This window comes from Lathyrus oleraceus, chromosome 5 (assembly GCF_024323335.1).
Source record: "Lathyrus oleraceus cultivar Zhongwan6 chromosome 5, CAAS_Psat_ZW6_1.0, whole genome shotgun sequence".
Lineage (NCBI taxonomy): Eukaryota > Viridiplantae > Streptophyta > Magnoliopsida > Fabales > Fabaceae > Lathyrus > Lathyrus oleraceus.
In genome coordinates this window covers 227044322-227105269 of record NC_066583.1, presented here as the reverse complement: position 1 = coordinate 227105269, position 60948 = coordinate 227044322, and the positions used below count along the sequence as shown (strand labels likewise).

General features: G+C 37.8%; 1 protein-coding gene and 1 non-coding gene across 2 annotated transcripts; one reads left to right on the top strand and one right to left on the bottom strand.

Annotated features, from left to right (window-relative positions):
- The first annotated feature begins 6241 nt into the window (after positions 1-6241).
- On the top strand, positions 6242-13099 carry LOC127079888 (uncharacterized). Its single transcript, XM_051020241.1, has 3 exons — positions 6242-6430; positions 6878-6883; positions 12212-13099. Exons 1-3 carry the CDS (start codon positions 6242-6244, stop codon positions 13097-13099), a joined length of 1083 nt encoding a protein of 360 aa, XP_050876198.1.
- Positions 13100-57224: 44125 nt separating this feature from the next.
- On the bottom strand, positions 57225-57331 carry LOC127088659 (small nucleolar RNA R71). The gene has a single exon (XR_007790486.1). It is a non-coding gene; the product is annotated as a small nucleolar RNA R71 (small nucleolar RNA).
- Positions 57332-60948: the final 3617 nt, after the last annotated feature.

Here is a 60948-nt window from a genome sequence, read left to right as displayed (position 1 = left end):
CACTCGTTCAACACCAGCAAGCTCTTTGTTCTCCTATCGAAAATGATCATTTGATAAGCATCGAACTCTTTGTTCTCCTCCAAAGCAGCTTTTTCCAATTCTTTGACTTTGGCAGTAGATGCAATAAGCAAATTCAATTTTGATGATCAACTGACCTTTTTGGCTGTTAGCTTGTTGATGGTCTCTTGTTTACAGATAAGGTCAGCGATGATTTGGTCGACAAGAAGTCCAATCTCGATGACAAAGTTGGCTACAGGAGGAGAGGCCTTGAGGATGTCAACTTTCTTGAGAAGGTCTTTAATTTTGAAAGCGGAAAAGTCATTTTGTGCGAAAGTCTTGAACAAGTCTGTTCCAAATACTTGAGTTTTTATGGCACACATAACTGCTTCGACACTTGATATGGTTGATACTCCACCAGATGCCGTTGAAGCACTAGAGCACTTGTCGCTAGACCTTCCCTAAGAACTTATCATCATTTTCGAATACTCAGATGGTTTGTTTTTCTTGAGCTTCTCGAGATCTTCAGGTGATAACGAAGTTGCCATAGACAGTGTTGGGAGTTTGTAGTTTGTAATTATGTCAAAGCTTCTATCGAACTTCTCACCATATATGGTCGCAACAGTGGGATTAACTTTGTTAACCTTATGCCTATCTCCGTCCGCTACCTCCTCAAAGGCCTTAGGTTCATCCTCATCCATGTCAATCCCCTTGTCATGGTCAAAGCAATCAAAAGAAGAAGGATCTTGAGGTTCTTTCTGGGCATATTCCCATTGGGTGTCGTTTTCTGAATCATTTTCCTCTTGATCATTCCCTCCTTGGTCACTTTCTGCTTGGTCATTTCTGTCTGATCCTCCTCTTCCTGAACTTGCACTTCTTCTTCGAGAACATCCTCTTCTTCAGGTCTTAAGCTTTCACTCTCGCTAGAAGAACAAGAATGTTGAGAAGATTGAACATGGACAGGTGGATTAGGAAGTTTGACATATGGTATAAATGGTTGATTCACTTCTCCAGTTGAGCCTTTGAAAGACTTAGGCTCAGTGCGCGGAGAACTTGCGCCAATGTTAGAATTAGGATACTTGATAGAAGATATGGGAGTGTTGGAATATTATCCTGAAATAAGGACTCAAGTTAAGAATAAAATGTCGAAGACGTAAAGAGTTTACTTGACAAAGTAAAAATACCTTCTATGTGATTACGTCGAGACTAGAATTGGCATTTTCAGGGTTGCCAAAATTGATTGGTTTTTTATGCGTTTAGTTCTTTTTCGACAAGCTGGGGAGCCTTTAGCTTTGGTGTCTTGGTTATTTCGTTGGGGGTAGTGATTGAAGTGATTAAAGTTTGTTGAGAAGTAACGCCAAGAGGTTTCACTTTCTTAGCTTTCTTCGACTTAGGAGCTTCAGGCGAAGAGACCTCGACAATGATTTTCTTGACAAAGTTTTTAGGAGCGTCACTCTTCTTCCGTTTTTGGGGTGTAACGAAAGGTTTATCGTCGACCCGAAACAAAATGTTAAATAAGAAGACAATGATGAATATAAATAAAAATATCATGTTGAGAGGTGAAACCTTTGTCTTTTTATTTTCTGATGGTGAGGCTTCTCCATGGCGGCGAGCCGCCTCAGCTTGTTGTTGAGAAGCTTTGGCTTTGGTCTATTTCTTACGCTCGACAGCTTTAAAAAATGAGACAAATAGTATGATTCATGATTCAATGCAAAGTAAAAAGGGACACGTTGATAGAAGAATCCATGGATTTCCCTCACCTTCATGTATTGGGGTAAGAACTTTGACATGCTCTATGTTAACATGAAGGTAGCCTTGTAAAATGTATATGTTATGCTTCGACGGAACCACCCTTTGAGAATGTTTTAAGATTTCATTTTTTAACACCTGAAGGTCTGACCCACAAATAAACCACCTTGGAAAGGGAGGTCGAAATGCCAAAGTTATCTCATCACTTCTCAAAGGTGGGAACTTAGGTGGATAAAAATTAACAGCGAACTTATACATGTCTTCACTCCTAACATACAAATGAGTGTTAAGACCAGGGAGTTTTGCCATGAACTTTTGTTTTAAAGAAACCGTTGCTTCAGAGATGGTTCGCCTAAGATCATCGGGCCTATACAAAGTTTTGAAGTAGCGTTGGAAAGCCTATATCTCCTTTATGCGAGTATCTCTGCCTTTTTTGAACCTGGCTTGCACGGAAGTAAAAATAGTAGTCAAATGTTTCGTTAAAGCTTAAACGTCAAGAAATTCTTAGTTGTAGTAGCTCTTCCACCAAGTGTCGAAATCCAGGGTGCACTAGTAAGAAGCGTGAAATAGAAAGAATGAAATCTTTGTGACATCAGTAGATTGTCGAGACAGACGTTCGACACAGTTGCTCTCAGTATGGGGAATGATGCAGAGACACAAATCGCTCTTTTGACTATACAGATATCTAAGAAGCAACTGAGTCAGTCCAAACTGTCTGGCTACTAAGTTTGGCTGATATCCAAGAATCTTAATGCGCGCCTTAGGATCATCTACATGATCCATCAGTAGTCGTGGAGTAAGAAAAGTTGCCCAGGTGGGTAAAAACTCAGTGTCCTGATCAGTGTTAGAAGCAGGGAAGTCCTTAGTAAACAAAGAGGGACCATATTTTCGGTGGGCAAAAGGAGCCATTGAAGAGTAGAACTTGTAGCGCTTGGCAAACATCAGGACGTACTTGGTAAATCTTTCTTGTAAAGAGCGCCCAACATCAGTCGGAGTCATCAAAGCTAGTTGTGTCCCTTCAACCTTTCGATTCTTAATTAGCTCATCATCTTCATTTGGTTTAGGTCCATCAAGAAAAGAATCAAAATGGCGTTTAGCCACAATTGAAGTAACCAGAAAGGTCTCGCAACAAGAAGTTAGTTTCGGGAGTAATGTTCTTGAGGGTAGCCACTGCCATCCCTAGATTTTCGTACAAATATCCTAGAATCATCTAGCTCATAGAAAGGTTTCGACCCTCATGCAGTTGATTAGCAATGGTTATGAATTTCTTTGCCATCTTCAGAGATTTCGAACAGAAAAAACAACACTACAACCATAAAGCCAAGAAAGCAATGTGTTCGGTGTCGAACACTTCTTCTCTAGCCTTATTGATCGGTCACCAATTCTACTAGTTTTCTGGCACTCATTCGGCATTAATTCACGAAGTCGGTAACACTTTGTTTTACCTTTTTGTATTATTTTGTCAAGTAAATTAGATGTTCGCATTTCCATTCTCGTTTGCTTATTATTTTTGGTTTTCGTCAATGTACTACATTTTATGCTTTCTTTTGGTAGTTCTGTTGGTTTTTAGGTGCAAGCAAGTATGCCCAAAGACTCACAAGGGAGTCGGGCGTTACGGACTCACTGAGAAGAAGTTTTGAAGTTACATTGGCCCTGAAACAGCCACTCGTGTTGCCTGACACGGCCTGTGTCAGGGGAAGGAGAAAAAAGGATGAAAAGAGGAAAAACAGTGGGCTGACACGGGTTCCCGTGTCAGTAAGCCAGGCATGGGTGTGTTGGGAAATCAGTAAAGTAAGCTAACACGGTCGACCGTGTTGCCTGACACGACCAGTGTTGGCTGGGACACCTCATCTTCTAATTTTACCGAATTTTTGGAATTGATGATCCCATAGGGCATTTTAGGTATTTGCTACATAAATTAATTTATTAGTGACTATTTAGGGTACTTTTGGAGAAAGAGAACGGGACTTTTTGCACGACGAAGAATTGGTACGATTGAGATTGGAACAATCAAGAGTTTTGGAGAACAGAGGTCCTTCAAGAGCTAATGCGATTGAAGATCAATGGAATCCCATTATTCTTGTAATGTCTAATTTAAATGTTGTATTTTATTTGAATAATATGAGGAGATATACATTCAAGGTCATTGTTGGAGATAATCACACACCGTCCGTGGCATAATTTTATTATTTGTGTACAAGCTGTATTTTGCATTCTGTCTAATGCAATTATAGTGCGGATTTATTCCAAACCTTCAAACTACTATTTTTGTTTAATTGAATCACAATTTAAACTAATATTACTGTGCAATCCTCGAGATCGATATTTAGGAAACATCCCTATTATTACTACATTGGAAAAATAGTACACTTGCTATTTTCCCGATCACTTATTATGATGGTCCTCGATGTAATGACCAAATCTTGCTTGTGTGTGGTCGAAATTAATGGTATCTTCATTAATGACATGAGGGTCGTAGGCCTCACCAGTTGGTCGTAAGCCTGTAATGGTGGCTAAGTCGAATAATATGGGAGTAACCATCCCACAAGGTAGACGAAAGGTATTGGTAGTACTCTCCCATAAGTTGAGGGATTCCACCAATAGATTTTGGCAATACAAAGGCCCTACCTTCAACAGTTTGATCAGATCATAGATGCCCATCTTTTCCCAGAGTTGAGACTTGTTCTTTTCAACTTTCTCCAGCCATGAAATATAATGTTCAGGGTGCTTGAAGAGAAGACAATAGTGAAACACCCTGAGGGAGTTTCTCATACAGATAAGGTTGATAGGGTTGTCATCTACGACAACAACGGTCGTTGTCGTGTCATTAGAAGGGGTAGGCGTTTCGATTATAGAAGCGAATTTAGTCAAAACGTCAAATTTGACCTTACTAGCTTATTTGGCCAGACAATTTTTAGAACTAATTAAAGGTTGTGTACGATTGTAAGCAGCGAAGAAGTCCCTTACTTTTTCAAAGTTTTGATTCAAATCAGGGAGTAGACCCATGAACGCGTAAGTTTTTCTAGAAATACTAATATGAATGAGTACTTGAGATTGGAAGATGTGTCGCCTCTCTTCTTTAAGAGGAGGTCCAGGAACATATTCCATATTCCCTGAAACATTGGTTCCTAGAATTATGTGACAGAGGGGTAGTGGAAGCTTGAAGCTTGAAGGACCTTTGGTGTTCTTCTTGGATGTTGACATGATCAAAGTAGCTGGAAATTTGAGAGAAGTTGAAAGATTTTAAATGACTTAAGAAATTTGTCTGAAAAGAAATTTGCAGAAAAACAGAGGAGATAAAGAAGTTCCGAAGAGTGAAAAGGAGAAATGAGAGAAATGAAGAAGATTTATAGTGGAAGAAGAAATTCTTCAGTTTCTAAAAGCAATAAGTGTCCATCAACTTTGTACACGTGGCACCCATTTACAGGGTAACAAAAAGTTTTCTCTCTCCAAATCCCCATGATTTCTTGGAGAAGCTGAGCCATGATCACATGTCAGTATCGCACGTCCTGGTGTGACGGTTTCGTAAGGGGAAATGAGTATAGTGACGTTAATACAGGGAAAATGCTACACCCTACGCGTCGAAATGAGTCAAACGAAAATGTGTCTTTCTTTAAATCGAAAGACAATGTTGGGGGGGGGGGGTAATTTGTTAGATGGGGTTTCGATGTGATGATGTGAATGATGAGTCAATAAATCAAAGACGAGTTGGCTGCTGTAAAGGAGGCACTTTGACGGAAGAAAAAAATCAAGAATGCAAAAGGAATAAAATGTTTCTGTGGGAATAGAAGAGTGCTTCGACAGGTGAGGATGTTTCGACAAATTTTGTCCCTGTCGACACCTAAAACTGGCTTTAAGAAGCTAGCCAAAGCCTCTGTATACACTATGTGATCTAGGGGACTTAGTGAAAATTCGTGCAAGAGGAAAAGATATTTTGCTCTACTTGAGGTAATTGAGGAATAAAATGAGACTAAATAACTGTCTTTCAGCCTTATCCAAGATAAGAGACGCATGGAGGCACATCTGAAGATGATTTTGCATGTAGGTAGAACATGGCGAATGGGGAAGAAATACCTGTTAAAAAGTAGTTATTTAGTTTTATTATAAATAACGATTGTAACTTAGGAAAATCTATGTGTTGAAATTACTGCAAAATTCACTTACTCAAAGTATCTGTGTCAAAGAGTGAAAAGAGTGAATTTGAGTGAAAATGTACATTCATACACGATTTTATTTATCAAAGTCTTTTACTTATATCTGTTTTTACTTTATTTTTTGCAATACTTAGTTGAAACATAGCAAACATTTTACGTATTGTTCTTTATTTGTTCTAAGAGTTATTTTTCAAACAAAACTCTTAAGTCTTTATGCAAACACTACACACGATAATTACAACTTTTGCACGTATGTCCCAAGATCAATCTAGTCGATCCTGAGAGTGACACTGTTTGGGAGGACTAGCGGTTGTTTGACAAATTCACAGGTAAACACATAGATGCCGAAGTATATGACTACACTTTATTCAAATTTCAGTGGAAATCAAGACGAAAAGAATAGTACTGCAAGATACATATTCATGATTGAAGGCATTCCAATCTTATGGATATCAAGGAAGCAAAGCATTATGGCTTTGTCATCATGTGAAGCTAAGTATCTGGCTACATCATATGCAGCATGTAAAGCAGTATGGATAGAGATATTGAACAATTAGCTCAAGATAATGAAACCTAGGAAAATGAAGATATTTGTCGACAACAAGTCAACTATCGACCTAGCGAACCATCCAGTGTGTCATGGTCGAAGTAAGCATATAGAAAGGAGATATCATTTTCTGAAGGATCAAGTCAACAAAGAAAAGCTTGAACTTGAGCATTGCAAGACAAAAGTACAACTAGTTGACATACTCACTAAACCTCTGAAGAAAGTCATTTTCGACGAGCTGAATAAAAGCATTGGGATTAGAACTATCAAGAAAGTGAATTAGGGGATGTGTTAAAAGTTATAATTTGAAGTTCTGATTGAGAGCTAGCATTCGACTAGGTCGAAGAAGCTAGTCGAAGTTATTGTAGTCAGTTGTATAGTAGTGTCGAAATGTAACTTGTAACTTTGTGTTTTACTTTGTACATTTTAGGCTTGGGTAAGTTTATATAGTTTAAGCTTGGGCTTTAGATGCCTATATAAAGGGCTTTGTATGATGTAAACACAGAACTTCACTCAGTCCTAATTTTCATAATTCAATTTTCAATTTTCTTTCTTTCCTCTCTCTTCTTCCCTGTCTTTCATCTTTCTTGAAAACTTTTGTTCCAACATTTAGGATATCCAGTAGCTCTCATTTTAATTCACTTTTGTCGCGCCGCAAAAAATACAGAGTCATCACTGGGTTTTATTTATTCCAAAGGAAAGGGAAAATATCAATAAAACCCCAAAAGAATGGTCTTCGCAACCAAGAGCGGATTCGGGAGTCGATTATGCAAGGGGAAGGTATTAACACATCTCACATCTGTTGTACTCAACGAGAACCACTTTGCTTGTTCTTTGTACATATGGATGTTGTTATCGGAAGGTTACTTGTTGTTGGTTAATGGATATATTTTTTAAAATTAGTGTGCTCGCCAAGGATTTGAACCCTTGTGCCTACGTATCCTCATCATGCAATAAGGAAGTCAGAGCTTTGTATTTTTGAGTACAAAATAGAGTGCGTGTTGATTGCTTTTTAGTAGACAATATTAACGTTCATGTTCTAGAAGTTAACCTTTCTTGTATGGTCGTGCATGGGAGACTTAAGTGTTTGTTTGCGGTAGAATGGATGCACTTGGATCGCATTCTAATTGTTAATCATGCCCTGTATGCTCGTGCATGGGATGCTTAAGAGTTGTTCAAACCATGTTAGAACAGAAGTAACATGTCCTCCTTGAAAAGGTTTTTGATGCCCTAAGGTGGAAAAATGGATTTGATGAGTTGTGGTTGATTTTTGACTTGGAGACAAGTATTAGACCACAAGCTAGGTACGACCGACAATCTGAGTACTTCGGAGTTAAGAGAATAGTTGCATCCTAACCCCTCTTTTTCATCCAAAGATTTTTTATTTATGAAATATGTTTGACGAGTTTAATCATTGGTACTTAGAGAGAGACAAGTATCTAACCCTTGGCTAAGTACAACCAACAATCAGAATACTCGGGAGTTGAGAGGATAATGGCATCCTAACCATTCTTTTTCACTCTGAGACCACCAGATTGAACTTGTTTTATTGTTTAAGCGTTTTAAAGGGAAGTCAAGTATCAGGTTACAAGCTAGGTACGACCGACAACCAAAATACTTGAGTGTTGTGCACAAGTAGGTACACCTCAATTTTATCTTCCATTTTATTGAGAAATTGTTTTGAGAAGGCACTTGATGTTGGATCAAGTGTTTGGAATTTATTTGATTATGAAAGGTGTGTGAGAAGAAAGAGATAAGGATAGATATATAAGTGTGAATAGAATGGAATGGATAAGGTACTTGACATTGAATCAAGTACTCGCGTTGCTTTGAAGTGAATTCGATTTGGAAAACACTTGACGTTGGATCAAGTGTGTTTTATTCTCTTGAAAAGGTTCTTTTTATGTTTGATTTTATCTTGTTAGTTATCATGCAATGGGAATCAATAAAGTAAAGGGAAATACTAAGGTATTACATGTTCATGGGAATGAGGGACACTTTATCCACAATTGGGGGATGAAACAAATCAATACATGAAATGGAAAAAGTTCACATACAAGTTACAACCAATATTATGCCTAAAACAATCAAGTGGACATGGTAATCCTCAAGCATAATCACACAATACAAATGATAAATGCAACAAGGATGCAAATTAGAAGCTAAGTCTAAACTCATACATGATCAAAGTACATAAACAAAGGTGAATAGAATTATATGATCACACGATATTCTATCAAAAGAATTAAATTCTAATGGTAGATTAAATGCAAAATTAACCACCAAACCAATTGAACATTAGAATACAAGACATGAAATGCTATCATGGTGAATCATGGAATTTAGAAATGAATAAATGAATTTTAAGCTAATTAAAAACATAGGCTAATCGTATGCTAATAATGTTATTTTAAAGGTAATTAAAACTCAATGTCATCAATGGTTCAATTAAAACCTAATGGATTCTAACTAAACATGTTAATCCTAATTATTTATATGTCAAAAAAATGTTAAAATAATTAACAAGAAAATATGTAAAAATACCACACATAAAATAGCAAAAAAGAAATAAGAAGATAGAAAAACTCGGGAATGGGTTTAAGCTGGCAAATGGTGTAGAAATGAAACTGAGATGCAGGCCAAATGCATAAAGCCCATACACGTCTTGCCTTGAATCAGAGGGGTATAATATTGTAAGGTGCAAATTGGAAAATAGCATGGGCCTGGGGGTAAGGTTGGCCCAATGCATCAAGGGAAGTAAGCTAATTCAATATTCAGATTCAAACAAAATGAAAAATTAAAACGCGCGCAAGAACTCAAAATTCGGTTTATCCTCTTCTGACCATGAGCCACCTTCCCCCGCCGCGCAGTGTAACACCCCGATTTAATTTCCTTATTTATTTATTAGGTGTTTATTTTAATTAATCATTATTAGGTGTGATAATTAATTAAATATGTGTTCTGGAGATTATTTGAATTATTTGAATATATATGTTATTCGAATAATTGAATTTTATGAGTAGAAATAACAATTGTTTAGTAATGGGCCTAATTAATTAGATTGGGTGGATAAGTGGGTTAAGCCCATTATGAGTTAAAAAGATAGTAAGGGTTTTAGAGATTAGAGTTAGTTTTGTAAAATAAGAGAAGAAGATAGAATAGAATAGAAGAGAAGAGAAAGAGGAGAAGAGGAAACTAGAAGAAGAAGGACCTAGAGATTTCATCTATACTAAGGTAAGGGTGGGATTTCAAGTGGTTATAGGTAAACATAATGTATGTAATGTATGTGGGTTAGATATCATGAACTTAGGATTTGGGGATTTTGATTTTTGAGAAACCCTAACATGTGTTTATGTTTTAATCCATGAGATTGATGTTTATGTTATGCTATGATGTTTCTATATTGAATTCCATGAATGAGTATGTGTATAGAACATGATTTGGTGTATAATTGCATGTTTGAGTTTCACTTGAAAATGGTTGATTTGGGATTTTGGTGAAAATTAGTGGAGCTTAAAATCTTGTTTCTATGATCCTAATAGTTGTTATATATATATATATATATATATATATATATATATATATATATATATATATATATATATATATATATATATATATATATATATATATAGAGAGAGAGAGAGAGAGAGAGAGAGAGAGAGAGGTTGTATAACTATTTATTTCATGAAAAATGATGCATTAATGTGGTTTTATGATGAAAATTCGTGCTGGACAACAATATTTTTGTAACAACAAATTTTCTAGTTTTTGACAGCATTTTTGCAACAACAAATTTTTTGGTTTTGACAGCATTTTCGCAACAGCAAATTTTCTGGTTTTGATAGCATTTTGAAAAACTTGTAAATTCAATAACGTTTGAACCATAACTCCGTTTGAGGTGTCGTTTGGACCGTTACGAAGCTAAGAATATTATCTATAACATGATATTCATTTTGATAATAGTAGGTTAATATTTTATCAAAAGAATCCTAATATGGATGTGTGGTGAATGTAAATGACATATTTTCTATTCTTTGGCATGTATTGGATGGTTTTAGATGGATTTTATGAAGAAACATAATACTTGAAATTATATATGTGATGATGTGAATTGGTGAATTTGATGAATAACATGAATTGGCTTGTTTACTTTATGTTAATATGTTGTGATAAAATGATGAATGTTATTTGATGTATTGTTTGTGATTGAAGTCATGTTAGGTGTATGTTGTGCAAATGTTGGATATGGTATGCTTATGTATGATTAAGGGGTTGCGATCGTCTTAATTGCATGAGTCTTGTTGTTATTGCACACTTACACTAGTACGAGTCTATGAAAGAGGCAATGTTGGGTAATCTCACGTAGATTATTTGCTTGTCCCAAACCTAACGCCGAATGGGGTTTGAAAGCTTAAGACCGAATCGAGCTTTAGAGGTGGTTATCTAGTCTATTTGAGAGACGCTCGGCAAGCCGGAAATGATAACGAATGGGATCCACATGCATATCGCATTGAGTTACACATTGAGTTGCATGTGTTGGTGTGAATTGTTGTTTGTGTGATTATATGATATGATTGTGTGGATATGATTTTGATAGATATACATATACGTGGAGTTTAGGTGATCCATTTGATATGAATTGTTGATGTGTTATTGATGTGATATGTGTGCATATTTGTGATATATGTGATGAAATAATGACTTGTATACATTATGGAATCATGTGAAAGTTGTATACATATTTGATGATGATTTATAAATGATGGTGGATGATAATATGTACATGAAATCGATATGTTGTGAAATATGACTTTTGTACATCGTTTAATATTTATAAATGAATACTTATGAATTGTTGAGCCATGTCGTATGATGGTAAACATGTGATTCTTTAATAAGATGACATGATGTATGTTTGTATGAAGCATGACGAATTATAATAATATATGTATGTTTGTTATACATTTAATATTATTATGTTTTTCTATAATGATTTGAATTCTCACCCTTCTGTTGGAATGATGTTCTATCGCGACATCGCTCAAGGATTAGATTCGGAGGCTAGTTCTTGTTGTGTTTTGACTAGGTAGTCTATAGTGCTCTGGTCCTGTAACACTTGGGTTTATGGTATTATTTGTATTTGTTTTGATGTTGAGAGATATTGTTGTGCTCTCTTCTATCTTGTTATTTGGATATGTTGGTTTTGATGTTGAGTGGCCTTAAAGCCCAAAACGATATTTTGTGGTAGATGATTTATGGGAATCATCACTATTTACCATTTATGAAGAGAGATGTTTTTCCGCTGTGTGAGTTTGCATGTTGGTTATTTGGTTTTGATTTATAATTTGTGTTACTTGTATGTGACCATGGCATGTGTTGTTTTTGGCAGAAGTAAATGTGATGCCCTAGTGTATGCATGCTTTAATTTACTTTGATTATCCAATTGTATGTTGTATTTGAGAAGTAGTAGTTTGAGGGGTGTTACATTAGTGGTATCAGAGCACGGTCGGTCATTCGGCCAGGTTATGGATTTGTTTAATTCCGTTGTATCTGATTTGTGTGTATGACACAATCGATACAGTTTGTTTAACAATCCTTGTTGTTGTGGTTGTTTGGTTGGTGTAGCAGGAAGATGGTTGCTGGAAGGAATGATGATGCGCTTGCGGAGGCATTGACCCTGTTGGTTGGTGCCATTCCGTAAATGAATACTGGTGATCGGGAGCGTGATGCTGATGAGTTCCGTGCTTTGGGGAAGTTCTAGAGGAACAATCCGCCAACTTTTGAAGGAGCTCATGAACCTGATAAAGCTCAAGAGTGGTTGAAGGTGATTGAGAAAATATTTCGAGTTATGAACTGTTCAGATGTGCAGAAGGTGCAGTTTGGCACTCATATGCTTGAGAAAGAAGCTAAGGATTGGTGGCGCAACATTGTTCAGAGATTTTATGAGGATGGCATTGAAGTGACTTGGGCACTTTTCCGTGATGCTTTTCTGGAGAAGTTTTTTCCAAAAGATGTTCGTGGAAAGAAGGAAATTGAATTCCTTGAGTTGAAGCAAGGTAATGGTACCATAGCTGAGTATGCTGCAAAGTTTGAGGAGTTGATCAAATTTTGTCCCCATTACAATACTACTAATGCTGAGAGATCAAAGTGTCTTAAGTTTGTGAATGGCTTGAGACCTGATATCAAGAAGGAAATGGGTTACCAACAGATTACGGTATTTTCTAAGTTGGTTAACAAGAGTGGGATTTATGATGAGGATAGCCGTGAGAGTGTTGCTTATTGCAAGTCCTTGCATGATAAGAAAGGAAAAGGGCAATTCCAAGGGAAGTCGTATGATGGTAAGAAGAAAGATGGTGATGGTAAGAAGTCGAGTGGGGGAGGATCTCACACTCTTGTCAAGTGCTTCAGATATGGTGTTAAGGGACACCGTGCTCCCGAGTGTCCTAAGGGCGATGTGACTTGTTTCATGTGTGGCAAGCAAGGTCACAAATATTTTGATTGTAGAGTTGGTTCGAATGTGATTTGCTACAACTGTGGTGAGCAAGGGCACATTAGTACCAGGTGCAACAAGCCGAAGAAGGAGCAAGCCAAAGGGAAAGTGTTTGCATTGTGCGGTGCTGATACTCCTGCTGAGGAGAGATTTATTTAAGGTACGTGCTTTATTAATAATATGCCTTTGATTGTTATTATTGATACCGGTGCAACGCATTCTTTTATTTCTTTGGATTGTGCTAAGAGATTGAATCTTGAATTATCTGTTATGCGTGGAAGCATGGTTATTGATACTCCGACTATGGGTTCAGTGACTACTTCATCAGTTTGTTTGAAATGTCCATTGAATATTTATGATAAAGATTCTGAAGTTGATTTAGTTTGTCTTCCATTGAGTCAATTTGATGTTATTTTGGGAATGGACTAGTTGAGGACCAACCATGTCTATATCAATTATTTTGCGAAAGCTGTTCTTTTTCTTGAGCCAGAGAAGGAAGGTGATTTATTCTTGTCTACTCAACAAGTGAATGAATCTATGCGAGATGGTGCTAAAGTGTTTATGTTGGTGGCAAGTTTGAAGCTTAGTGAAAATGGAACAATGGGTGAATTTCTAGTTGTTCGTGATTTTCCTGAAGTGTTTCCTAATGAGGTTATCGATTTAACGCCTAAACATGAAGTTGAGTTCACGATTGATTTGATTCCTGGTACTAGTCCGGTATCAATGGCTCTGTATCGGATGTCACCATCTGAGTTGAAAGAGTTGAAGAGTCAACTAGAGGATTTGCTTGATAAGAGGTTCATTCTTCCGAGTGTGTCACCGTGGGGTGCACATGTCTTGTTAGTTAAGAAGAAATGAGGTATTATGAGGTTGTGTGTGGATTACATACAACTAAATAAGGTTATTATCAAGAATAAGTATCTGCTTTCGAGGATTGATGATTTGATGGATTAGTTGGTTGGTGATTGTGTGTTTAGCAAGATTGATTTGAGATCTGGGTATCATCAGATCCGTGTGAAAGCTGAAGATATTCAGAAGATTGCTTTTACAACAAGGTATGGACACTATGAGTATTCAGTGATGCCTTTCGGTGTGACGAATGCACCTGGTGTATTTATGGAGTACATGAATCAGATTTTTCATAAATATCTCGATAAGTTTGTTGTTGTGTTTATCGATGATATTTTGATCTATTCGAAGAGTGAAGAGGGTAATGCTGAGCATTTGAGGATTATTTTATCTGTATTGAAAGAGAAGCAGTTGCTTGCTAAACTTTTGAAGTGCGAGTTTTGGTTGAAGGAAGTGAGCTTCCTTGGCCATATGATCTCTAGTGGTGATATTTCAGTTGATCCTTCTAAGATTGGAGCTATATCTCAATGGGATGCGCTGAAATATGTGTCTGGGATTCATAGTTTTCTTGGTTTGGCAAGTTATTATCGAAAGTTTATTGAAGGCTTTTCTAAGTTATCTTTGTCGTTAATGCAATTGACTAGGAAAGATCAAGCTTTCATTTGGACTGCACAGTGTGAAGCTAGTTTTCAAGAGCTGAAGAGGAGATTGACTACTGCTCCTATTTTGATTTTACCGAATCCATCAGAACCATTTGTTATGTATTGTGATGCTTCTTTGATGGGTTTAGGAGGTGTGTTAATATAGAATCAATAAGTTGTAGCTTATGCTTCAAGGCAACTCAAAATGCATGAGAGGAATTATCCGACTCATGATTTGGAATTAGCTGTTGTTGTGTTTGTTTTGAAGATTTGGAGACATTATTTGTTAGGGTCGAGATTCGATGTGTTTAGTGATCACAAGAGTTTGAAGTATTTGTTCGATAAGAAAGTGTTGAATATGAGGCAAAGGAGATGGTTGGAATTCTTGAAGGATTATGATTTTGGTTTGAATTACCATCCTGGAAAAGCGAATGTTGTAGCCGACACTTTGAGTAGGAAATCTTTGCATATGTCGATGTTAATGGTGCGAGAACTGGATTTGCTTGAACAATTTCGAGATATGAGTTTGGTTAATGAAGAGACTTCTTTTGGAGTGAAGCTTGGTATGTTGAAGCTTACTAGTGGAATTTTGGATGAGATTCCAGAAGGTCAGAAATCTGATTTGGTTTTGGTAGATCGATTGACGTTGATCAATCAAGGTAAAGGTGGTGATTTTCAGATTGATGAGAATAGTATCATGATGTGTCATGATAGAGTTTGTGTTCCTGATGTTTCGGATTTGAGAAAGAGGATTCTTGATGAAGGACATCGTAGTGGTTTGAGTATTCATCCTGGTGCTACTAAGATGTATCAAGATTTGAGGAAATTGTTTTTGTGGCCTGGTATGAAGAAAGAGATTGCGGAATTTGTGTATTCGTGTTTGCTTTGTCAGAAATCAAAGATTGAGCATCAGAAGTCGTCTGGTTTGTTACAATAGTTATTTATTCCTGAATGGGAATGGGATAGTATTTCTATGGATTTTGTTTCTGGTTTACCTAGGACTCCGAGTAATTGTGAAGCTATTTAGGTTATTGTGGATAGGTTGACAAAATCTGCTCACTTTATTCTGATTAGAATGGATTATCTGATGGAGAGGCTTGCAAAGCTGTATATTGAGAAAATTGTCAGTTTGCATGGTATTCCATCTAGCATTGTGTCAGATAGGGATGCGAGGTTTACTTCGAGATTTTAGGAAGGTTTGCAACGTGCTTTGGGTACAAAGTTGTGTTTGAGTTCTGTTTATCATCCGTAGACAAATGGTCAGACTGAGAGGACGATTCCGTCGCTTGAGGATCTTTTGAGAGCTTGTGTTTTGGAACAGGGAGGTGCTTGGGGTAGTTATTTGCCTTTGATTGAGTTTACCTACAACAATAGTTTTCATTCGAGTATTTGTATGGCTCCGTTTGAAGCTTTGTATGGTAGAAGGTGTAGGACGCCTTTGTGTTGGTACGAATCTGGAGAGAGTGTTGTGGTTGGACCTGAGATAGTTCAACAGACTACTGATAAGATTAAAATGATCAAAGAGAAGATGAAGGTTTCTCAGAGTCGTCAGAAGAGTTACCATGACAAGAGAAGGAAATCACTTGAGTTTAAGGTAGATGATCATGTGTTTTTAAGAGTTACTCCGGTAACAAGTGTTGGTAGAGCATGAAAGTCTCGTAAGTTGACGCTGCATTTTATTGGTCCGTATCAGATTTCTGAGAAAGTAGGTGATGTGGCTTTATCGGATTACGTTGTCGTCGTCACTTGCTAATCTCCATAATATGTTTCACGTGTCTCAATTGAGGAGATACATTACGGATCCTTCACATGTTGTCCAATTAGATGATGTTGAGGTTAGAGATAATTTGACTTTGGAGACATTACCTATGCGGATAGAAGATAGAGAGGTGAAACAACTCCGTGGTAAATATATCGCTTTGGTGAAAGTCGTTTGGGGAGGACCGGATGGTGGAAATGTGACGTGGGAGCTTGAGAGTCAGATGAGGGATTCATATCTCGAGTTGTTTGCTTGAGGTAATTTTCGAGAACGAAAATATTTCAAGTGGGAGAGAGTTATAACACCTCGATTTAATTTCCGTATTTATTTATTAGGTGTTTATTTTAATTAATCATTATTTGGTGTGATAATTAATTAAATATGTGTTCTGGTGATTATTTGAATTATTTGAATATATGTGTTATTTGAATAATTAAATTTTATGAGTAAAAATAGCAATTGTCTAGTAATGGGCCTAATTAATTAGAATGGGTGGATAAAGTGGGTTAAGCCCATTATGAGTTAAAAAGATAGTAAGGGTTTTAGAGATTAGAGTTAGTTTTGTAAAACAAGAGAATAAGAGAGAATAGAACAGAATAGCAGAGAAGAGAAAGAGGAGAAGAGGAAACTAGAAAAAGAAAGACCTAGAGATTTCATCTATACTAAGGTAAGGGTGGCATTTCAAGTGGTTATAGGTAAACATAATATATATAATGTATGTGGGTTAGATATCATGAACTTAGGATTTTGGGATTTTGATTTTTGAGAAACCATAACATGTGTTTATGTTTTAATCCATGAAATTGATGTTTATGTTATGCTATGATATTTCTATATTGAATTCCATGAATGAGCATGTGTATAGAACATGATTTGGTGTATAATTGCATGTTTGAGTTTCACTTGAAAATGGTTGATTTGGGATTTTGGTGAAAATTAGTGGAGCTTAGAATCTTGTTTCTATGATCCTAATAGTTGTTATATGATATATATAGGTTGTATAATTATTTATTTCATAAAAAATGATGGATTAATGTGGTTTTATGATGAAAATTCATGCTGGACAACAATATTTTTGAAGCAAATTTTCTAGTTTTTGACAGCATTTTCGCAATAGCAAATTTTCTGGTTTTTGACAGCATTTTCGCAACAGCAAATTTTCTAGTTTGACAGCATTTTGAAAAACTTGTAAATTCAATAACTTTTGAACCGTAACTCCGTTAGAGGTACAGTTTAGACCGTTACGAAGCTAAGAATATTATCTATAATGTGATATTCATTTTAATAATAGTAGATTAATATTTTATCAAAAGAATCCTAATGTGGATGTATGTTGTATGTGTGGTGAATGTGAAATACATGTTTTTTTATTGTTTGGCATGTATTCGATGGTTTTAGATGAATTTTGTGAAGAAACATAATACTTGAAATTATGTATGTGATGATGTGAATTGGTGAATTTGATGAATAACATGAATTAACTTGTTTGTTTTATGTTAATATGTTGTGATGAGATGATGAATGTTATTTGATGTATTGTTTGGGATTGAAGTCATGTTAGGTGTATGTTGTGCAAATGTTGGATGTGGTATGCTTATGTATGATTAAGGAGTTGCGATCGTCTTAATTGCACGAGTCTTGTTGTTGTTGCACACTTACACTAGCATGAGTCTATGAAAGAGGCAATGTTGGGTAATCTCACGTAGATTATTTGCTTGTTCCAAACCTAACGCCGAATGGGGTTTGAAAGCTTAAGGCCAAATCGAGCTTTAGAGGTGGTTATCTAGTCTATTTGAGAGACGCTCGGCAAGCCGAAAATGATAACGAATGGGATCCACATGCATATCGCATTGAGTCACACATTGAGTTGCACGTGTCGGTGTGAATTGTTGATTGTGTGATTATGTGATATGATTGTCTGGATATGATTTTGGTAAATATGCATATATGTGGATTTTAGGTGATCCATTTGATATGAATTGTTGATGTGTTATTGATGTGATATGTGTGCATATTTGTGATATATGTGATGAAATATTGACTTGTATACATTATGGAATCATGTGAAAGTTGTATACATATTTGATGATGATTTATAAATGATGATGGATGATAATATGTATATGAAATTGATATGTTGTGAAATATGACTTTTGTACATCGTTTAGTATTTACAAATGAATACTTTTGGATTATTGAGTCATGTGGTATGATGGTAAACATGTGATTCTTTAATAAGATGATATGATGCATGTTTGTATGAAGCGTGATGAATTCTAATAATATATGTATGTTTGTTATACATTTCATATTATTATGTTTTTCTATAATGATTTGAATTCTCACCCTTCTGTTGGAATGATATTCTATCGTGACATCGCTCAGGTACCGGAGATAGTGGTGCTTCACATAAGGATTAGATTCAGAGGCTCATTCTTATTGTGTTTTAACTAGGTAGTCTATAGTGCTCTGGTCATGTAACATCTTGGGTTATGGGATTATCTATATTTGTTCTGATTTTAAGAGATATTATTGTGCTCTCTTTTATCTTGTTATTTGGATATGTTGGTTTTGATGTTGAGTGGCCTTAGAGCCTAAAATGATATTTTGTGGTAGATGATTTATGGGAATTATCACTATTTACCATTTATGAAGAGAGATGTTATTCCGCTGTGTGAGTTTACATGTTGGTTATTTGGTTTTGATTTATAATTTGTGTTACTTGTATGTGACCATGGCATGTGTTGTTTCTGGCAGAAGTAAATGTGATGCCCTAGTGTATGCATGCTTTAATTTACTCTGATTATGTAATTGTATGTTGTATTTGAGTAATAGTAGTTTGGGGGGTGTTACACACAAGAGGTCGCCTCCAGCAGCAGCGGAGAGTAAAACCACAAAATCTTAGCACTAACTCCTTCGTCTCTACCTCCACTATCCAAAATCAAAGTCAATTTTTTCTAATTTTCATCTTAATGCCTGAAGCTAAGCAAATTCAATGAAGAACCCTAATCACCAAAAGTTAAAGAAGGTGAAGCTGACTACAACGAGATTTTCCAGGTATGCTTCTTGTTCTTTGATCCTTTCCTGATTTCATATTTGATTTCTCTTCTTCTCCTTCATTTCTGGTTAGCTATGTTAAGTTCTTATTTGTGTCTAATTCGAGGGTGAGGAGTGATATTTGATTTTTGATGAATTTGAGTGATGGTGATGAATTATTCAAAGAGAGTGATGACTGAGGATTGATGAGTTGAATGATGATGAACTTGGTGAAATAAAGATGACTTATGGAAAATGGGAAGGATTAGGGTTAAGGATGTGTGGAATAGTCAGTTGACTAAAAAGTCAACAGTTGACCAAAAGTCAACTTAGGTGAAAAATGTAATTTTTGTAATTATTTTTGTATGGACATTTGTAATGTGATTTGTATGAATGCAATGAAAGTTATTGATGAAAAATAGCTCACTATGACTTAATGAATCAAGTCTCTTTTTCAAAATGCAATATTTCCCTCCAAATTCATGCTTACAACCACTTTGAAACCATGATCTTGAATGTAATTATGAAACATGCATCAATGGCCAATGAAAACATTATGCCCTTGAATCAATTGACCTTAGCATGGACCTTAAACAAATGGACCAATGGACAATTAAGCTTGCAAAAATGAACCAATGGACAATGGATAAAACTATGAATGGAACATGAATAAACTATAAATTTTTCCATGCTTTGAATTCAATTAAGTGAATTTCGTAGTTCCATGGAGATGGACTTGAACCAAGGAGTATCAATCAAGTAAAAAGATCATGAACATGTGAAGCTTTTAAATTAACCCTAATCAAGCCAATGAATCCTTCATAATGGACCAAATAAATCAGATGAATCTTCAAACTTAGATGCACACACAAGGGATGATAGTGCCACAATCAGAAATTAGGGTTTGATTGATTAAGGTGGTATAGATGAATCATCAATATTAAATGCACATATAAAGATCAAGGATGCAACACAAATTAGGGTTTATCTTGGTTGAGCACCTCCAGATGCTTGGAAAATCCTAGCTTTCATCGGGTACACACAACTACACCTTCAATCCATGATGCATATCCTCTTGTTTTGAACAATGCCAATACACGTGAATTGATTAAGTATGAAATATACACATCAATTAGGGCTATGTACCAGATGAAAATCATGACGAGTAGGGTAAATTTTAGGGTATGACAACTTCATCGGGAAAAAAATTCGCTATCTAATAAGTTTTGAAATGATTTTTTTTGTCATTCCTGGACACTTGGAAAACAAATAATACTACCATTTTATGTTTATTTGTCTTTTACTTTTTATGCCTTTTAATATAGTTCATAATGATGTTTGAACTTCTCCTGTTCTAAGCTCTATAGGACTTTATTAGTATGTGTTATTTCTTGGTGATTTCACACATTTTTATGGACTTTTCCCGTCTCAAATAAATCACAAGTGCATTCCATTTTTCTACAATTTTAAGCTCACATTAAAACACAATTTGAACGTGAAATAAAATGTTTTCAATGCAATAATGACAAAGAGTATGACAGTGCTTTTTTTTCATAAATTTTGTGAATTAAATGCAATTTCTTTTAGATTTTCTTATCTGCTAACTTCCCCTCAAAATGGAAAAGTCCAAAAAAAATTGTACCATTAATAAGATAATATAAACCCTTCTTGCTTATGCTTCTATGCTACCAACTTTTTGGCACCATGCTCTTCAAATGGCCACTTACATACACAACATACTCCCCAATAAGAAACCTTCCCTACAATCACCCACTGAAATAATCTACTAAAAAGACTCGCCCTATTCCCACCTATGCATGTTTGGGTGTCATTGTTATCCTCTAATTCCATCCACCACTATAATTAAATCACAATATCGCTTCACACCATTTGTATTCCTAGATTATTCGTTTAATCATAGGGGTTATAAGTGTTATCAATTGTCAAGTCATAAAATGATTATTTTTCGGCATGTCCTTTTTGAATAAAATACTTTTCCCCTTTTCTAATTTTAATTCTCCTACAATGACTAACTATAATTTATTGGATGATGGCACAATCCCTCTTCTTCCTTCACACATGTACATCGTTCTTACACCTCCCATACCTACACCTCCAACGACCTCATATCATAACATAAAATTAAATTCTCAAAACATAGAACAACAAACACTAACCTCCCAAACAAACCACTCACCTACGACCCAACACACCTCCCCTACCAAACAACACCATCACCCATACAAACCATCACCCCACCTCAAATAAATCCATTAACACTCACATACCCCCTCTCTCACCTCATTCCCCTCAAATGATTACCCGAGCACAACATGGTATTATCAAACCTCACAAACTTTTTAACCTTCACACTTCAACCTACAATTCTATATCTCCCTTACATACTAATCCTATTGATCCATTACATGATCGTAATTGGAAAATGGTCATTAAAGAGGAATATGATGCTCTTATTGAAAGCAATGTGTGAGACTTAGTTCCCCATCCATCTAATGCTAATGTTATTCGAATTTTATGGATTTTCAAGCACATGGAGAAATTTCATGGATCCTTTGAGCGATATAAAACTCATCTTGTAAGTAATGGTATGAATCAACAATCTGGCGTTGATTGTGGTGAAACGTTTAGCCCTGTCATCAAACCAACCACTATTCGTATGGTACTTGGTATTTCACTATCCAAGTCATGGTGTCTTTATCAACTATATGTAAAAATGTATTCTTATACCAAAATCTTTATGAAACCGCATGTATGCACCAACCTTTTGGATTTCGCGATCCAGAACACTCTAAGCATGCATGTCTACTCAATAAGTCTCTTTATGGTCTCAAAGAAGCACTGTGTGCATGGCGTAGGTCCTTTTGGTTGGATACATTAGAAAAAACAACATATGTACTAGATTTATTTTAGGAAACATGTGGAACAAAATGTTCCAGCATGTGTTCCAGCGTCTGAGTTTGTTCTAAGAAGAGATGTTTAACTAAAGTGCTTGACAAAACCAGTTAAGTAAGAGCTACTTAGATAAAGTGATTGAAAGAACCAATTAAGCAAGAGGTTCCAAGATGCTGTTAGGTATGACATATTTTGATTGGGTGCATTTTGGAAAAACAAGTATATGTGACTGATGTTGAACAAGATGTCTTGACATGTTGTTTCGACATTCAACGTAACCGAGCTTATGTTGTTTGTGAGATTTAGTATCTTCAATGATTTATCTAAAGATTCTCTGAAGATTTAGCTCTCGTATATTATTAAGTGTTTTCCTTATACCTGAAGAATATTGTATCTTAACTTATTTACGAAGTAATGATGTCAAGACATTTTATGAAACATCTGATTTGATTAAAATCATATCTTGAGAAGATTGTGCAGAGATCTTGGATCTGTTGCAGATTAAGACCAAAGTCCATGCCTTTCACTGCTATTTATATAGGAGTTCTATACCTAAGATATTATTGACGCAGTGCAGTATTTTGTTATCTTTAGGGTTTTGTGTGTATGCTTTTTGTGAGATAATTTGGGTATCACCTTGATACTTGAATCGGACCTGGTGTATTGAGTTGTAAATCACAATCCTTCAAAAGCTTTTAAGCAAGAGTGGATTGTGTTTTTCAGTTGTTAGTTATTGTGTGGTTTAGGGAAGTGATATGGGTCTCATATCTAGGAATGTCCTAGATAGTAACATCCATATGTAGAGATTAGGTGAGAAGTCTATAAAACTTGAGGTTTTTCAGGACTTCAAACTAATTCTATGATAGTGGATTTCCTTCCTGGCTTGGTAGCCCCCAGATATAGGTGACGTGCACCAAACTGGGTTAACAACTGATTGTGTTATTTATTGTTATATTGTTATATTTATCTTTCTATTATTTGTGGTGTGATAACATGTAGACCCTGAGGTCGTGACATCGTGTACGACATCAGGGATATGCTTGCCAGAATTTCAATTGGTATCAGAGCAGGCATCCTGCTCTGTTTTTGGGTGAGATTCAGGGAAGATACTTTCTAGCTCCATGGACAAGGAAGGCGGATTTATCAACAGACCCTGCGTCTTAAATGGATCCAACTATGACTATTGGAAGACAAGGATGATGGCTTTCTTAAAATCCGTGGATAACAGGACATGGAAAGCTATCATTAGAGGATAGGAACATCCTGTTATGAATGACAAGGATGGGAAGGCTACTACTGAACTGAAACCTGAAGAGGAATGGTCCAAGGAGGAAGAAGAATTGGCTCTTGGAAACTCCAAAGCTTTGAATGCCCTATTCAATGGGGTTGAAGAAAATATATTCAGACTGATTGGTACTTGTATTGTAGCTAAAAAAGCTTGGGAAATCCTCAAAATTACTCATGAAGGCACATCCAAAGTGAAGATGTCTAGACTTAAGCTTCTCACTACCAGATTTGAGAATGTAAAGATGAAAGATGATGAGAATATTCATGATTTTCACATGAGTATTCTTTAAATAGCTAATTCATATAGTGCCTTGGGAGAAAAGGTATCAGAAGAAAAACTGGTGAGAAAAATTCTAAGGTCTCTACCTAAAAGTTTTGACATGAAGGTCACAGCTATTGAGGAAGATCAAGACATCAACTCCATGAGAGTAGATGAACTTATTGGGTCTCTCCAAACCTTTGAATTGGGTATTAGTGACAAAAATGAAAAGAAAACCAAGAGAATAGCATTTGTATCTAACACTGAAGATGAACAAAAAACCAATGTGACTTGGATATTGATGAAGGAATGGCCAATGTTATAGTTCTTCTAGGAAGACAATTCAACAAGGTTCTTAAGAGAATTGGCAGGAAGTCAATACCAAATGTCAAGAATATCCCATTTGACATCAGGAATACTAATGACTTCTAGAAAAGAACAAGAACTGAAGAAAGATCCAATCAAGGTAAATGAATTCAGTGTCATGGGTATGAAGGTTTTGGACACATTAGAGCTGAGTGTCCTACCTATCTCAAGAAACTAAAAAAGAGATTGTTTGTCTCTTGGTCTGATGAGGATAATTCTAAAAGTGAACCTGAGGATGAAGCTAATAAACATGTTACTACTTTAACTGGAAGATATGAATCTGATGAAAAACTAACTTTTGAGGAACTGGCTACTTCCTACAGAGAGCTCTGCGTCAGAAGTGAAGAAGTATGCCAGCTAGAAGAAAATTATATCTCAAATGCAGGCTGAAAAAGAAGGATTTCACTTCACCATTTCTGATCTCCAAAATGAGGTGATACTGTTGACTTCCAAACTTAATAACATGACTAAAACTGTAAGAATGCTAAACTAGGGATCTAACATGTTAGATGAAGTTTTGCAAATTGGAAAAGCGGTTGGAGATTTGAGAGGCATTGGCCTTAAAAATCAATCTCTGCACAACCAAGGAGAATCATCTATGACCAACTTTTTTCTTCCATGGAGGGAATCTAAATTTGTAATGTCTAAATCTCTGACTTAACATCATGCCAGTCATCAGAACTCCCAAACTAAAGGAAGATTGTCTCGCTGGAGATGTCATTATTATGGAAAATATGGTCATATAAAGCCATTCTGTTTCAAATTGTATGGTTATCCCAGGTACCCAATGCAACCCAGGGTTAATCAAAAGAAAGAGTGGACACATAATCCTGTCAACACCATCTTTATAGCTCACACCTCTCTTAGAGCTTCAGCTCGAGAAGACTTGTATTTTGACAGTGGATTTTCCAGACACATGACAGGTGTCAAGAAATTACTTGAAAACATCAAGTCATACTCAACCGGCTATGTCACGTTTGGAAATTGGGCTAAAGGTGAAATTAAATGGGTTGGAAGACTAGCATGTACTGGACTTCCAATTCTCGATAATGTCCTGTTGGTAAAAGGTTTGACTGCTAACTTAATTAGTATTAGTCAACTGTGTGATGAGGGTCTTAAAGTTAACTTCATAAAATCAAAGTATCTTGTCACTAATGAGAAAAATGAAGTGCTAATGAAGGGAGTTAGGTCTAAGGACAACTGTTACTTATGGTTATCTAAAGAAACAAACCACACTTCCACATGCATGATATCCAAAGAATACAAAGTTAACCTATAGCACCAAAAACTTGGACATATACATTTGAATGGGATGAAAAAGATTTTGTCAAAAGAAACCATCAAAGGTATTTGTAGCAACCTGAAAAATACAGTGTGCGAAAAAAACAACCGGCGAAAGAAAATGACAGAAGAGTCGCCACCGTGCGTTATTCATCCCAAAGGAGGGAAAGGAAACGCTCGAAGTAAACCTGAAAAAGGAAAGGACAAGACGGGGTCTCGCAACCAAATCTTGGGTTCGGGAGTCGGTTATGCGAAGGGAAGGTATTAGCACCCCTACGCATCCGTAGTACTCTACGGGATCCACTTTTGTAGTTCTTGTCTAAAGGGTGTGAGTTTATCTTGTGCTGTTTACAAAAAAAAAAGGGTTAAATGAAAATGACTCGCGCGGATGTCGCATCCACTGCATACGTATCTCATCTGAATATGAGAATCAGAGTCTTCGTAGCTCGGATGACCTATGGGTTAGGGGGATGTGTGCTCGCTAAGACATCGCGTCTTATGCCTACGTATCTCATCTGGAATGAGAATCAGAGCAAGTCGTAGTTCGGCTAACTACGGGGTTATGGAGTAGGTTTTGGACGAACGACGTTACTACACAATCTACCAAATGCTCGACCTTTGGAGGCTTACTCACCTGTAGTAGAAGGAGTAAACGTGTGTTTAGGAGAAGAAAAATCAATGAAGGGTTAGGGTTCGGTGAACTCATGCAAAAAGGCAGTCCTTGACGAAGGAACCTGTAAAAAAAAACACACAAAAACATTGCCTCCTATCGAGGTCTTCCAGCTAGAAAAGCAGTAAAATGCGGGAAAAATGTAAAAGTACCACGCGGATAAAGATCCGAAGTAACAGCAGTTAGAGGAATGGGAAACCCAGGGATCCTTCCAAGCTAAACACCATCAAAGAAAGCGAGTCAGTACAGGTAATCGGAATGAAACCTCCAGGGGGTATCCCACAAATAAAGTGGAAAACCACGCAAGTTATCCCTGCAAAAGTCATGTGAGCCCTCACAAAAACTCAACAAAAGGGTTAGCGAAACACGATAAGCATTTTTTTCATGGATAACAATATGGCTTCAGAAACCTCAAACCCTGTGGCATACACTTTAGAAATTAAACGATTAAGCATTCAAGGCATTATTTATACATTCATACATAATTATGACCCGTGGGCAAAAACCTAATGAAATTCATCCATCATACCTCAAACATTCAGATGATCCAAATTAAGAGCATAAAGGTAATGGGAATAAGGGCAAACCTGATTGGAGAGCTTGATTGAAATTGAGTGGCACCCGTGAGGTTTACAAAACAATCTTTAGGGTTTATGTGAGGCAGAGGCGATTCTGTGCAGTTGAGTTCCCTTCAGGGTTTGGAGGCTGCTTTAAGTTCTCTGTCAGGTTTCTCTCCAGGTTTTGTCCAGGGTTTTGTTTCAAGGAAACCCCAGAGTATTTTGCTTCTCTTCCTTTTTCTCAAGTGAAGCCTTGGTATTTATAGACTGCATTTCATGGCTTTGTGGGCTCAAATGAGAGAGACCCAAGTCCAAAAAATTTTGTTTTATTATTTTTTTTTTTAAAATTTTTTTCGTTTTTTTTTTTAATTTTTTTTTTATATAAATAAAGCTTCTTGGATCTAATTCTGATTGACATGATGAAATGCAATGTATCTAATGTTAAATGACCTAAAAATGAATGCATGCATGAGGTGTAAAACGTATGCTTCCAGGAAAAATGAAGGGTAAATTTTGGGGTATTACAGCTGCCCCTATTCAATCAACTGGAGACCTGGAAAGAAGATACCAGCGGCTTTCGTGCTTTTGAGGTATCAAGGGATTGAATACAATAAAAGCCCAAAAATTTGCACTGAAGTGAAGTGAAGTAACAATGTCTGTCAGAATCGGCAAAGAGGTGGTCTTGAAAGAAGAATCCGTCTGGTACGGTGAGAGTCAGTCTGAATACCGAAAAAGAATGTTAACTTGGATACCAAAATAAATGGTAACACAGAAATAACCATGGCCTGAATGCCGCTCATCAGTCTGAATACTGGAAATGACTTCGATCTGAATATCGGGAGATATGAGATTATTAATATCGGTCTGAACACCGAGAGGCTGGCCCGAATGCCACAAGTTGCGTCGACCTGAACGTCGGAAACTTCTTCAATCTGAACATCGGAAAATTGGCCTGAATGCCACAAGTTGCATCGACCTGAACGTCGGAAACTTCTTCGATCTGAACATCAGAAAATTGACCCGAATGCCACAAGTTGCATCGACCTGAACGTCGGAAACTTCTTCGATCTGAACATCGGAAAATTGGCCTGAATGCCACAAGTTGCATCGACCTGAACGTCGGAAACTTCTTTGATCTGAACATCGGAAAATTGACCTGAACGCCACTTCGGTCTGAATACCGGAAACTGGCCTGAACGCCACTTCGATCTGAATATCGGAAATTGGCATGAATGCCACTTCGGTCTGAATACCGGAAAATTGGCCTGAATGCCACTTCGGTCTGAATACCGGAAAAACTTCATGCCTGTCAGCATCGGCAGAAATAGGGAAAGATAATAGAGGCGGCACATGGGCCAATGACACTTGCTGGGGATAACAAAGGTAAGTCATGAACAATCTTCAGTCTGAGTACTGAAAACAACTTCTAGCTTATCACTTGGGATACCGAGAATGTTTTATGCTTACATGCGTATGTTTGAATTTTTCAATGGCGTAATGCTCCATGAAAATGGAAATGCTACGCGATTTGGAAGGATGCAGTGCAATATGATTCTACATGCAGGGATGCGAAATGCTAGGTAGAATGCCAAGCTGAGGCAAGGGGATCTGCTGGGGAAATGATCACCATCTTCTGGACCCTGGAAAGGCTGCTGGAGATGCACAACGCAAAGAATTATGTGGGGAAATGACCCGCCACACGGTGTTCTAGCAATGACGAAATGCCGAGATTCAAACTGGGGAGAGAACGACACTGAAAATCTGCTGTTGGGGAAAGCGATAGTGGTTCTGGCAACCACGATCTGCGAGAGATGACTCAGCAGGGGAGGCAAACACTGATACGGTACCGAGGTTCTGCTTCAAGGAAAGAAAATATGGATCTGGCATTGGGATTATCGATCTGGCCTCGAACTCTAAGGAGCAGCCACTTCGGCTGAGAAGATATAGTCTGGCTCTGTCAACTCCGCTGGGGATATATAGTCTGTGTAGCGGTGTATTCGTCGCTATATGATCTATCGATTAGATCATAAGCTAAGAGATACATTGAAATTTCGAGTCGCCACCGCACTTTTATTTATCCAAAGGATTGGCTAAAAAGCGAACAAAAGCCTAAGAAGTTTTACACGTAGAAAACTAATAAAAAGATCAGAGATTCTGGGTAAGGGGTAAATTACGCAATGGGAAGGTGTTAGGCACCCACTACGTCCTAGGTACTCCTAGGGAGCCCTTTTCACACTTGTTGTGCTAAATTGTTATTTGTTATGACATAAATATTGTGCAAACATGATTGGGATGATGAGAAAAGAATGTACATTTTTTATTGGGTTTGAACGGATAAACCCGCTGCCTACGTACCTTCCATCAAAGGTAAGGATCAAAACGCCGTAGTTCGGCTAAAAGATTTCCAAAAGTGGGTTAGGTTCAATTTTAAACACAAACCTCAGGTCTTACGTTATCCACGGGAGAAAACTCAACCTTATACAAACAACAACGTCCACCATGTGAGAACAGCTTCAACTTGCCAGGGAGGGGTTAACCCTATAATAGGCGAGGAAGACTTAAAATTCAATCACTAAAGACAGAAGGTGAGATTAACATCAACCACTAAGATAAATCAAACCTATAGCTCATGTATGAAAACATTAATGGACAAAGCCAAAACAAGTGAATGAGTGAAGTTACTGATTATGATTATGAAAATGGAGTCAAAGTATGATTAAGGTTAATTCAAATAAGTATTATGAAATGAAGTTTGAAAAAAGGTCAAGGACTTGAGTCCAGGTTTTTAGTTAGAAAACATGAAAATGTTTGCACAACACTTATGTCAAGTTTGAAAGATAAAGTGTGAAAAAGTCTAGGACATAATGAATGATGAATGGATGGAGATGGATTGTAAAACTTCTTATAAGGGTTCACTTCTTGAAATCATATAGCAGATGATTCAAGTGTGTCCTTTGGAATAGCAATGGATAATAATAAACAAACAAAGGAAGCAAAAGCGGATATCGGATGCCAATCACTGGTCTTATACCAATCTCCTAAAACAAAATGGGATATCAGAGGCCACTCAATGGACTTACACTAATCTCCACAGGCAAAGAAATAAAAGGCGGATACCGGATACCAATAGATGGATTTACACCAGTCTCCTTAAAACAGAACAGGATATCAGAAGCCACTCAATGGTCTTACACTAATCTCCTCAAAAGAAAACAAGAATGAAATGTGGAAGTCAACTGCCAATCTATCTGGACTTAGGTTAACTCCACAGTATGGTCCTAGGAAATCCAATGCCACATTACAGGAACTTACAATGGATCCTCACATACAAGAACAAAAGCAACAATATGATCACAGGAATGCAAATGCCAACTTACAGGGACTTATAATTGCAACCTCTCACACAAACAGATAAACAAACTATGATCACAGGAAAGCAGATGCCAACTTACAGGGACTTATAACTGCAACCTCTCATACAACATCAAACAGATCATATTATGATCACAGGATAACAGATGCCAACTTACAGGGACTTATAACTGTATCCTAACATACAACAGATAAAACAGAAGATATGAGTGACCAATGAGGTCTTACACTCTATCCTTCCATATCATAGGAGCAAATGCCAAAGCAATGGACTTACAATTGTCCTCAATGGGTAAACAACAAATGACAATATCACAAAGACAAATGAGATGATCATGCACTAATGGCAAATCGATGATGATGATAAATGCATAACATACAGGCAAACAAGTGCACATGAAGCAATCAGTCAATCAATGAATATCAAAACAGCACACTCTATAGCCAAAACAGGGGGGCTCACACAAGAGGGTTTGACTTTGAAAGTCCACTGTAATAGGTAAATGTCGCTCTTAACCTTGCCATTGAGAGGCTAAGGTGAAGCAGATGAAAAGGAGATGAGGGGTGTACCTCATTGCTTCTATCCCTGATCAGGGAGAGCATATCAGAAAGTGTGGGAGCTCAGAAAGATGGAGCTCTCTCCACATTATTGACTCGATTAGATCTTGGGTATTTATCTCAATGCTTCAACCATGTAATGGGAGCAAAGAGAGGACACACTGAATAGTGGGGGATAGATTACTTATCCCTACCTTCCACCAATTGCCTTACTTGAAGGACTTTTCCTGCTTGGGACAATTTTAAACACACACAGGCATTGCCTCTTAAGGAGGACTTCAGACAGTTTGCCCGGTCAAATAACAGACCGGGTCTCCAGACTACATGAAGAAGAAAGGTTTATACCTCAAAGCAAATGCTAAATAGCAAAGCAAGCAACTAAAGCAACTAAAGTGTACCTGAAAAAGTCAAACTTATTAGTAAACAAGTCAACAGTTTAAACCAAAAGAAATGGATAAACAACAGTCAACCATAAACAGAGGTGCCAAGGCACAAAGCAAAACTCATATGAGTCACACCTACAAAACAAGAGTTAGCACAATATATAATCCAACTCAATCAAATTTGAATGATCTTTGAGGCATTGGTGCTTAACCTGAAACAATAGCTCAATTGTAAGCTCAAAAGACCACTAGGACTAGCCTAGGGTCAAAGATGAAAGAAAAGGTCAAAACAGCAAAGTAAAGTCAACCCAATTCATATTCAAACATTTAAGAAGCTATTTCAATTGGATTCACAATCAAATCATGCATCATTGTCATTTCATACACAAAAGAATGCAAAGCATGGCAATAAGAAGCACAAATAGGTCAACAGCAAGACTTCATTCAAAAGTCAACCCAAACATTCTCAAAAATTATCAAATAAATCACATTCAATCCTAACATCTAGCATGGCAAGCATGTCAAATTTCATGGAATTTGGATGAGAGGAAGGCAGTCAATAAAAATCATGAAGTCAAACCAAATTCAAGCATGCATAATGAAGGTCAACAAACATGGGTCAACTTCGAAAAATCATATCAAATTGAAAACAGAAGAGAAATGAATGAGATTAACACCAATGCAAAGCTCAAGGTGTCTAGTTATCACATACGAAACTTCATGATCATACAATAAGATTTGAGAATTTCACAAAGGATTTGGCAACATGTAGCACAAAAAGTCAACAAATGACTAAGCATGGAAGAAAATTCTCAAATAAATTGGAAACAGCATGATTAATTCCAAGAAAATTCATACACAAACTAGACATGTGATAGATCATTCATGTAAAGTTTCAAGTGATTTGGAGGCCAGGAGACATGTGAACAAAAATCAAGAAAATGCACATCATTGGTGTGACACAAATTGTCACACCCTAGTTCAAAAATTCATATCTAGCAAACCACAAATGATAAATGCACAATCTTTATACCAAAATGAAGATGAATGAGTCTAGTTTTACCACAAAAAATTTCAGGGCCAAAGGATGCATCATCATTATTTCACAAAAGAAATGGCAAAGGGTGTCAAATGTGCATACTTGTTAAGAAACTTCATGCCAATTAAAATCCAGTTAACCAAAAAATAATTAAAATTCATGATTAAATACTAGACCTCTTCATGAACATGATGCAAAAAATGGCATGATTTTTGGATGAAAAATGAAGGAGAAATGAATTTTAGAAGATTGATGAATAATTGGATGAAACATGAACAAGATAGCATGGCATAAGTCAAACAATGGTCAACTGAATGGCATAATTGTAATATCCGCAGTCACTTATTGGAACGATGCGTTTTGAGGGAGGGAACGAAATGTTCCCATTGGTCCAAACCCAATGGAACAGTAAACCCACCAATCCAGTTCAAATTCTGGGTTTTAACATAAACCCTAGGGTTTTAGCACAGCAAGGCAATGGTTCAAACTCATGATTCATCAACAATCGAAATTCCAATCATGGTAAACAGCAGGGGAACGACACAACCATGTTCATGCATATCTAGACAGCAATAAACCATACACATTCATGCAAAATTCTGGCAAGTTTTAAGGTTCAAACACAGCAGTATTCATCATCATCCTCAAGAATCGACCATGAACAACATCCCCAGAAACAACAGTCAAGCATGGCAATGCACTCAGTAAACATTGTACATCATAAATCCATTAGCCATTTTCATCAAAACACACAAACAACCAAGATTCGAGCAAAAACACACATGAACATTAAACTTTAGATCAGCATATCTTAATAAATACTGGACCATTTTTAACCATTTGAAGCTCATTGAAATCAGCACAACACAAGCTATCTAAAACATGGCATCATTTGGAAAAATAAGTGAGTCGAACTCTTACCAAAAATGAAGCTCAGTTGAGTAGCAGTGATTATTTGTGTGTTACAGCTTGGAACAGATGCTGCTAATGGTCAATAATGATGGACGCTTGAAGCATGCTAGCTCACTAGTGCTTGAAAACTCTCACAGCTCGATTTGCCATGGAAGTGATCTTGAAGAAACAGAGCAAGGAAAGGGCTGTGCAGATGATGATTGATGGTTCAAGAGAGTTCCAAAGGTTGTCCAAGTGAAGCAAGAGCCAAAGGTTGCTCGGGTATTTGAATGTTTAAGCAGAAAAATGAAAAATGCAAAAATGGAGAATGAGAGTATCCAGGTTTTTTCTGTCGTGTGGAGGCTGCTCTCTAGGGTTGGAATCAGCAGAAATGTTGCTTTTATGTTTCTGTTTAACATCTCTTAATCATGTGCTAACTTGGTTTAGTTAAATGAAATCAAAATGCAATTTGCTAAGTGTGAACCAATGGTTTTAGGAGGGTGTAAGCTTGCACGATTTTGGGCCTTAAAACAGGCTGCTAGCAGACCATCCAATGCTGTTTGAACTCTGCTCATGAATTGCTCACTTGGTTTTGGTTTATGTGAAGCCAATTGCACAATTTGCCACTTTTGCATTTTGGTCCAAAATGGTGGTGTAATGGTGGTATGAACATGATTTAGGGCTTGGAGCAAGTTTCAAAAATGATTCTAAACATTTCCCAATTGGCCAAAGTGAGAAAAAGTCAAAGAATCAAAAAGTCAACTATGAGTCAAACTTGAATTTTAAATGAAATAGGTCCAAAAATGCCATTTTGAATGGTAAAGTTTTGATGGATGAAATTTATATTTTTGGAAAGAGGAGGAAAAATGTGGTTTGTAGGAAAAAACCCCACCAAATTTGGCCTTATGGTTTGAGAGTTATGGCTCTTTGAAGTTCACAAATTTCTGAAATTGAATTGATCATATCTTGACAACCACACATGGGATTTGAGAGTTCTTGGACTTTTTGAAAATGGGAGAACAAGATCTTCAACTTTCATGTTGGGCAAAAATTCATTTGAAGCTTGTATCATGATGTAAGTTGAGGATCAAGAAGTTTCCATTTTTGGCAGTTGAAATTACAGGTCCACTTTCTATTTTGGGAAATTTCTGATTTTACTTCAAATTCTCCCATGATGAGGTTTGACATGATAGATGAGGCTTATATGAGCATGAATGAACTCCTTCAAATCAATTCTATCCATCAAATCACTGATTAAATCCACAGTTGACCAAGTTTGACTTTTCTAGGGTTTTGGATGACTGAACCTCTTCTGATGAATTCCAAACCCTAATTCCTTGAGACCTTGACTTCAAATGATGTCCCAAGATGTATGAACTTTTGATTAATGATCATGGTGCCCAAATTCTGCAAGAATGGCCACCATCCATTGCTTTGACTGACTGTTGACTGTCTTTGACCTAATTTCTGATGATTGCTTCAACTGCAAGCAACAAGGTTAGACTGACAATATTTTTGTACTTTTGAATGATAAACATGTGAAAGGCAAGGATATACAAATGCAAAGTATGCTTGGTGATCAAGAAACAACTCACAAGGCAACCTACCCACTAGGAGGGAACAAAGGCATGCAATGATCCTTGAGGCCATGATATGGTATGATATGGGCCATGAGGGATCTTAGGGCCCAAAATTGGGGTCTTACAGTCTGGCACTGTCAACTCTACTGGGGAGTGTATGTCCTGAAACAAATTCTTGGGGAAGTACAATGGTGAGAACCTGCTGGGGATTGAAGAATCCAACACTCTGATCAGCTCTGCAGGGATAAGACACCGGATTCGTCTGTTGGCGACTTCACTGGGGAAGATATTCACGGTCATCTGCAGGGGATTTTAAGGAAATGCCCCGAGGGTATCTGTTCTGAATAGACGATCCAAAGCACTTAAAATTTACAACAATTTTAAATGTTTATTAAGCATGTACCTGTAAAGCCCTTATGTGTCATGATGCAATGTTTATCAAAAATTCGGACGTCATTTTTGCAAACAAAACAGTAAAATGAAAATGAAAACAGAGATATACTGAATAACATGATTTTATTGATTGAATTGCCTCTGAATAGGCATTTACATCAGGAAGCAATCCCTGGAAAGAGGTAATCACACAAAAGATAAAAACAGAAATTAATCTAATGGTAATGTGAAATGGATTTCTATTGGGTTCCAATTCTGCTATGACTTGCCCGTCTTCAAGATCCTCCAGATGATCAGCCTTCTAAAAAGGTGATTGGACTGTTTCCTACCTTTCGAAAATTTCCCGTCATCGACATGAGATGAGATTCAGAACTAACTTAGAACGCAGTCATTCGCTTAATCCCTAACTTTTGCCTGGATCGCCCTTTTCGGGTTTTCAATCCACCGGGATACCCATTTTTGCCTAAGTTGCCTTTTCAGGTTTTCAACTTACCGGGTGTACGATCTTTTCATTTTTAATCCCTAATTTTTGCCCGAACCTTTTCATTTTCTTGGTTCGTCGGGATGCCCATTTTTGCCTGGACTATTCTTTTTACTGTCCAGCGGGTCTATTTTATGCGAAGTATTTTTTAACTGCGTCTGAGTTCACAGGGGAAGTGAAGTTTTCACCATCCATAGTTGCAAGCATTAAGGCCCCACCATCAAAAACCTTGGTGACAATATACGGTCCATCATAGTTAGGAGTCCACTTGCCCCTGTGATCTGTCTGAGGAGGAAGGATCCTTTTCAACACTAAATCTCCGACTTGGAAACAACGAGGACGCACTTTCTGATCAAAGGCTCTCTTCGTCCGACTCTGATACAACTGCCCATGACAAATGGCTGCCATTCGCTTCTCTTCGATAAGACTCAACTCATTGAACCTTGTCCGAATCCATTCGGCTTCGTCTAACTTGACATCCAACAGGACTCTTAGAGAAGGAATCTCCACTTCAACAGGTAGGACTGCTTCCATACCATACACCAGGGAGTAAGGGGTTGCCCCAATCGACATATGTACTGAAGTACGGTACCCATGCAAGGCGAAGGGTAGCATCTCATGCCAATCTCTGTACGTGACGACCATCTTCTGCACAATCTTCTTTATGTTCTTATTTGCCGCCTCAACAACGCCGTTCATCTTAGGGCGGTAAGGGGAAGAATTGTGATGCTGAATGTTGAAGTTCTGACACAACTCCTTCATCATTTTGTTGTTGAGATTAGAACCATTATCAGTAATGATTCTTTCGGGAATCCCATAGAGACAAATGATTTCTTTCTTGATGAAACGGGCAACCACATGTCTGGTGACATTCGCGAACGAAGCTGCTTCGACCCACTTGGTGAAATAGTCGATGGCAACAAGGATGAAGCGATGCCCATTGGAAGCAGTCGGCTCAATCTTTCCAATCATGTCAATGCCCCACATAGTAAACGGCCACGGCGAAGTAATCACATTCAGAGGATTTGGCGGCACATGCACCTTATCAGCATAAATCTGGCATTTATGACACTTCCGAGCATATTTGAAGCAATCTGATTCCATGGTCATCCAATAATAACCCGCTCTCAACAATTTCTTAGCCATTGCATGTCCGCCGGCATGAGTACCGAAGGAACCTTCATGAACTTCCTGCATTAACATGTCCGCCTCGTGTCTGTCCACGCATCTGAGCAAAACCATGTCGAAGTTCCTCTTATACAGCACATCATCTTTGTTCAAGAAGAAACTGCCTGCCAATCTTCTCAAAGTCTTTCTGTCATTGTTGGATGCCCCTGCAGGGTACTCTTGATTCTTCAGAAAGCACTTGATATCGTGATACCAGGGCTTGTCATCGACTACCAGTTCAGCAGCAAACACGTACGCGGCCCTATCAAGGTGCATCACATCGATCCTGGGAGCATGGTTCCAACGAATTACCTTGATCATGGAGGATAGAGTAGCAAGTGCGTCTGCCATCTGGTTCTCATCACGAGGTATATGATACAATTTTACTGTTGTGAAGAAAGTCAACAGTCTTCTCGTGTAATCTCTGTAGGGGACCAGAGTGGGCTGGAGAGTATTCCAATCACCATTCACTTGATTGATCACCAGAGCTGAATCTCCGAAGATGTCCAGAGTCTTGATTCTCAGATCAATGGCTTGCTCAATATCCAAGATACAGGCCTCGTACTCAGCTTCATTATTTGTGCACTCAAAAGTCAAACGAGCGGTGAAAGGCATGTGGGCACCTTTCGGAGTAGTAATGACAGCGCCAATTCCACTTCCTCTAGCATTGACAGCCCCATCAAACAACAAAGTCCACTTTTCGTTTGGATCAGGTCCCTCCTCAACAACTGGCTCTTCACAGTCTTTCATCTTGAGGAACATGATGTCTTCATCTGGAAAATCAAACTTCATCGGCTCATAATCATCAATCGGCTGCTGAGCAAGATAGTCTGACAGAATACTCCCTTTAATGGCTTTCTGGGATGTATACTGGATATCGTACTCTGTCAGTACCATTTGCCAACGAGCCACCCTTCCGGTGAGAGCTGGCTTCTCGAATATGTATTTGACTGGATCCATCTTGGAGATCAGTAGGGTTGTGTGAGACAGCATGTATTGTCTCAATCGCTTAGCAGCCCATGCAAGTGCGCAACATGTCTTCTCAAGCATTGAGTATCTCGACTCGCAATCTGTGAACTTCTTACTCAAGTAGTAGATGGCATGTTCTTTCCTACCTGTCTTGTCGTGTTGACCGAGAACACAACCCATAGAATTGTCAAGTACTGTCAAGTACATAATCAGCGGTCTCCCTGGGACTGGAGGCATAAGGATAGGAGGATTCTGCAAATACTCTTTTATCTTCTCGAAATCCCTTTGACAATCTTCATTCCACCTGATAGCCTGATCTTTCCTCAGCAATTTGAAAATTGGCTCACACGTGGTTGTTAGGTGAGAGATGAACCTTGCAATGTAGTTCAACCTCCCTAAGAAACTACGGACTTGCTTCTCTGTTCTTGGCTCAGGCATTTCTTGTATTGCTTTCACTTTGTCAGGATCCACCTCAATCCCTTTTCCGCTAACAATAAAACCCAACAATTTTCCCGATCTCACCCCGAAAGTGCACTTGTTCGGATTAAGTCTCAGTTTGAATTTCCTTAACCGTTCAAACAATTTCTGCAGAATCACCAAATATTCTTTTTCTGTTTGAGATTTGGCAATCATATCGTCCACATAAACCTCGATTTCATGATGAATCATATCATGGAACAGAGTCACCATAGCTCATTGATATGTTGCTCCGGCATTTTTCAGACCAAACGGCATTACCTTGTAGTAGAAGGTGCCCCATGGGGTTATGAAAGTTGTCTTTTCCATGTCCTCTGGTGCCATCTTGATTTGGTTATAGCCAGAAAAGCCATCCATGAAGGAGAATACCGAGAACTGAGCTGTATTATCCACCAAAACATCGATGTGAGGTAATGGGAAATCATCTTTAGGGCTAGCTCTGTTCAGATCCCGGTAGTCGACACACATCCGTACCTTTCCATCCTTCTTAGGTAGTGGGACAATGTTTGCAACCCATGGCGGATAATTGGTGACTGCTAGAAACCCTGCATCCAACTGCTTCTGCACTTCTTCCTTTATCTTGACAACCATCTCTGGTCTTGTTCTTCTGAGCTTCTGCTTGACCGGAGGACAACCATCTTTGAGAGGCAAGCGGTGTACCACGATGTCTGTGTCCAGCCCGAGCATGTCCTGATAAGACCAGGCGAAGATGTCAACGTATTCTTGCAGCAATTCAATCAGCCCTTTCTTCACATCATCCCCCAAAGCAGCCCCTATCTTGATTTCTCTCTTGGCGTCCTCGGTGCCGAGATTAATCACTTCAGTAGGCTCTTGATACGGTTGAATGACCCTTTCTTCCTGTTTTAAGAACCTGGCAAGTTCTTCAGGGAGTTCATAGTCTTCATCACCCTCTTTTTCAGCTTGAAAGGTTGGATTTTCAAAGTCGAAGCGAGCCATAGTAGAACCGTTATCAATAGGATCCGGTGACGTGCATCTGCATGAGTGATGGTATGTGCTTATGAGTGTGAAAGAAAAAAGTGGAAACTAAACAAAACATTGCCATTTTTTTATTTTGAAAAACTGCAAAAATAGAAAGACAGGGAACGAAATATTTGAATGCAAAAAGACGTCCTTTATTTATGATAAAAAATGAAAGTGTCACATAGATGAGCCCTACAATGAGTCATTACGCCCTGGGCGGAACGTAAGACTTGGACATGCATGAATAAACAAAGAAAATTACTCCTTCAGAAAAGTGACTTGGATAATCTCCTCAGAAGACCAATTGTTGATGACTTCACCAGGGACCCTCGGACGCACCCAATTGTCGATGTCACAATCACTATCCCCATCTTCATCGTTGACCGTAGAGACTTGGCCATACTTCTCAAACGCCTCTTCAACAGACTCTTGGGCAGACAAATCTTCATCCTGGAGGATACCTTTGTCGAGCAAGGCCTGGATACCCTGTTGTAGCTTCAAACAACCTCCACTCTGAGTGGCACAATCCAAACAATCCTTCCCACAACCGGGGAAAACATCGGCCTTCAGCAAGCATCCTTTGATATCCAACAATGGAGTCTTCAACTTCAACACATCCTTAATGGACTTGGCTTTTCCTTCCATCATATTAATGTGCGAACCACCATGCTGCGGCATGGGATTGTTGACGACATTAGGAGCCGGTGCAAGGTTGATGGCTTTTGAATCTATGAGGTCCTGAACTACGTGCTTAAAAGCTTTGCAGTTCTCAATATTGTGGCCAGGTGCCCCAGAGTGGAAACTACACCTAGCGTTGGCGTCATAACCCACCGGAAGTCTACCAACAGGAGGAGCCAGAGTGCGCAATTGCACAAGTTGTAGTTGTTGAAGACTAGAAAGCAACTGAGCGTACGACATTGGAAGGGTGTCGAAACGCCGGTCCATCATCCTTTGCCTCTGTTGATAGGCGGGTCTGTTACCCGGTTGTTGCTGCTGTTGGTACTGAGCTGGTTGAAGTTGTGGTTGTTGTTGTTGTAGTGGTGCTGCAGCTGGAATGGTCACAGCCGCAACATACGGTTGTTGATGATAATTCTGGAAACTGTTCCTTCTAACACCTCTGTTCTGATAGGAAGTCAAAGAATTCACTCCCCTCTCTCTCTGCATATGCCCTCCAATGAACGACTTTTTTACCCCTGATGAAGATCCAACTCCATTTTGGATCTTGCAGGTCTTCAGGTAATTCTCCACCCTCTCTCCGGTAGAGACCACATCAGCAAAGTTGGAGGCATTGCACCCCACCAAACGCTCCAGATAAGGTCCAGGCCGCGTATTCATGAACATGTTGGCCATTTCCTTTTCCAACATAGGAGGCTAAACACGGGAAGCTATCTCCCTCCAGCGTTGAGCGTATTCCCTGAAGCACTCATTGCTTTTAAGAGACAGATTCTGAAGTTGAGTTCTGTCCGGAGCCATGTCTGCATTATACTGATACTGCTTTACGAAAGCCTCCGCCAAATCCCTCCAGCAGCGGATATGGGCTCTGTCCAGCCTCATATACCATTCCAAGGATGCCCCAGCTAGGCTATCTTGGAAGAAGTACATAAGTAGCTTCTCATCATCAGAGTATGCAACCATTTTACGGAAATAGGCTTGCACGTGAGTTTTGGGGCAAGAGCTGCCATTGTATTTGTCAAAGACCGGGACTTTGAATTTCGGTGGCACTCTCACACCTGGGACCAGCCCCAAGTCAGCAACATCTACTCCCAGAGGATTCTGTCCTTCCACAGCTTTCAGCCTCTCCTCTAATCTTCTAAACATGGGGTCCATGCCATGGCCCATGCCAAAGTCTTCCTGAAGTAGGGGGAATTGATCGGCCTGATCATCATGGACGACCTGTTGATCAAGGTTGACATGTGGGATCGGGATAGGCCCCGGTCCATTGGGACCATTAGCCTCTCCAGCTGGAGGATCATCCAATGTCTCTGGTTGAGTAGCGGCGGGATTCCTCTGCATCATCTGTCTGAGATCTTGTTGTTCCTGAGCCACCCCTTGAACCACATCCATGAATTAGGTCATGCGGATCCTCATCTCAGTGAGCTCTGCTTGTACACCTTCCATTGCTCTCTGTTGATTCCTTCGGGTACCCTATCGGTGAATTCTTGAATCAGCTATCCTGCTGATGGAACACCAAACAACTGAGAACACTGCGGCGGTACCTGTTATACAAGACATGCTATGGATATGCAAATGCAATGACATGTTTATCAATTCCAAAAGGTATTCTACCCCCTTGATTCCAGTCTCTCGTTTGATAAACAGTGTAAGAAGAAAACCCCGACTAGAATCAAGAAGAAGATGTGAACTCCTGGGAATAGATAAACATGTGTTAAATGATATGAATGCGAAATGATGTGATGCAATGATGTGAATGCAATGCAATGGCATGGAAATCAGGATTGCAGGATCCGCTTGAACATCTGTCAGGTTGCACTGTCTGAAGAGAAACCCACTGAAGAATATAATACAAGATCAAAGCTTTGCTCCAGAAAACCGGGTTGGTCGGAGGTTAAGGTTTCCTGAATTTAGCCCGCCCCTCACTGGTAGGTTCTAAGAACAGAAGTTCGTCAGCTTCAGCCCTTCAGTCGCGAATAATATGTTTACCACTGAAGGTTTGGTATTATTACGGGACAAAAGACCTCCATTGACTCCCCTCAACATGACATCCTAATAGCAAGTTCCCAGTCTCGGGATCCTCGGATTGAGCAGCGAGAATGCGCCCACCAGAGCTAACATAATCACGTCTCGGAGGAGAGGCCTTGACTGAGTTCTCGGGAAATGGTCACCAGAGTCGACGATTTCTAGAGGAACATCCTGCCGTTACGGAACACCCGTAGGACATAATATATCCAAAAGAAACCTCGTCTGGGTGTGGTTCTTCATGAACGACTTAACGTAGCAACACGCCACGCAAGCCTCATGATTATCCACTCTAAAACCTGTGTGTACACTCAAGCCTGGGTAATGGGCTTATCTCTCATAGAACACCCCATCCCAACAAACAAACAAACAGATCCAACAGATACAACAGATGCATGCAAGCAGGTAAGCAAATAAATGTACAAAAGCATGAACACCCAATAAACAAGAAATCACACAAGCTAGGAGGGAATCGCTTAGGGAAGATGGACCAGCAAGAGGTCAACTTCTTAGTGTCCCCAGCAGAGTCACTAGCTGTCGCAAACTGAAAAATACAGTGCGCGAAAAAAACAACCGGCGAAAGAAAATGACAGAAGAGTCGCCACCGTGCGTTATTCATCCCAAAGGAGGGAAAGGAAACGCTCGAAGTAAACCTGAACAAGGAAAGGACAAGACGAGGTCTCGCAACCAAATCTTGGGTTCGGGAGTCGGTTATGCGAAGGGAAGGTATTAGCACCCCTACGCATCCGTAGTACTCTACGGGATCCACTTTTGTAGTTCTTGTCTAAAGGGTGTGAGTTTATCTTGTGCTGTTTACCAAAAAAAAAGGGTTAAATGAAAATGACTCGCGCGGATGTCGCATCCACTGCATACGTATCTCATCTGAATATGAGAATCAGAGTCTTCGTAGCTCGGCTGACCTATGGGTTAGGGGGATGTGTGCTCGCTAAGACATCGCGTCTTATGCCTACGTATCTCATCTGGAATGAGAATCAGAGCAAGCCGTAGTTCGGCTAACTACGGGGTTATGGAGTGGGTTTTGGACGAACGACGTTACTACACAATCTACCAAATGCTCGACCTTTGGAGGCTTACTCACCTGTAGTAGAAGGAGTAAACGTGTGTTTAGGAGAAGAAAAATCAATGAAGGGTTAGGGTTCGGTGAACTCATGCAAAAAGGCAGTCCTTGACGAAGGAACCTGTAAAAAAAAACACACAAAAACATTGCCTCCTATCGAGGTCTTCCAGCTAGAAAAGCAGTAAAATGCGGGAAAAATGTAAAAGTACCACGCGGATAAAGATCCGAAGTAACAGCAGTTAGAGGAATGGGAAACCCAGGGATCCTTCCAAGCTAAACACCATCAAAGAAAGCGAGTCAGTACAGGTAATCGGAATGAAACCTCCAGGGGGTATCCCACAAATAAAGTGGAAAACCACGCAAGTTATCCCTGCAAAAGTCATGTGAGCCCTCACAAAAACTCAACAAAAGGGTTAGCGAAACACGATAAGCATTTTTTTCATGGATAACAATATGGCTTCAGAAACCTCAAACCCTGTGGCATACACTTCAGAAATTAAACGATTAAGCATTCAAGGCATTATTTATACATTCATACATAATTATGACCCGTGGGCAAAAACCTAATGAAATTCATCCATCATACCTCAAACATTCAGATGATCCAAATTAAGAGCATAAAGGTAATGGGAATAAGGGCAAACCTGATTGGAGAGCTTGATTGAAATTGAGTGGCACCCGTGAGGTTTACAAAACAATCTTTAGGGTTTATGTGAGGCAGAGGCGATTCTGTGCAGTTGAGTTCCCTTCAGGGTTTGGAGGCTGCTCTAAGTTCTCTGTCAGGTTTCTCTCCAGGTTTTGTCCAGGGTTTTGTTTCAAGGAAACCCCAGAGTATTTTGCTTCTCTTCCTTTTTCTCAAGTGAAGCCTTGGTATTTATAGACTGAATTTCATGGCTTTGTGGGCTCAAATGAGAGAGACCCAAGTCCAAAATTTTTTGTTTTTTTTATTTTTTTTATTTTTTATTTTTTAATTTTTTTTCGTTTTTTTTATTTTTTTTTATTTTTTATTTTTATAAATAAAGCTTCTTGGATCTAATTCTGATTGACATGATGAAATGCAATGTATCTAATGTTAAATGACCTAAAAATGAATGCATGCATGAGGTGTAAAGCGTATGCTTCCAGGAAAAATGAAGGGTAAATTTTGGGGTATTACAGTATTCCACGACTCAAGATCGAAGAAGGTAAAATGCATGGTGAGTGTCAAATTGGGAAGCAAACAAAGATGTCACATCCAAAGTTACAACATCAGACGACTTCAAAAGTTTTGGAACTTCTTCATATGGACTTAATGAGGCCTATGCAGGTGAGAGCCTTGGAGGGAAAATGTACGCATATGTAGTTGTTGATGATTTTTTAAGATTCACGTGGGTGAAATCCATCAACAAAAAATCAGATGTCTTTTAGGTGTTCAAAGATCTATGTTAAAGGATTCAAAGAGAGAAGGAAAGTGAAATTATCAGGATTAGAAGTGACCATGGGAAGGAATTTGAAAATAGTAGATTCACTTATTTTTGCTCCTTTGAAGGTATTGGTCATGAGTTCTCCTCTCCTATCACCCCTCAACAAAACGGGGTTGTTGAACGCAAGAACAGAACTCTCCAAGAGTCAGCTAGAGTCATGCTTCATGCCAAGCATCTGCCCTACCATTTCTGGGATGAGGCAATGAATATTGCCTGCTATATTCATAACAGAGTCACTTTAAGAACCGGTACCTCATCTACTCTCTATGAATCATGGAAAGGAAGGAATCCCACTATCAAATACTTTCATGTTTTTGGAAGAAAATGCTATATCCTAGCTAACCGTGAACAAAGAAGAAAGATAGATCCCAAGAGTGATGAAGGTATATTTCTGAGATACTCTACAAACAATATAGCCTACATAGTCTTTAATTCCAGAACCAAAGTCATGATGGAATCCATCAATGTGGTAGTGGATGATAATATATCAGAAAAAGGGATTGATGTTGAAGCAGATGTTGGGATATCATCTCAGCAGATTAACTCAACTGGAAATGAGGAAGGTATTGAATCAGGAGGCATTGAACTTGATAACCCCCAAGTCAACAAAGGTCCCTCCATCAGAATACATAAAGACCATCCAACAGATCTCATAATTGGAAACCTTAATGAAGGGGTCACCACTAGATCTAGAGATGTGTTCTCAATTGCTTGTTTTGCTTCTAAGTTTGAAGCAACAAATGTGAAGGAATCTTTGACTGATGAATTTTGGATCAATGCAATGCAAGAGGAATTAGGTCAATTTATAAGAAATGAAGTATGCGACTTAGTCCTAGACCTAAAGGAATGAATGTTATTGGCACAAAGTGGATATACAAGAACAAATCTGATAAAAAAAGGGACTATAAATAGAAACAAAGTTGGACTTGTTGCTCAAGGATACACTCAAATTGAAGGGGTCAATTTTGATTAAACCTTTTCCCCTGTTGATCACCTTGGATCAATAAAACTACTGTTAGGAGTGACTTATTTACTTAAATTCAAACTTTTTCAAATGGATATGAAAAGTTCCTTCTTAAATGGGTACTTGAATGAAGAAGTCTATGTTGAACAACCCAAGGGGTTCATAGATCCGAACTTTCCAGATCATGTATACAAATTAAGGAAATCTCTATATGGATTAAAGCAAACACCTAGGGCTTGGTATGAGAGGCTCATTGAGTACCTTATTAACAATGGATACAGGAAAAGAGGAACAGACAAAACCCTGTTTGTTAAAGAAGAGCATGGTAAAATCATGATAGCTCAAATATATGTTGATGACATTGTGTTTGGAGGGATGTTGAACCAAATGGTACAACATTTTGTCAAGCAGATACAATCTGAGTTTGAAATGAGTCTTGTTGGTGAACTGACATACTTTCTTGGGCTCTATGTCAAACAGATGGATGACACTATCTTCATCTCCCAAATCAAGTATGCTGAGAATATAATGAAGAAGTTTGGCATGGAAAATGCTAGCCATAAAAGGACACCTGCACCAACTAATTTAAAACAAACAAAGATGAAAAAGGTGTAAATGTGGATCAAAGTCTGTACATGAGTATGATTGGTAGTTTTCTTTATCCTACAGCTAGTAGACCTGACATTATATTTGTTGTAGGAGTATGTGCTAGATATCAATCTGAACCCAAAATGAGTCACATTACTCTAGTGAAAAGGATTTTGAAGTATATCAATGGAACTAGTGAATATGGAATGTTGTATTCTCACAATGAAAACACCTTACTAACAGAATATTGTGATGCAGATTAGGCAGGCAATGCTAACGATAGAAAAAACACTTCTGAAGGGTGTTTCTTTTTGGGAAATAATATCATATCTTGGTTCAGTAAGAAGCAAAATATTGTGTCTTTATCTACAAATGAGGCTGAATATATTGTTGTAGGAAGTAATTGCTCTCTATTAATTTGGATGAAACAAATTCTAGAAGAATACAATGTCCAGTAAGATGTCATGACATTGTACTATGACAACCTAAGTGCTATTAACATTTCCAAAACCCTATTCAGCACAGTAGAACTAAGCACATTGATATCCTTCATCATTTCATTAGGGATATGGTGGAAGAAAAAATTGTCACTCTTAAGCATGTAACTACTAAGAGGCAATTAACAAATATCTTTACTAAAGCTTTAGATGCTAATTAGTTTGAAAAACTAAGGGGAGAATTGGGCATTTGCATGCTTGAAGAATTATAGCAATTACTGAAGGGGGGATATGGAAATCAAATTTTCTCTTCCCTCCACTTAATTATGCACAAAACTCGATGACAATCATTACAACTTTTTCTTATTTTCCTAACATTGCACTCTAGCTAACTTCACGCCACCCTCTGCATTCTTCATCTCTCCATCTCTCCATCTCCTCTCTACCAAACTTGTTCTTATATATCTTCATCTCTCTATCTCCTCTTTGCCTCCAAAATGTCACAACCTTCTATCTCCACTCCAAGCAAATATTCCAAAGAGAAATCAAACCTTAAAAATATATGCTATGAGATAGATCTCTCTGATGTCATTACTGATGTTGTTCCCCTCTCGATCGTCCCTGTCCATGCAACTCCAATGAGAAAGGATAGAACTTCATCTTCAAGGAAAAGCAAGCCTTCTAAAGTAAGTACCTCGTCCACTCCCTCCATAACTGCTAGAAATATGAATGGTCCTGAATCCCCTACTGTAGTGAAGAAACCCATGTCCATGACTAGTTTGTATCTCGATCCTATCGGCATTGAACCTAATGTTGATGTGTCTAAAGATTGTCTCGCTGCGACAAATGTTATGGAAAATGTTGAAACTTCTGAAACCAACAATAAACCTAGATCTATTACTACCTTGAGTAAATCTAGCATGATCGTTGCTGACATAGACGATGTTGATAAGAATATTCGTGTGTTGATCTCTCAAGTATTGGGGATTGACCCCAAGACAAATGTCGTACCGGATGTCTCCACATAATTAGCCCAACTTGATAACAATATTGAGAACCCCAGAGATAAACATGATGTGCATGCACCTACTATATCTTAAGAGAAATTGCAAGACAAAGAAAGGTATGAAGATATGACTAATGAGCTGGGTAACAAAGATAAAAACCTTATTGATCAACCCACTGACATTGTTAATATTGAGGAACTGGACTCTGATGATGTTCCTATTAGACAAAGACTGGACCCTGGCATAGCTAAAAGATTGAAGAACAAAAAAGGCAAAGTTGTTGGATTCTCCAACACTCCCTTCAAATCTGTTAGGAACAAAGCTAGTGTTGGTCCCACAAAAGGTGGAGCAAGGTGGTGGCTCCTGTATCTAAGAATAAGTCCCTGAAAAGGAAGGAAGTTCCCTCTGAGTCTAGTGAATCTTAGCATGATACCAAACATAATGTTTAGGATGTCGTCTCTACTTCCATAAAGTAAGCCTCTGGGAAGAAGATACCAGCCAACATTCCTGAAGTTCCACCTGACAACATTTCTTTTCACTCTGTTGAAAATGTTGAAAAGTGGAAATTTGTTTATCAAAGAAGGTTAACACTGGAAAGGGAATTAGGGAAATGTGCTTTTGAATGTAAAGAGGTGTTGATTTTGATTCAAGAAGATGGATTAATAAAAACTGTAATAGGTTTTGGAAAGTGCTGTGAAATGGTTATCAAAAAATTTATTGTGAACATCTCCAAAGAGTGTGACAACAAAAGGAGTAAGGACTTCAGAAAAGTGTATGTCAGAGGAAGATGTGTGGACTTCTCTCTTGAAATAATCAATAGGTTCTTGGGTAGAAATGAAGAAGAACAAGCTGAAGTTGAAGTCTCTGACAATGTCATCTGTAGAGAGATTAATGCTAAGCAAGTGAAGGAATGGCCAAGGAAAGGGAAACTGTATGCTAGTGCCTTGAGTGTCAAGTATGCTGTTCTCCACAGAATTGGAGCTGCAAATTGGGTTCCAACCAATCCCACCTCCAATATAGCTATTGGGTTAGGTAAGTTTATCTATATTGTTTGGGACCAAGTCAAATTGTGATTTTGGATCCTAAGTTTTTGATCAGACTATGAAGCATGTTGCCTCTTATGCTGTGAAAACGTGAATAACTTTTCCTTCTTTGATCGGTGGGGTTATCCTAAGTTAACACTCCAATATATTAATCAATTATGAAAGTACATGCAAACGGGACCATCCTCTCTCATTGCATTATAGGTTGTTCACTGGGAAACATGTCCTAGACATTGTCATGACATCTAGACAAACTCCTTCAATGTCTACTAACAGAACAAACATCCTAGTTGAGCTAAAAGACACCTGCAAGACCTTGGATGAAACTATAAAATGTTGTACTGAAAGGAAAAGCAAGATTGAAATGTTGATTAAGGCTCTATCTAAAGAAGAAGGTGGTTTGAAAAGTGATGGAACAGATGAAGAAGAAGAAAATGAAGACAAGTCTGATGCAAGTGATGAGGAAGATGCTACCAACAGTGATGAAGATTAATGATCTCTAGTTGTTTTATGTGTTGATTATTATTTTGTTTCTTTTGTGGATTATGCCCTGGATTCTATTTTGTTTCTTTGGTTAATGTGGTTTGTTTGTCAAATTTATGGCTAAAAAGGGGGAGTAAGTGTGTATGAATGTGTAATGCTAGTAGTGTGCTTTGCACTTTGCTTCTTGTCTATCTTGCTCCTTGAGGGGGAGCATGTGCAGGTATGGAGGGGGAGTAACCCTTGGGATAACTCAGCCTGTGGTCCTGATACTTAGGGGGAGCGCCTAATACTCAGGGGGAACACCTGATACTTGTGTTTATGATGTCAGGAACAATGTCCTAACATCCTGTCTAAAAAGGATTTTTTTTTCTGGTGTGTTATACAGTATGAGGTCTGTTGTTCGCTGCGCATGCCTCTGGTGACTGTGTGAAAAAGGATATCGTATGTATTCTTGTTGATGTATATCCTTGTTTCTATCTCTCTTAACTATTGACCGTTGCAAAGATTGTTTTAGCCAAAATTTGCCAAAGGGGGAGATTGTTAAGTCTGACCTATTGTGATTGGATACATTTTGGAAAAACAAGTATATGTGACAGATGTTGAACAAGATGTCCTGACATGTTGTTTCAACATTCAACGTAACCGAGCTTATGTTGTTTGTTAGATTTAGTCTCTTTAATGATTTATCTAAAGATTCTATGAAGATTTAACTCTCATATATTATTGAGCATTTTCCTTGTACCGGAAGAATATTGTATGTTGACTTATTTATGAAGTAATGATGTCAAGACATTTAACGAAACATCTGATTTGATTGAAATCATATCTTCAAAAGATTGTGCATAGATCTTGGATCTATTGCAAATCAAGACCGAAATCCATGCCTTACACTGCTATTTATAGAGGAGTTCTAAACCTAAGATAGTATCAAAGCAGTGCAATATTTTGTTATCTTTAGGGTTTCATGTGTATGCTTTTTGTGAGCCAATTCGAGTATCACCTCGATACTTGAATCGGACCCGGTGTATTGAGTTGTAACTCACAATCCCTCAAAAGCTTTTAAGCAAGAATGGATTGTGTTTTTTAGTTGTTAGTTGTCGGGTGGTTGAGGAAAGTGAGAGGGGTCTCATATCTATGAGCATCCTAGATAGAAACGTCCACAGGTAGAGATTAGGTGAGAAGTCTGTAAAACCTGAGGTTGTTCAGGACTTCAAACTAATTATGTGATAGTGGATTTGCTTCCTGGCTTGGTAGCCCCCAGATGTAGGTGACGTTGCACCTAAATGGGTTAACAACTGATTGTGTTATTTACTGTTATACTATTATATTTATTCTGCTATTGTTTATGGTGTAATAATGTGCAGACCCTGAGGTCATGACATCATGTACGACATCAGGGATTTGCTTGCCAGAATTTTAGATGCAACAAAAGTGCTTGACATAACTAGTTATGCAATCAACATAAGGTTTGGGTTCTGAATATCTTCATGTGTACTTCAAAAGAGGAATGGTGTTGGCTTCTTTAAGATGCAGAAGTTTACTTTTGGGAATAAGTATGTGTTGTCAATCCAAAATCAATTAGAAAAGATTTGGATTTGTTTCAGTCAAAGAAGATTTGATTGAGTGTACCCTGAAGTAAGTTTTGGTCCAAGATTCACTCTACAAAGAATAAAAGATTTATTTTGGATATTCTGGTGTAACACATTGAACACGATGTTCCAACATGTGTGCAACAACATCTGGTTTATGTCAACAGACAGATGTTAAGTGAAGTTGTAGTAAAGAAGGGTGTGCTACAACATTTTATCTCAGTCAACTTATAAATGTTAGTACAACTGTAGTGAATAAGGGACACGTGTGGAACATGATGTTCCAACATGTATGAAACATTTGGCCCTAGTTCAGAAGACAAATGTTGATGCATTTTTGAAGCAAAAATCTGGTTGAGATCCAATGAGATTTGTTGCTATATTAATGTATTATATTTGTGAGATTTGTTTGATAGCTCTTGAAGATCAAATCAATTTAAATGGAGATTTAAATTTGATTTTAAGTTAATAAAAATCATATATTTTGTTGGAGATATTTATGGAGCAAATAAAATCCAAAAATATCTACTGTTATTCTGGACAAAATTAAATAAAAAAATCTAAAGGAGAAAAACCTGAAAATGCATCGATATTTAAGGAGACTCAAACCTCACTTTTGAGGTGTGCATGTTTTGAAGATACCTAGTGCTAGGGTTTATCTTTTGAGTATTTGTTTGTGTTATCTTTGTGCACCACTCTAGCGCCTCCTTTCATATCTTAAGGCATAGAGTTTGGTTTGTTAGTCGTAAAGCCTTGTTCTAAGACACTAATTATATGAGCTTGAGAATAAAGTGTTTCTTGTATTCCATGATAATGACATAATAAGGATTAATATTGAATCTTTGTTGTACACCACTCTGTGTTTAGTAACTTTACATAGTTGTTGGTTTGTCTCAGTTGAGTTATAAATTCAACAATCGATAGACTTGTTACTAAGATTGATCACTAGAGATTAGTGGTTGAAGAAAGTGAGTTGGTTATCATATTTAGGGGGAAACCTAAATAGAAAGTCAATAGGATTAGTGAGCGGTATATAACTTCATAGGGGTTAAAGGTTTTTATAAGACTAATTGCTTTAATTCTAAGTAGTGAATTTCTTTTCTTGAGTTGAGTGCCCCCCATACATAATTCTTGTTTCACTTAATTAGGTTACCAATTTTTTGTATTTTCTTTATTCCTTTTATGCTTCATCATCATGTATAAGTTAAAATGTTATACATTATTGTTATACTGGTATATCATGTTAGACCAGTTATCCCAACATCGTGTCTGACATCTGTCCCCTCGGGAACAAAATTTCACATGGTACCAAAGATTCATTGACTATGTTAACAGATTGGTGTTCTCTCACAATATTTATAATAACTCTTTATTTCTTTCATGTCATGACATTGTTATTGCTTATCTTCTTCTATATGTCAATGACATCATTCTTACTGCTTCCTTTGATGCTATTCATGAATACATTATGCTTGAACTTAGCTATGAATTTTATAAGAGTTATTTGGGTACTTTGAGTTATTTTTTAGGAATATATTTCACTAAACATGCAAGTGATCTTTTTCTGTCTCAAAATAAATATGAGAGGAAATTATAAAATGAGCAAGTATGTCCTCTTGCAAGTCATCACTTACACTAATGGACACCAAGGAAAAACTTAGTGGTTTTTTTAGAATCCTTATTATGACCCAATAGAATATCAAAATCTTGGCGGTGCTTTGCAATATTTAACGTTCACAAAACCCAATATCTCTTATTCACTTCAACAAGTATGCATATTTATGCATGACCCTAAAACACAATATGTAATCTTTGAAGCGTATCATTCGTTATATTCATGGCACTCTTGATTTTGACCTTCACTTATATCCCTAATCCGCCAACAAATTAGTATCTTACACTGATATAGATTTGGATGGCTGTCAAGACACTAGACGATCCACCTCTAACTATTGTGTATATCTTTGCGACAATTTGGTTTCTTGCTTCGCCAAACGACAACACACTATATCTTGATCCAATGTAAAAGACGAGCATCGCGGAGTAGCTAATGTAGTATCAAAATCTTGTTGGATCAAAAACTTAATCTTAGAACTATGTTGTCCACTTACAACTTCTACTCTATTCTGCTATGATAATGTGATTGTAGTTTATCTATCTGGTTACCCAATTCGATATAAACACACAAAACACATAAAAATGGGTATATATTTTGTGCGTGAAAAAATTTCTCGTGGCCAAGTATGAGTTTTACATGTTCTCTTATGTTATCAAGTTGCTGACATATTCACCAAAGAACTTTCAATACAACTCTTTGATGATTTCGTGACAGTCTCAACATTCGTCAACCTCCATTTTTTACTATGGATTGTATTTGACTATTATGTTCATATCCTATTATGTGTATATCTCTATATTTATAATAACAATGGTGGTAATTGATTATTTATGATTATATAAAAATTTATTATAGAAACTTTTATTATATATAACAAAACACAAATAAATGGAAAAAGCAAAGTCTATTATTCTTACCCTGGCAACTCTAATTCACAAGTCAAATTACCCTCTTCACGATTCTTGAGATGCCCAGATTCTTAAGTTACCATATTTCCATTATGAACCATACACGTCACACTACATTGCAAAAGGTTTACTCACATATGGAAAAATTAAGATTGGTGCATAAGTTAATCTCCTATTAATTTATTATAAATTCATCTCATATTATATATCTTACATAAATAACCCTCCTTATCATATCAACTTAGTCAATAATGGAAAAGTGTTATGTGAACCTTATTTCACTTTGATTAATTGAAGTTAGTTTGATTATAATGCTAAGACACCTACATATAGTTACATATGCACGCTTGAGCTTACTTCATGCATAAGATGACATCTCTATGTATGCATGATAACCTTTGTCATGATTTCAATGGTTGATTTATGGTGAGTAACTTCTTAAACTCTATTACTTTAGGATTGGTCATATTAAGACACGATTCATAACATACCAAACATTATTCACAGTATTAGCCCAGAGATATTTAGGAAGATTGACCTCATTTAGCATCATCCTCGCAAGCTATATTAGAGATTTGTTTTTCCTCTCTACTACCCCATTTATTGGGGAGTTTTTTAGAGTGGAAAAGGAATTCTTAATACCATTCTCGTTACAAAAGTTTTTGAATTCTTCATTTTGGAATCCTCCTCCATAATCACTTCTAAAAGATGTGATGTTTAATCCTTTTTCATTCTGGATAACCTTGATTAGTTTTTAAAAGGCAGCAAACACGTCTTTTTCTGAGATAAGAATTTTGTCCATGTATAACAAGAGTAGTCATCCACAATAACAAGAGCATTAACATTTTATCCTAAGCTTACATTTTTAGATGTGCCAAAAAGGTCCATGTGGAGCAGCTATAAGGGCCGATCAGTAGAAACTATATGTTTATATTTAAAAGAGGCTCTTACCTGCTTCCTCTTTTGGCATGCATCGCATAATCTGTTCTTTTCAAAATGTAAGTTTGGTAGACCATCTACAAAATCTTTGCGGACCAACTTGTGCAAGTGGTCCATGTGGATGTGTGTTATTCTCCTATGCCATAGCCAAGATTCATCCTCGTTGCTTAGGAGACATACATCTCTTGAATGCATTTTATTTAAATTTACTATGTAGTTATTTCCACTTCTTGAGCTAGTAAATAGAGTTGCATTTTATTTTGATTTTTTGATCATGCAACCAGAAGAATCAAATGTTACATTGTTACCTTTGTCACAAAGTTGACTTACATTGAGCAAATTATGCTTAAGTCCTTTTACTAAGAAGACCTCCCCAATCCTTGGATTTGGGGGCTTACCGATGGTGCCAAAACCTAGAATTTTTCATTATTATTATCTCTATATGAGACAAACCCTCCTCTTTTGGGAAAGAAGGTGGAGAATAAGATTTTGTCTTTAGTCATATGCTTTGAACAACCGCTATCAAGACACCATTTAGTGTTTGAGACCGTGAAACATTCCTGAAAGAAAAAAGGTTAGTTCTTAACTTTAGGTACCCATATCATTTTGGGTCCTTGTTTGTTAGTTTCATAATCAGTTTTCTTCCTTGTCTAAGGAATGCGTGACTTCTCATATTTAACTAATATTTTGGCTTTGTCTTCATAATATTTTTTATATAAGTATGAAGAGGGGTGTCCTTCTTTGCTTTCATGGCTTTTTTAATGAAACAAAACATGGCAATGTGACCTTATTTCTTGCACTAGTTACATTTTAATATATTGCAATGAGATGTATTCTTAGTCTTACATATGTTCTCAAAGTTCTTGATATTGTTCTTTGTCTTATAACCTAATTCGACTTTGTTGTAGGAGACTCTTTGGTTTCCTATCTAGACTTATAAGTTGTATCTCCCTTTGGTAAACTTGATGAGTGTTTTTTGAAGATCACAAACTTCATTTTTTAAGTTGTTGTAACTATCACATGTGTTAAATTCATTGTTTGATGGGGAAGAGTTTTAATTTGAGTTTTCTTCTCTAAGACATTCTATTTTTTTCAAGGATTTTATTATTAGATTCAAGAGAGGAGATAGTATCCTTAGATGTATAAACAATTTGTTATAGTTTCTTTGTTTCTTTTGTTAGTTTCTTACATAGTCTAAATAAATCATGATAGGAAAATTGAGAGGTTACCTCATCATCTTTATGTTTTATCATTAGATGTACGTTGGCTTTTTCTTCTTCGTCATTTGAGGATTCCATATCATTGTCTTGATAACACGAAAATGTATCGTATATTTGCCTTGATTTACATTCAAAAATCATACCGTTTTCATTTATATTCCATTTATTTCGCAAGTGTTCGAGTTATTTTTTCAGGTATTTCAATTCCGATGCTTAAATGAGCAAAGTATAGAAAAAGAAGGAAAAGAAGAAGAAACAACAGAAAAACCAGAAAATATGAATTTTGTGCATGTGACGCTCGTCACACACCCCGTCACGCCTCGATTGTGACGAACGCCACAAGCCCATCACGACCGTCACGAATGCAAAGTCAGCGTAATGGGTTTCAAACAGAAGTGATCCACGTCGCCCCAGTTTTCGCTCCTTAAACCACTTTTCCGTGAATCTCTCACTCAATCCAAGTCATCCTTATTTTTCTCAAGCACGAAGACCAAGGGGGTGCTATAAAAGAATGGAGATTGGAAACCTGGGGGCTCTCTCTCATTCTCCTATCTCAAGCCATCTCTCCAGAATCCTATTTCTCTGCATTTATTTTTCCACTGCAATTTTGTTTTCACGTTATTTTTCTTTAGCAAGCATTGTTTTCTTTTACTGCAATTTGTTTACCATTCCATTCAGAGCTTTGATTTTCCCTTTCCCTTTCCGTTCTTCACTTAGCCAAAAGTAGTAGTTTCCTACATTGGAGAACTATTGCAACTTAGTTAATTTAGTTTAAGCATTTGTTTCGAAGAAGCAACATCCTACCGACCTGTGGAGGACTGCTCAAGTACTTCAAGATTCATCATATTCAATTAATTAAAGTTCCAGGTTTTTATTCAATTATTATTATTATTATTGCTTTATTATTAAATAATCATGTTTGCTTTATTGTTAATTTGTTTCTGTTCGTCTGTGTTTGCATTATTTAACATGTCCGGCTAAACTACCGGTATGTACACAATTTAATTAGACAGGATTTAATAATAATCGGTGTAAACTTCTTTTCTCAAATAATCTTTATGCCTGTGGTTTTTAATTTGAATTTAATTAACTTTGTCACGAGAGTGAGAAGCTATTTAATACGGTTTTGCCACGAGAGTGGGAAATTAACTAAGGTTAGAACCGACAATCGCGAGAGCGTGAGGGTCGAACTGGATAGTAAAAACTAGGCATTGATTTTAAAAACATCGAGAGCACTTTAAAAACAATTAGAACTTATTTATTTTCAAAAAGTATTTTTAACTTCAAATGGGACAGCGAGAGCGTACATTCTGACTTAAAAGTATAGTCCGAGTCAACAATCACGAGAGTGTGAGATAAAACTTTTTAAATGAGTATTTTCTACTGAAAGGTATTTGGTAATTAAAATATACATCGGCGATTTATCGAATCCCTGACAATTAATGCGTTGCATATTGCTATCCCTTCATTAGTATTTTCTTAAAAACTTAATTTTCTTTAGATTTAATTTTTATTCAACCAAACCTCTAAAAATCATCGCCTTAGCTAAACATAGTAACATCGATAGCATTAGTTTGACCATCGGTCCCTGTGGGTTCGATATCTTTTAAAACGAAATGACTAGACTGTGCACTTGCAGTCAAGTATCCGATAGACTATATTTTATATACAGTCACGACCAAGTATCAAGTTTTTGGCGCCGTTGCCGGGGACCTGATTTAGTCAAATAGTGCGATTCTTTCGTTGTGCAGTATAAACTGAGGTAAAACCCAATTTCCTTTCCCTTATTTCTCGGTTGTATGCCAAGTACTCGCTCACAAGGTGAAAACTTAGTATCACCAATCGCAGAATTGGAGTGTTTCTTATATTTAAGCCGTCGAATACTAGAGTACCAACGAAGGTACAATATTCCCGATATCTTCTTTCCTACTATTGAACCAGTTGAAAAACCAACCATGGCTGCAGTGGGACCACAGAATCGTCCTCTTAAGTTCCACACTACCCCGTCCCAACAAGAACCTCACAATAGCATTGTTGCCCCTGCTATCGATCGAAACAATTTCGAGTTGAAACCCTCATTGTTATCCGTTGTCCAACAACATCAATTTGCTAGAAATCCTACGGACGACCCTAATGAACATTTGACCAAGTTTTTGCAGTACGCAGACATTGTGAAGGCGAAGATGTGTCTCAAGATGCGATAAGACTACGCCTTTTTCCTTTTTCTCTAAGACACGAAGCTTGGGCTTGGTTGCAATCCTTGCCATCCAACTCAGTCACTACATAGGAAGAACTGAAGAACGTTTTCTTAGCCCGATATTTTCCGCCAAGCAAAACTGCTATGCTGAGAGCTCAAATCAACGGATTTCGACAAAAAGATGAAGAATCTCTCTACGATGCGTGGGAGAGATACAAAGAAATGATGAGGATGTGTCCACATCACGGTCTTGAAGACTGGGTGGTCATTCACACATTTTACAATGGGCTTTTGTATAAAACAAGACTGATAATAGACGTTGCCGCGGGCGGTGCACTTATGGACAAGCCATAGAACGAAGCCTATCAACTCATTGAAAACATGGCCCAAAACCATTGCCAATGGGGAGGTGAAAGAAATCCAGTAGAAAAGTCCCAAACAAAAGGTGGAATGTACAAAATCAGTAGCCTTGACCATGTCCATGCAAAGGTAGACGCCCTTGTTCAAAAGTTAGACAACTTGACCATACCACCCGCAGCCACCGTGGCTGTCGTAATTCCAAACTACGAGTTATATGGAATTCCTAGACATAACGCACCGAAATGTCAGATATTAGCAGGAGTCCCCACTGATCAAGTAAATTATGCACAAGGAAACCCTTATTCGAATACCTACAACCCAGGTTGGAAAAACCATCCTAACTTTTCGTACAAGAACAATGCCCTGTATGCACCTGGCCAAGCACCCGTTGTTCCACCCGGATATCAAAAGCCAGCTACTAATGCTCCTAACATTCCTAGGAAGTCTAACCTTGAACTAATGATGGAAAGTTTCATAGCTACCCAAGCTCAAACAAACAAATACTTCTTGAACCAAAATATACACACTAGTGAGAAACTTAAACAATTAGCAAGCAAAGTAGACACTTTAGCCACCCACAACAAAATGCTTGAAACACAGATTTCACAAGTGGCTCAACAACAAGCATCTACTAATGCTCCCGCTGGCACATTTCCTGGACAACCACAACCTAATCCAAAAGGACATGTAAATGCCGTTATATTGAGAAGTGGAAAAGAACTAGACGGACCTGTAGATCTAAGAATTCAAAATCCTGCCATGTACCAAAAATCTGACAAAACAACAACTGAGAAGGTAAGTGGACCGAAGGAAAAGGAAGATAATACCCAAGAGGCCGAAGAGAAAGAAAAACGTTATGTGCCTCCACCACCTTACAAACCACTTATTTTGTATCCTCAAAGACTCACAAATTCTAAAACTGCAGAGCAATTTAAGAAATTTGTTGAACTTCTGAAGCAACTGAATATTACAATTCCCTTTACAGAAGCTATCACACAAATGCCCTCATATGCCAAGTTTCTTAAAGAGATCCTATCAAATAAAAAAAAGATCGAGGATAACAAAACAATTACACTTACTGCTGAGTGTAGCGCAATAATCCAAACTAACATGCCTCCCAAACTAAAAGACCCAGGTAGTTTCTCCATACCCTGTGTCATTGGAAAGTTCGTCATAGACAAAGCTATATGCAACTTAGGAGCCAACATTAGTGTAATGCCCTTATCCATATGTAAAAGGCTCAACATGGGAGAACTAAGACCCACCAAGATGTTTGTTCAACTAGCTGACCGCTCAATCAAATATCCTGTTGGTATACTAGAGAATGTCCCAGTACGTGTAGGGCAATTCTACATTCCTACCGACTTCATAATCATGGACATCAAAGAAGATGCCACTACACCTCTTATATTAGGAAGGCCATTCTTAGCTAACGTTGGAGCCATAATAGACGTGAAAAGAGGTAAGCTAACATTCGAAGTTGGAGAAGAAAAAGTTGAATTCATCTTGACATAATTCTTACAAGCACCAGCTATAAACGATACTTGTTATCTACTTGATGTCATAGACGAGTGCGTAAGAGAGATGGAGATGCAAGAAACCACATATTCTGATATAATGAAAATCCAAATCCCTCCAATCTTTGAAGATGATAATTGGCGTGAACTGTACCAAAATGATAGTCTAAGCGAATGCTTAGCACTTACATCCAATCACATGCCATGCCCGAAGAAACCAAACTTAGAATTAAAAACACTACCCAAGAACCTAAGATACGAATTCCTAGACACTAAACTCAAAAGACCAGTAATGGTCAACACAAACTTAGGACAAATTGAAACTGAAAAGTTACTAGATGTCTTAAGAAAATATCCAACTGCGTTAGGCTACAACATCGTTGATCTAAAAGGAATAAGTCCTTCTATCTGTATGCATCACATTATGCTAGAGGAAGATTGTAAAACCTCTAGAGAACACTAGATAAGGATCAACCCAATCTTAAGTACTGTAGTCAAGGATGAAGTAAAGAAGTTATTAGATGCAGGAATCAAATATTTGATCTCCGATAGTCAATGGGTTAGCCCCGTTCATGTAGTACCCAATAAAGGGGGTGTTGCAGTTGTTAAGAACGAGAAGGACGAATCTATAACACAAAGAGTTGTGATCAGAAGTAGAATGTGCATCGACTATAGGAAACTAAACAAAGCCACTCGAAAGGATAATTTTCCTCTGCCTTTCATTGACCAAATGCTTGAATGATTGGCTAGGCATTCCCACTTCTACTATCAAGACGGTTATTCAGGATTCTTTCAAATTCCTATCCATCCTGACGACCAAGAGAAAACAACCTTCACATGCCCTTATGGTACATTTGCTTATCGACGAATGCCATTTGGACTATGCAACGCTCCCGCAACATTCCAAAGATGCATGATGTCAATCTTCATTGACTTTATAGACGACATTATGAAAGTCTTTATGGATGATTTTTCTATTTGTGGGCAGAGCTTTGAAGGATGTCTATCAAACCTTGAAATGGTACTTGAAAGATGCGTAAAAGTGAATCTCGTATTGAATTGGGAGAAATGTCGTTTCATGGTCCAACAAGGAATCGTATTAAGACACGTAGTATCTGATAAACGAATTGAAGTAGGCAAAGCTAAGATCGAAATTATAGAAAATCTTCAACCTCCAAAAATCGTACGAGAAATTCGAAGCTTCTTAGGACACGCCGGTTTCTACCGGCGCTTTATTAAAGATTTCTCGAAAATCACCAAACCATTGACTGGTTTATTAATGAAAGGCGTTGACTTTATCTTTGATGAGAAATGTTTAACAACGTTTGAACAATTAAAACCATCTTTAATCACCGCACCTATCATGCAACCACCTGACTGGAGATTACCATTCGAAATCATGTGTGATGCAAGTGGCTATGTCGTAGGCGCAGTGCTAGGACAAAGGAAGGATAAAAAACTTCATGCGATCTACTATGCAAGTAGAACCTTAGATCCTGTCCAAATGAACTACGCCACCACTGAAAAGGAACTTCTAGCTGTTGTGTTCGCTTTAGAAAAATTCCGTTCCTACTTAGTAGGAAAGAAAATTATCATCTATACTGATCACGCTGCTATTAGATACTTGCTAAGTAAGAAGGATGCCAAACCAAGACTCTTAAGATGGATCCTACTCTTACAAGAATTTAACTTAGAAATAAAAGATAAGAAAGGTGCTGAGAACGTAGTAGCAGACCACTTAGCACGAATCAAAGGAAATAAGCCTGAACAAGTTCCAATTAATGATGACTTCCCTTACGAACGAGTTATAGCCCAAATGGAAAGCGGAATGTCTGAGCTAACCTTAAATGATACCGAAATAGAAGAATCCGTGGAAGAAATTTATACGAATATAACTCTGCCATGGTATGTTGACTTTGTCACCTACCTAGCTGTTGGAGCACTTCCACCGGACCTATTGTAATACCTCAAAATTTGCCCCCCTCATTCAT

Bases quoted from the DNA above. Each gene is read 5' to 3' on its own strand.
- LOC127079888 (XM_051020241.1), top strand. From the start codon at position 6,242: ATGCCGAAGTATATGACTACACTTTATTCAAATTTCAGTGGAAATCAA.